We start from the raw sequence: 63,769 nt of genomic DNA, 5'->3' as shown, positions 1-63,769 counted from the left end.
TAAATACCCATACCTAGAAAAATCATCAGTAAAGGTAATGAAATAGGTGTGTCCAAATTTAGTACCAATACTAAATGGACCACAAACATCTGTATGGATCAAATCCAACAGATTTTGACTACGCTCAGGTTTTCCTTTAAAAGGAGATTTAGTCATTTTTCCTTTAGGCAGGACTCACAAGTAGGTAGAGAGTTAATATCAGACATATCAAACATGCCCTCTCCCACTAGCTTGTTCATCCTCCTTGAGAAAATGTGACCTAGCCTAGCATGCCAAAGGTTTGCTGGGTTTTGACTATCGTTTTTCCTTTTATTTGTTGTTACCAGTTTATCAACATCATTAATTGGAACGTCTTTTAATTTTAAGTTATATAGATCGTTTTCAAGTTGTCTGTTTCCAATTAAACATTCATTCTTGTAAATATTGCAAATCTCATTCACAAAATTGCAAGAAAAACCATCTCTATCAAGCATAGAAACAGAAATAATGTTTTTAATCAAATCTGGCACAAATAAAACATCTCTTAAAAGTAACTTAAAATCGTTCTGCAAAACTAAATAAACGTCTCCCATTGCTTTGGCTTCAACTCTGAAACCATTTCCGAGCCTCAGCTGGGTCTCACCCATCCTAAGCTTACGACTTCTTGTCATCACCTGCAAATCATTGCAAATGTGAGATCCACATCCGGTATCCAATACCCAAGAAGTAGTATTAAGTTAAACATTTATTTCAATGTAAAACATACCTTTTGCAGTTCGCAACTGCTCGAGGTATTCCTTGCAGTTACGTTTCCAATGACCGGGTTTCTTGCAGTGATGGCAAACATCTCCAGATATGTTCACGTTTGAAGCTTTTGTCTTGCCCTTCTTCTTTGGTACAATTTTCTTGGGTGGGGCAGAACGTTTCTTACCCTTTCCACTTGGCCCCTTCTTGGAGTAAAAAGAGGAGCCAACCAAGAGTACCGGTTTTTTCTTCTTTAATGTGGCCTCATAAGACACAAGCATATTGACCATCTCTTCAAGGGTGGCCTCTATCTTGTTCATATTGAAGTTCACCACAAATCCGTCAAACGACGAAGGAAGTGAAAGAAGCAATAAGTTTGTATTCAATTCATGCTCCAATGTCAAATCGAGTGTTACCAACTTCTTAATTAGCCCAATCATGTGTACCCCATGCTCACGGACAGAAGTCCCATCTCGCATGCGGCATGTCATGAGCTCTTTGACTGTGGCATACCTCTCCAACCTTGACTGAGCTCCAAAAAGTTCCTTGAGGTGCATGTGTATGTCAGCAGCATTCACGGAATCCTCAAATCGCCTCTGGAGTTCATCAGACATTGAAGCTTGCATATAGCATTTAGCCTTGATATCATGGTCCCACCATTGATCAAGTTTTGCCAATTCTTCCGGACTTATATTAGCCGGTGCTTCCTTTGGAGGATTCTTTTCTAACACGTAGAAAATTTTCTCCAAGTTTAGAACAATCTTTAATTTACGGAACCATTCCGTATAGTTTGCGCCAGTCAATTTATTTTGTTCGAGAATTGAGTATAGTGGATTGCGCGAATTCATTGTAATGAAATACTGAAAAGAAACAGACAATAATCAGTGATTGTTTAATTAATTTACTAAGACATAAAATATGGCGAGATTTAATGTAACAACCCACTGTATCAAGACGGGTCTTTTCAGCGTGCTTATGTCCTCACTCACACGCACCCTGAGAAACTTCCCAGGGGGTCACCCATCCTATAATTGCCCCAAGTCAAGCACGCTTAATTTTGGAGTTCTTATGTGATGAGCTTCCGAAAAGAAGATGCACCTTCTTGATATGAGCAGTACATATGAAATCTTTTAAGCCCTCCTCAACTATGTAGTCCCATACCTACACAGTCTCAGAATCCCCTCTCATTCCGGCACGGGATCGGTTCATTCATGTCTCCCTCCGCCTAGAAGCCTACCAGGAGCCGCTCATTGTCCGTGCAACCTCTTGGCACCGGCGATCACTCCCTGCCTCCTCAGCCCCGGGCGTCACATGCGATCACTCCCTGCCTCTTCAGCCCCGGGCGTCACATGCCCACCAGCTTCCGCTTGGTTCGTCCCCGAACCATGCCGTACTAAGAGAGGTCGGCTCTGATACCATTTGTAACGACCCACTGTATCAAGACGTGTCTTTTCAGCGTGCTTATGTCCTCACTCACACGCACCCTGAGAAACTTCCCAGGGGATCACCCATCCTATAATTGCCCCAAGTCAAGCACGCTTAACTTTGGAGTTCTTATGTGATGAGCTTCCGAAAAGAAGATGCACCTTCTTGATATGAGCAGTACATATGAAATCTTTTAAGCCCTCCTCAACTATGTAGTCCCATACCTACACAGTCTCAGAATCCCCTCTCATTCCGGCACGGGATCGGTTCATTCATGTCTCCCTCCGCCTAGAAGCCTACCAGGAGCCGCTCATTGTCCGTGCAACCTTTTGGCACCGGCGATCACTCCCTGCCTCTTCAGCCCCGGGCGTCACATGCCACCTCTGTGCTGCCACTTCACCAGCCCTCTCAGCTGGATCCATAAGCTCATCATACTTATACATCATTAGGAAGGTCACCGGGCCCAGGTATCCCGGCCTCCAACCACATCACTTTCCACCTTCACTTCAACTTCCATAAAAATATATTTTTCTTAACATACATTTAAACTTATCATAAAAATTCTTACATGATGCATGAACTTAAAAAAAATATCATTTATTTCTTTATTTCATGAAAATTTGTCCGTAAATATATATTTAATTTATTTCCTTACAAATAATACTTATATATCTAATAAAAATTCATGCATGAATTAAATATATATTTTCGAACATTTATTTTTCCAAGGACTTGTTCGAGCTGCTGACCGCTAGACTTAAACTCAAAAATTCTTAGACTGGCCCAAAAACCCAAAAGCCCAACCTGACCTGGCCCATTAAGCTTCTTGGGCCCTCAAGCCCAAGAGAAACTAACGGGCTCACTTAAAATATACTTTAAGCCCATTAACTAATTAACTTAACATTTAATTAATAAAAGTATGATTTAACCATTAATTATAAACTAGACCGATAAAATTATTAAACCCGACTACCCTTGGCCCAATAATTCTCATGAATCACACGGTCCATGACAAATTAGTGGGCTCACTTTCATAATTATTAAAGCCCATTAAATTAGTCTAATTAATTAATTAATCAATCCCAACCCATTTATTTACTAACTTAAACTCTTAATTAATTAAAATAAAAACAAGCCCAATTAATAAAAATCTAGACTCGGACTAAAATTATTTGACCCATAAATTTAGACCCGACCCGGACCCAAAACCCGGCCCGGCCCGGCCCGCCTAAACCCAAAACCCACACTGTACGACATCCCCCATTCTCCCTCCTAACACCTCACGGCAGACTCCCCTTTTTCTTTCCTTGCTACCGCCCGGCTCCGGCCACCCATGGCCGGAGCGCCGCCGGCAGGACCTCCCCAGGGTCCTGCCGGACCGACCAGACCAGGCCCTGGTCCAGCCAACCCCCTTAACTGAGCAACCCGATCCCCTCCCTTTCCCTTTTGCTGCGCAGACTGCGCAGCCCCCCCAATCCAGGAACTTTCTGGCCAGCTCCGGCCACCACCGGCCGGAGCCCCGACGACTGGACCCTCCCAGGGTCTAGCCACAACACGTGACCTAGCCCTGGCCCAAACCAAGCCATGCATGGCTCGGCCAAGGCCCCTAAATCCCGAACTACAACCTGCTCGCCTAGCTGCTGTCACGGCCCCTTCTTGCATGGTTCCAGCTGCTTCCAGCCCTGAACCAGCCTTCCAAACCCGACCCTAAGGACCCTAGATCAGACCCCTAGCCCTTGGTCAGCCCCTCGAACCAGCCTTAAGCAGAAAACACAAAGGAAACCGGCCATGCACATGAAAAACGTGAGGAACATGCATGAACTTCAATGTTTTCTTTTCTAGATCATAACCTATGCAAGAACAGATCTTGTAAGCATAAAATATTTGTAATATGATTTAAATGGTGTTAAAGAATGGAAATCAAACGTGCCTTGATGAATATTTGATCAAAGCGTTGATACCGACGCGTATTCGGTTATCGGACGACGAACGACGAACAAAACTTGATAAAACTCCAAAGGTCGGTTATGGTGGTCTAGGAATCTGATGAGGAGCGTGGAGATGGGGAAGAGAAGAGGTGGAGGAGGCGGCTAGGTAAATTACCGTAGGTTTAATTTTTAAAGGGGTAGGATTAGGTTAAATCTTTAATAAAACATGGTTAAGATATTAAGTAATTATTGAATAAAATAAAATAAAATTAAACTCTTAAATATAAAATAATTAAATCTGATATTTAACTTAAATCCCGAAATATAAAAATAGGGGATTTTTTTTTTAAAAAAGTTATTAAAAGTCATTAAAATGACTTATTTTGGGTAAAAACTAGCACATAATTAAATATATATCTAAATACCTTAATTTTCTTCAAATTATACCATAAAATAATATTTTAAGGCTACTAAAAATATCATAAAATATTTTGGGTGTAAAAGTAATATTTCGTCCGTCCACGGTCCCGCCTACGCGATCATAAAATAAACTTTCTAAGATAAATTCATAAATCACATCATACCTATTTAAATGCCGAACAAATATTTAAAACATGCTAATACATCATATAATTTAAATAATCACTCATAAAAACAATTTGACACATTTTCACATTATTTTAAAATTATTAAATCCCCTAGTTATGCATGCGGATTTACGTGCCGAATTTCTGGGTGTTACATTTAATTTTATGAATTTCACTCCCACTATTTTAACGATTTCACTACCCTCTAGTGAAAACGGGAAACTTGTTTCCTTAGTGGGAACATGGAGTCCAATTGACAAACTATAGTCCCGAATAATATCAGCCAACCATAATTTTCAAAAGGTAAATCCCAATTGCTTCCAAAGCAATCCCCATGTTTTTACCTCATGTCCAATAAGGGCCCAATAATATGACGTCGTTTATTGTGACATGTCAAGACAACCCATCAATATTAAGTTGTGATGGATGGTCGTCATGTGGATCCCCAATAATATGAGCCAATCCCATGGGAGTTTCACCCAACTTACAACTTGTGTCGATCCAATGTACAGCTTTCCGACGAACGGGCCCCCCCAATAATATGAGCCGGACCGTGCCTGCGGGTAGCATCTTATACATTGATCGTTGATGGAAGGTAGGAACATTTAAACAATATTTAAATTCTCTTTATTTATCTTGATATCAATTTTAAATCATATTTAAAATGAGGAATTTTTAATTTTGAAAACTGTCTCATCATTTAGTATTTGTATGCTTGCGGGATTCATACAATTTAGTCTAAACATGCATACAACAATAATATCATATATTATTTAAAGGATGATCGACCCCAGTAACTAATCGACCCGTGATTGCCAATCACGAGTCTAAGTCCAATCCTAGGTGATATGCAGGTATGCAATGCAATCCTATTACATTGAGCTTCCAATTTACATTTCTTTGGTTTTTATTGTCTGCTGGGCCCACCATTGTCTTCAAATCTTTATCTCCCACTACGTCTAATAAATTTACAATAAATTTTGATGACAAATAGGGGATACATATTTAAGGGTGGGAACGTGCCATAAACCAGACTCACTTTTTATTACAAACAACAATTCAAATTGGGCCATAAACCAAACCCATTAATAAAACCCAACAACAATAAAATCAAATGTAAACAACCTAACATATACCTACAATATTGGTCATGGCAATCGATCATCCTCTTATCTAATAATTAATTTAATAATTAAATAATTGGATAACATGCAATGGCATCATAATTAAAAAAGATAAAATCAAATTTTATCTACTATTCTCATAAGATCATATCTTATCATCAATTGTACAAAAATAATTAATTTTATAAAATATAATTTAACGGATAAAATTTACAAATTTTCCAAAAATTTAAATTTATCCAAAAGTCAATTTTAAAAATTTCGGACTCAAACAATTTGATCTGATGCCTCGTGGACCAATCAAAAACAATTTTCGATCGGACCAAAAACTAAAATTTCAAAAATTTCAAATTCCAATAAAAATCAAAATTTTTATTTTTCGGGCTGCCCGGGACATTCCCGGGCAGCCCCGCCTCCACGTGGGACAGGGCTGCCCACGTGGAGAAGGGCAGCTCGGCAGCGACGATCGCTACCCTGGGCAATGGTCAAATCGCTGCCCCGGGCAGCGATCTAATCGCTGCCCTTGATGCCCTTGTTTCCTTTAAAAATTTTAATTTAAAAAATTTCGTTTTGTTTCCAAAACCCGAGGCTAAAAATTTTGTACAATCGATTAATTTAATCGTTTGATCCGAGAGCAACCTGTCTCTGATACCACTGTTGGAACACGTGTCGCTCTCACGATCAAATCGATTTAATACCCGGTGCAACGGAAGTTTAAAAATTTTATATGGAACAATTCCATGTCATGGATATCAAATCCTAACGATTAAATTATGCAAGTAAAATAATAATAATAATAATAATTAATATTCAAGCTAAGGCTTGATTATGGACTCCAACAGATTTAATCTGCTCTTGTTGTAAATCTCGGGAACCGATGACTCGCTCGATCAATCTCCGGAATCAGGTCTACGAATAGAAAACATAAACCCTCTGATTGATTGCACTAGAAATCAATCAGATGTTTATCGTAGAAAATAAACAGATTTGATCTTTCAATTCAGAAAGTGACTTTTCAGAAAAATCACAGACTGAATTTCCTCAAAAGGGAGAGAGGATTTTCGAAAAAACCCTCCTTTTATTTTATGTGATTTTCGAAAATACCAAGTAGGAATTAATGTAGTGTTTTCGAAAACTTCACATGTATTTATATATAATTTCTAAACTGGATTAAGTTATATCTCTATTAGGACTCTAACTCCTTAGGGTCCATTATCCATAACTTAAGCCCAACAAGCCAAGCCCGTTATTATAGAAATTAATATAAAATTTATCATGACTCCGATTGATAAACTGATTTCACCAATGTGCACAAAAACCATTTCTGCACCTTTTAAAGTCAAGATAATTTTTCTGAATCCGAATTCAGTGATTTCTAAAAATGTTCATCCCTATGTCATTTTAGGAAATTCCACTCCCTTTAATTAAGAAGTCCAACTTCTCTTTCGTTAAATTTAACTCTTTAAATTTAACTATCTCAACGGGGTTTAGTAATCCATTACTTGTGTGACCCTCAATGGTTCAGGGATACAGCTAGCCGTGGGCTCACAACTCCTTGTGACTCGGAACAACAATTTCCGACTTATCCATCGAATCATGGTAAGAGCGTCTAGCAACATCGCCCCATGATTCCCTAGGTATCACTGATAGTGCCTGCAAGAACCAGTAAGTTTTGGTTAGCGTACAGTACAGTCCCTTCATCCATATATCCCGATCGAATCAACAACCATTGGTACATCGAGAGTCGTTCGAGATTCGATAACTATGCAATGCATCTTGAAGATCAAATAGTGACATCGCATGTGCTACTTGGAAACCAAGTAACCTAAATCACATCGAGTACTCTGGCCAGAGATTTGTCACACTAATATCTCCTCAGATCGCATAGGATATCCACACTCGCAAGCGTGTGGTGAATCCTTGACAACAAAGCATCGACTCCTATATGTGTCGTAACTGTACCCAATCCCGACAACTGATGACCCCCATAGAGTCGGTAAATGAGTCAAAGTACAGTACTAGCATATAGAGTCTCAATGATGTTTCAAGTAGTAAGGACTAATGGTGTACAACCAAAACCGCGGACTTATCCACTCAAATAATAATAACCACTTGGAAAGTTCGAATAGGGTAGTTCGATCATTCATCATATGAATATCCATTTGCATGCTTTGAACATCTCCATGTTCATTACCAATGAAACGTGGTATTTGGCATCACAAATGGTAGTCTCAATCTCGAGCGATCCTTATCCTTATTAGCGGATGGCTCAATTGACTAGGAACTGTTTAGAATATACAGTGACTATAAGATGTGTTTTATAATAGTGATCTCTCTTTATTCACTATCTCATCTTACTTACACTATAGTATATTCAAGGTCTTTATCAAAACAACAATAGTATATCACAATATAACAATATGAAGAAAGATAAAGAAAATGTCATTAATGAATGTAAATTATATTAAACAAAGATTGTTTATAAATAGAGTCATAAAAGCCCTTAGCCACAAGTTGGCTAACCGGGCACCCACTCTTTCAGAGGCAGCAGTTTGAGCATGCAGCATGCAGGAACCAATAAACAGTATCTACTTCCAAAAAAAAAAGTGACATTACTCCATCTCAAAATAAGATCGAAAACAACATTCCCCTATTAAATTGGAAAGAAGACAATTAATCTACACAAATTTCACATGCAACAATCCAAAAATGTCGTCATATATTTTTGTCAAACCTTATAGTTTATTTGAAAATTCATCATCCAGAATCTCTAACTTTAAAACATGACACTTATATGCTAAATTATGAGGCATGAATTTTAGATACATATCAATGAATTGTTAAGAATAATGTCAATATATATACACACACACACATATATATATATATAATGAGAAATTCAAACTAAATAGATACATAAATTAAATATTTTTCTTACTTCAAGCTCTAAAATTGTGATTAACATTGCAAAAACCAAAGAACAGATACCTTGCAAATCTGTTTCATCATGTCATATAATTTGTTTAATTCAAAATCAATAATTTTTTCATAGTAAGAACATATTGACGATAGAAATTTTTTTGTCACACAAATAAATTTTAAAAAAAAACTTGTAAACCTGAATGATTCGAGGGATCAACGATTTATTTTTTGTACTTAAAAAAACTACAAAACTAATGTACCATCGGAAAAAAAAAATACTACATGATTATATAAATAATGAGCTACCATTTGTTTTCAATAGAAAACCATAATAATGATCACACGAACCATCTAACTCCCAAAGCTTGCAAGGCTACACCGAAGTTTAAACATCATAATGCTAAGTACTAGCCTTTAACAATTCGTTGAAGAATAAATTTGATTTCTTACCTCATTTACGAATAAAAACTCAACATGATTAGTGGCTCGAGATATGATTTTTTATATATGTTTCTGCATTTAATATCAAATAAGTAAATGAACAAAAAAATCAAAATATTAGTTAATATGTGTTTGAAAATTGACACCAGAAGAAGAATTTGGTTTAAAATTGTACCCATCATGAAGCTTTGACAAAATTTAATCACGTTCGATTGATGGTTTGCATGAGATCGATGATTTAATTTTTTTGTTTTGGAATAGATGAGAAATCAAGAATAAGTGAAAAGAAATGAGAAGTTGGATTGAGATAATGATCGTGGGGAGTTGAATATAAATGAAATAATAATGAGAAAATATTGAGAAAAAGGTTGGAGATATTTACAACGTTGTTTCAGCGATTTCTATTCTTATACAAAGACTTGAGAATTACTAAAATCTTTTGCAATGCATGAAAAGAATTCCACCATAATTCAGAAATTCAACCAATTATTGTTCTGTTTTCACAACATAAACGTTTCCTTGTTCAAAGAAAGAGAAAAATATCGGGGAGAATAAAAAACCATGTTAGACCTGATGCATTTTTCATCCTCTGCATTTCTGAATTAGCGTTGCTTTTTGAGGTGATCCTGTGGAATTTACAAAATAAATGAAGTCAACAAAAGTTCATATGCCAATAATTATCAAATCCACCAAAAAAAAAGGTAAAAACAGAAGCAAATATATACACTATGGCAAATGAAAACGGGATCCACTAGATACAAAAAAAAATACAATCAATGAAGATTGTACAGAGACATAGCATGGTGAAATAAACACATTAATAAAATACTTTTCACAAAGCGATTGCTTGTTCGGACCATTCGGTTGACATCGACTTTTTTCGGCTTTATCCCTCACGAACCATTTTGTTCCAGTTCCCTCCCTCGTTGGATATCAATGATTAGGATTATTACGGTCATGATGCGGGAGAAGTTAAAGAAGAGGTGAGGAAGATATTTGGAGGAAACGTGGAGAAAGACGGTTAAGAATGATTGATGAAGTCATCCAAATTTCAAATTTCAATTTTTTATCTACTTTGACCGAGGATAAATAGAAATAGATATAATTGAATTTGGGGGAAGTTTTCAATTGTTTTCTTTGCATAAAACGTGAATGTAAAAGGGTATTTTTGTGAAACTAAAAAGGCCATACCATTTTATCAATGAAAGTCTGCTCAAACTTAATATAATAGTAAGAGCGATTTCTATCCTTATACAAAGACTTGAGACTTACTAAAATCTTTTGCAATGCATGAAAAGAATTCCACCATAATTCAGAAATTCAACCAATTATTGTTCTGTTTTCACAACATAAACGTTTCCTTGTTCAAAGGAAGAGAAAATATTGGGGAGAATAAAAAATCGTGTTAGACCTGATGAATTTTTCATCCTATGCATTTCTGAATTAGCGTTGCTTTTTGAGGTGATCCTGTGGAATTTAAAAAATAAATGAAGTCAACAAAAGTTCATATGTCAATAATTATCAAATCCACCAAAAAAGGTAGAAACAGAAGCAAATATATACACTATGACAAATGAAAACGGGATCCATTAGATACAAAAAAAAATACAATCAATGAAGATTGTACAGAGATATAGCATGGTGAAATAAACACATTAATAAAATATTTTTCACAAAGCGATTGCTTCTTCAAACCATTCGGTTGACATCGAATTTTTTTGGCTTTATCCCTCACGAACCATGTTTGTTCCAGTACCCTCCCTCGTTAGATATCAACGATTAGGATTATTAGGGTCATGATGCGGGAGAAGTTAAAGAAGAGGTGAGGAAGATAGTTGGAGGAAACGTGGAGAAAGACGGTTAAGAATGATTGATGAACTCATCCAAAATTCAAACTTCAATTTTTTATCTACTTTGACCGAGGATAAATAAAAATAGATATAATTGAATTTGGGGGAAGTTTTCAATTGTTTTCTTTGCATAAAACGTGCATATAAAAGGGTATTTTTGGAAAACTAAAAAGGTCATACCATTTTACCAATTAAAGTCTGCTCAAACTTAATATAATAGTAAGAGTGATTTTTATCCTTATACAAAGATTTGAGAATTACTAAAATCTTTTGCAATGCATGAAAAGAATTCTACCATAATTTAGAAATTCAACCAATTATTGTTCTGTTTTCACAACATAAACGTTTCCTTGTTCAAAGGAAGAGAAAAATATTGGGGAGAATAAAAAATCGTGTTAGACCTGATGCATTTTTCATCCTCTGCATTTTTGAATTAGCGTTGATTTTTGAGGTGATCGTGTGGAATTTACAAAATAAATGAAGTCAACAAAAGTTCATATGTCAATAATTATCAAATCCACAAAAAAAGGTAGAAACAGAAGCAAATATATACACTATGACAAATGAAAACGGGATCCATTAGATACCAAAAAAAAATACAATCAATGAAGATTGTACAGAGACATAGAATGGTGAAATAAACACATTAATAACATACTTTTCACAAAGCGATTGCTTGCTCGGACCATTCGGTTGACATCGACTTTTTTCGGCTTTATTTCTCACGAACCATGTTTGTTCCAGTACCCTCCCTCGTTAGATATGAACGATTAGAGTTATTAGGGTCGTGATGCGGGAGAAGTTAAAGAAGAGGTGAGGAAGATAGTTGGAGGAAACGTGGAGAGAGACGGTTAAGAATGATTGATAAAGTCATCCAAATTTCAAATTTCAATTTTTTATCTACTTTGACCGAGGATAAATAGAAATAGATATAATTGAATTTGGAGGAAGTTTTCAATTGTTTTCTTTGCATAAAACGTGCATGTAAAAGGGTATTTTTGGGAAACTAAAAAGGCCATACAATTTTACCAATTAAAGTCTACTCAAACTTAATATAATAGTGAGAGAATAATAGTACTAGAATTGTCACACGTGATAATCACGTATGTTTTGTTTAAAAAACAAAAGAAAAGAAAAGAAAAGGAGGAAGCGAGAGAGAGAATGAAGTAGATTTTTCTAAATGAAAGTAATTACTTTTTAAAATTGAAATGATGAGATAGGAAATTAATATAAAGAATAATATGATATATATAATTGGATGGTTAGAAGATAATTTTGGAATTTAAAAAAGCTTCATCCCTATCCCAAAGTTAGTTAGTATGAGAATTTAAGTTTAATATATTATAGTCGATCAACATACACGCTCTACGTGAGCATATTATTTCTATACATAAAACAATTTTTTTTATATATAATTTCAAATCACACATAATTAATTTATTTTGAATGAACAAATAACATAGAATTATAAATATTTGCAACTATATCTAATATTAAGTAATTTGCACTATTTCAATAGTTGTTTATAAATAAATAAAGAGATAGATGTAACTAGGGCTGACATACCGTACCAAAATACCAAATTATCGGGATATCGTACTGAAATTTTTCGATATACAAACATTTTTTCGGTATACCAAATTTTTTTTCGATATCAGTATGAATTTTTTCTATACCAAAATTTCAAAATTTTGGTATCGTTATCGATATGAATTTTTTCATACCGATATTTTTGATACGGTGTACCGAAAACCCACCCTTAGATGTAACATGGAGAGGAATTAAAGATAAAAGATGAAATTTGAAAAAATTTGTAATTTAAAGTCTAATTTAAAGAAGATGTGTGTTGAACACTTAAACTTATGGATAAAATGAGAAAATATTTTGGTATAATTTGACAAACCAAAACAAATAGTATAAGATGTTCGACTATTATATAAAAGAATGTAATTTTCTTTTTTTATATTTTAAAATAAATCTTATTAATTATTGAAATTGAAATAATATGATATAAAAATAAAATATAATAAGTGAAACGACCCTAACTCTATAATTAATAAATAAATATGCGGAGAAAAAAAAATAAAATTTTTTATTACTTACTAAATAAAATATGTACATATATGCCCATACATACATGCACAGAATAAAAAAATTTAAAATAAATAAATAAATAAATAACTTAAATAAAAATGTATTCTTTAATAAAATAAATATCTGAGTCAAATATTGAATTAAAATACTGCATAAATAAAATGATTAAAGTTTGCATGCACTGAAAAAAATACTTAAAAATGTAACATGCTAAAAATATTCAAAACATGCAATGTGACTCAAACATCTATCACGGTCACGGGGTCACTGCATGTCCACTCATATGTCCTCGCCGCCGGTAGGAGCTACATCCTCCTCTACGTACTCACCTGCACCATACCAGTGTAGTGAGCCTAGAGGCCCAACATGCTAACATAACAAGGGTTTAAAAATAATTTAAATCAATTTAATACTAATACATAACATATACATAAATGAGCATGCTTCAAAATATCATATCATAACTTAACTTAAATTACTCAAATATCATAATACATAAATATTGTTGAGCAAATTATTTTCTAACATCGCATGGTTGTATCCGTAGTGTAACCTTAAATCATACATTAAATACTGATCAGCGTTGAAACCAACGTACGTGGCGGTGACGAATCACATCTTAAATTGGCAGTAAACTGCCCTTCAATAGTTCACATATGGGGACGAATCCCCCCTCAAATCTCAAATTGTCACACTACTTCAACTTCCAACATAAAAATATTTTATTATTGCTCAACCTTAAACATTTAATCGTACATAAAATTATTTCATGAATGCATGTACTTAAATAAAATGTGTGTCCTTCATATATATTTAATTTAATTTCATACTAACATATAAATATTAAAATAACTTCAATGCATAAAAATAATTAAATATATATATTCAGGACACATGCAATTTCTCATGGATTGTACCAGACTGCTGGCTCTAACACTCAAGTCCAATTACTTAAATCTGGCCCATTAACACTGAGACTGGCCCATTAACATACTTAAGCCCAATAAAATTATTCTAAGCCCAATTAAAATTAATTAAAGCCCAATAACACAATTCTGACCCAATGGGCCCAAAAGCCCAAAGACTGGCCCAATAATTTCCATGGGCCCTAAAGCCCATAGAAATTAGTGGATCAACATAATTAAATTAATTAAGCCCATTAATAAACTTAAGTGAAGCCCAAAAATATAATTAAGCTAATTAACCCAATAAAACACTTAAATTTAATAATTAACTTAAAATTAAAAATACCCGAGCCCAATTAACTTAACCCGGACCCAGACCCACTAACTTAACCCATGACCCATGAACTTGACCCGGACCACCGACCCGACCCGGAAGCCCATAGGAAAACCTAGAACCCGTAGCCCTAACCCCATCTCGGCTGCGGCCGAGAGCAGCAGCCCCTCCGTGGCTGCTGCCGGCCTGCTCCGGCCACCCTTGGCCGGAGCGCCGCCGCCCAGACGTAGCCCACGTCTGGGCGGACCTAACCTGCACCAGCCCCCAGCCCCATGCAGCCTGGACCACCAAACCCGAAGCCCATTTCCCGAAACCCTAGACTGTGCACCAAGGGAGGCCGAACCGCACCAGCAGACTTCCTGGGGCCGTTTGGCTCGAGCCACTCGAGCCATTCGGTCCAGACCCTCCTCACACTACCTAGGACTCTGACCAGCATCCATACCAGCCATGGTGGACCGAAAACGTGAACATGAAAAAGGAAAACAAGGAACCTTGCGCATAAAACCGAAACAACCGAACCATTTTTCTGAAAAACTTGAAAGTTTTCGATGCATACACAATCCACACAACCTAATATCTGATAGGTACGAAAAAATGGAATAAAATCATGCCTTTCACCGAAAACGAAGAGAAAAATTGAGTGTGGGACGATTCCGGGACGACGGGACGACGACAACCGACTTGGACCTTCAAAAACCGAGCTATGGAGTAGTTGGAGGCTGCTGGAAACGATGGAGAGTGATGGAGGAGAGTGGGGTGTCGGCTGGGGCTTAGGGTCGATGGGTTTGGGGTAGATTAGGTTAAGTTTTTAATAAAATAGGTTTTTAGAAAATTAAATATATTAATAAGGATTTTAATATATAAAATATATAACTTAAAAATCTAATTAAAAAAAGAAATCTGATAACAAAATTTAAAAAAAAATATAAAAATCCCGAAATATTAATTTAGGGAAATTTTAAAGACAATAAAAAGTCATTATTTTGGCTTATTTTGAATAAAAACGGACTCCTAAAATTATATAAAATTAAATACTAAAAATTTTGAGGTAATAAAACTCAAAATAATATTTTTGGGTTCTTAAAAAGCTCATGAAATAAATTGGCTAGAAAGTTGTCATCTCGTCCGTCCACGGTCCCGTCTACGCGATAAAATACTTAAAATACTAAAAATCATAAAAATCACTAATTATGGGTTAAATGCTTAAAAATAAATTAAATCATGCACAAATAATTCACATAATTATTTAACCCATAAATCACAAATTTAAATAATTAAATACCCTAATTATGCATGAGGGTTTACGTATTTAAAATACCGGGTGTTACAATTCTTCCCCCCTTAAATTGAATTTCGTCCTCAAAATTTAAAGTACTTACCGAACAACTCCGGGTAGCGAGTCCTCATGTCTGCCTCGGTCTCCCAAGTAGCTTCCTCCTCTGAGTGATTCAGCCACTGGACTCTGACCATCGGTATGACCCGCGTCCTAAGCCTCCGCTCCTCCCTAGCCAAGATCCGCACTGGCCTCTCCTCATACACTAGATCTGGTGGCAACTGCAAGGGCTCGAAATCCAACATATGCGACGGGTTAGAGACATATCTCCGAAGCATGGATACATGGAAAACGTTGTGCACTGCCGCTAGCCCTGGTGATAGAGCTAAACGGTAGGCCAACGTGCCAACTCTCTCCAAGATCTCGAATGGCCCTATATACCTCGGATTAAGCTTGCCTCTCCGGCCAAAACGCACTACTCCCTTCATAGGTGACACCCTCAGGAATACGTGATCACCTACAGCGAACTCCAAATCTCGTCGTCGGGCATCTGCATAACTCTTCTGCCGACTCTGAGCAGTCCTCATCCGATCTCGAATCTGAGTCACAATGTCAGCTGTCTGCTGCACAATCTCAGGACCCAGGAAAATCCGCTCACCAACCTCATCCCAATGCACAGGAGATCTGCATCTCCTCCCATACAATGCTGCATAAGGAGCCATACCTATAGACGACTGAAAACTGTTGTTATAGGTAAACTCCACTAATGGCAGTCTAGTCTCCCAAGAGCCCCGAAAATCAATGACACAAGCTATCAGAAGATCCTCGAGAACCTGGATCACCCTCTCAGACTGACCATCTGTCTGGGGATGGAATGTTGTGCTGAACAAAAGCCTAGTCCCCAAAGCTGTGTGCAGACTCTTCCAAAACGCAGATATGAATCTCGGATCTCTGTCTGACACAATCGACACTGGGATGCCATGCAGTCTAACAATCTCCTTGATGTAAAGCTCTGCATACTGTGTCAATGAGTAGGTAGTCCTCACCGGCAAGAAATGAGCTGACTTGGTGAGTCTATCCACAATCACCCAAATCGCTGTGCAACCTCTGGCACTCCTCGTGTGGTACTGTCACTGCTAACACCGGTGCAGTAGTGAGGGCTTCCTTCAGCTGATCGAAGCTCCTCTGACAGTCTGAACTCCAGATAAACTTTGCATTCTTCTTGGTTAAGGAAGTCAAGGGTACTGCAATAGAGGAAAAACCCTTGATGAACTTCCTATAATATCCTGCCAAACCCAAGAAACTGCGAATCTCCGAAGCATTCTTCGGAATACCCCAATTCTGCACTGCCTCAACCTTTGACTGATCAACTGCAATCCCATCTCTCGAAATAATGTGGCCAAGAAATGCCACCTGCTCAAGCCAAAACTCGCACTTGCTGAACTTGGCATACAAACGATGCTCCCTCAAAGTCTGCAAGGCTGTCTGAAGATGCTGTCTATGCTCCTCGATGCAACCTCTGGCACTCCTCGGTAAGCCAACCACAAAGTCCATCGTAATATTCTCCCATTTCCATTCCGAAATAGGAAGAGGTCTAAGAAGTCCTGCTGGACGCTGATACTCTGCCTTGACTTGCTGACAAGTCAAGCACTCTGACACCACTCTCCCGATGTCACTCTTCATCCCGGGCCACCAATACAATAGCTGCAAATCTTTGTACATCTTCGTACTTCCGGGGTAAATGGAGTACGGAGATGTGTGAGCCTCTGCTAAAATCTCAACTCTCAACTGATCGACGTTCGGTACCCACATCCTACCACGGTACTGAACGATACCATACACCATGGTATACAAGAGGTTACCCCTAGCCTCATCTCTCTGTCTCCATCGCTGCAACTCCTCATCAGTAGACTGTCCATCCCTAATCCGATCTCGCAGAACTGGCTGCACCGTCAACACTGACAAGCTCGGTGCATGACCACTCGGATAACACTCCAAGTCAAATCTCTGAATCTCGCTCTGTAGTGGTAACTGTACGGTCAAACATGAGACCACTGACGACTTCCGACTCAAAGCATCTGCTACTACATTAGCTTTACCCGGATGGTAGCTAATGTCACAGTCATAATCCTTCACCAACTCCAACCATCGGCGCTGTCTCATGTTCAACTCCTTCTGTGTGAAGAAGTACTTGAGACTCTTGTGGTCTGTGAAAATTTTGCACTTCTCGCCATACAGATAGTGCCTCCAGATTTTCAAAGCGAAAACCACTGCTGCTAACTCCAAGTCATGCGTCGGGTAATTCTGCTCATGAACCTTCAGCTGCCTCGACGCATACGTAATAACCTTGACACACTGCATAAGTACTGCGTCTAAACCCAGCTTAGACGCATCGGTGTACACCACTAACTCCTCGTGTGGTACTGTCACTGCTAACACCGGTGCAGTAGTGAGGGCTTCCTTCAGCTGATCGAAGCTCCTCTGACAGTCTGAACTCCAGATAAACTTCGCATTCTTCTTGGTTAAGGAAGTCAAGGGTACTGCAATAGAGGAAAAACCCTTGATGAACTTCCTATAATATCCTGCCAAACCCAAGAAACTGCGAATCTCCAAAGCATTCTTCGGAATACCCCAATTCTGCACTGCCTCAACCTTCGACTGATCAACTGCAATCCCATCTCTCGAAATAATGTGGCCAAGAAATGCCACCTGCTCAAGCCAAAACTCGCACTTGCTGAACTTGGCATACAAACGATGCTCCCTCAAAGTCTGCAAGGCTGTCTGAAGATGCTGTCTATGCTCCTCGATGCTCCTAGAATAGATCAAGATATCATCAATGAAGACTATGATGAACTGATCTAGATACGGCTGAAAGACTCGGTTCATGAGATCCATGAAAACCGCTGGAGCATTGGTCATCCCAAATGGCATCACTAAGAACTCGTAATGCCCATATCGTGTCCTGAAAGCAGTTTTAGACACATCTGCATCTCTAACACGCAACTGATGATAACCAGATCGCAGGTCGATCTTGGAGAACACCAAAGCTCCCTGCAATTGGTCAAATAAATCCTCTATCCTCGGCAGTGGATACTTGTTCTTCACTGTGACCCTGTTGAACTCTCGGTAATCGATGCACAGTCTCATACTGTCATCCTTCTTCTTCACAAATAACACCGGAGCTCCCCACGGAGAAAAGCTAGGACGAACAAAGCCTTTCTCTAACAACTCCTGAATCTGCTCCTTCAACTCTTTCATCTCGGTAGGAGCAAGTCTGTACGGTGCCTTAGAGATAGGCACGGTGTCTGGCACCAAGTCGGTGCCGAACTCCACATCTCTCACTGGTGGAATTCCTGCAACATCCTCGGGAAAGACATCCGAAAAGTCACGAACCATCTCTATCTCTGATAATGATCTGCTAGATGGCTCTGAAGTCGTGACGATGCTCGCTAGAAACCCCTGGCAACCCCATCTCAACAACTTCCTCGCCTGAATAAGAGATATCACCTGAGGAATATCACTGCTCTGAGATGCATGAAAAGTGAACGGGTCGCCTACTGTAGGTCTCACTGACACTGATCTCCGACGAAAATCAATCGAAGCTCCATTGACTGTCAACCAGTCCATACCCAAAATCAAATCGAAACCACTCAATGGCAAAACCACCACATCTGCTCGAATGGAGTGTCCCTGCAGCTCCAACTCCAGTCCTCGAATAACCTTCGAGGTAGAAATAATCTGCCCTGACGGCATAGTAACATCATACCCACTGTCAATAATCTCAGGTGTGATGCCTACCCGCCTGATAAACTCCAGGGAGATAAACGAATGCGTAGCTCCTGAATCTAGCAACGCAAACGTGGAGTTGCCTCCAACTAGAATTCTCCCTGCACGCAGAAAATTCCCAACAATTTCATACCACTACCAAATTTTTCCCAACGAGTCACTACTAATTCTTAATTCTAATCACAAGTAAAACATGCTTCCTATTCTAACATGCAGTTAAATAACCCAAATAACAACAATTCCAAAATAAAAACGAAATTTTAACCAAAGGAAAATTATTAAAATGTTAGGGGTAAGATATACCGGTGATCAAGGAGGTGTCTGGATCTACCTCCTCGGCCTGCATGACGAACACTCTACCAGCAGTGTTCTTCTTCCTCGGGCAGTTAGCTATCTGATGCCCTGGGTCCCTACAGTGATAGCAAACCCCTGCTCCCAACAAACACGGTCCCGAATGCATCTTCTGACACTTCGGGCAAGTAGGAAAACCTATGGCATTAGGGGCCCCGCCCCTCTGCTGCTGCGGCCTCTGCTGCGGATTCGGGCCCTTAGCCGGAAACTGCCTCTTCCCCTGCTGCTCCCTCTGGATCTCTCTCCGACCCTCTTCGGAACGCAAGGCTCTACTGACTGCAGACTCATAAGTAAGGACGTCTGCCATGCGAATGTCATGTCTGATATCTGCCTTCAGACCCTTCACAAACTGCCTCAACTTCTCCTGCGGGCTAACTGAAATCAAGGGCACAAAGTGACAGCCCCTCTCGAACTGTCGCACATACTCCACCACTAATCGGTCCCCCTTCCGGAGACTCGTGAACTCCCGGATCATGCGGCTACGCACATCCTCGGTGAAATACTTGGCGTAGAAGATACGCCTAAACTCTGTCCATGTCAGTGTAGGAATGTGAACTCCCCTGACAACACCCTCCCACCATAGAGCTGCATCTCCTCTCAACATATACGTCGCACAGTTCACCCTGTCGGCGTCTGTGATCCCCATGTACGCAAAGATGGACTCCAAAGAGAGAATCCACCCCTCAGCCACCAAAGGATCGGTGATACACGAAAACTCCTTGGGTCCCTTCTTCTGGAACCGCTCTGCTACGTCCTCCTCATGGGACATCCTCGGACGTGAAGCCTGCTGCTCTAGCAGAGCAGTAATCCCCGCCATCAAGGTCACATTGGCCTGCTCCAATGCTGCTAGTGGGTTCTGCGGAGGTGGAGGTGGAGGTGTAGGTGGAGATCCCCCCACGTCTGTTCATCGGTCTGGGAGGCATTCTGCACCACCACATATTTCTTTACGTAAATCGCCATGCATAACTAAGTGGTTTAAAAGTAATGTTAACTTAAATCCAAAGAATTAAATCATACTATAAACACTTAAAACTTACAGACCGGTAGCGTGGATTTCTGAGCTCGCATAGCAGTAATGACCCCTCCAAGAACCTGGCTCTGATACCATTTGTAACGACCCATTGTATCAAGACAGGTCTTTTCAGCGTGCTTATGTCCTCACTCACACGCACCCTGAAAAACTTCCCAGGGGGTCACCCATCCTATAATTTCCCCAAGTCAAGCACGCTTAACTTTAGAGTTCTTATGTGATGAGCTTTCGAAAAGAAGATGCACCTTCTTAATATGAGCAGTACATATGAAATCTTTTAAACCCTCCTCAACTATGTAGTCCCATACCTACACAGTCTCAGAATCCCCTCTCATTCCGGCACGGGATCGGTTCATTCATGTTCGTCCCCATATGTGAACTATTGAAGGGCATTTTACTGCCAATTTAAGAGGTGATTCGTCACCGCCACGTACGTTGGTTTCCACGCTGATCAGTATTTAATGTATGATTTAAGGTTACACTACGGATACAACCATGCGATGTTAGAAAATAATTTGCTCAACAATATTTATGTATTATGATATTTGAGTAATTTAAGTTAAGTTATGATATGATATTTTGAAGCATGCTCATTTATGTATATGTTATGTATTAGCATTAAATTGATTTAAATTATTTTAAATCCTTGTTATGTTAGCATGTTGGGCCTCTAGGCTCACTACACTGGTATGGTGCAGGTGAGTACATAGAGGAGGATGTAGCTCCTACTGGCGGCGAGGACATATGAGTGGACATGCAGTGACCCCGTGACCGTGATAGATGTCTGAGTCACATTGCATGTTTTGAATATTTTTAGCATGTTACATTTTTAAGTATTTTTTTCAGTGCATGCAAACTTTAATCATTTTATTTATGCAGTATTTTAATTCAATATTTGACTCAGATATTTATTTTATTAAAGAATACATTTTTATTTAAATTATTTATTTATTTATTTATTTTAAATCTTTTTATTCTGTGCATGTATGTATGGGCATATATGTACATATTTTATTTAGTAAGTAATAAAATTTTTTTTTCTCCGCATATTTATTTATTAATTATAGAGTTAGGGTCGTTTCAAATGGTATCAAAGCCGACCTCTCTTAGTACGGTATGGTTCGGGGACGAACCAAGCGGAAGCTGGTGGGCATGTGACGCCCGGGGCTGAAGAGGCAGGGAGTGATCGCCGGTGCCAAAAGGTTGCACGAACAATGAGCGGCTCCTGGTAGGCTTCTAGGCGGAGGGAGACATGAATGAACCGATCCCGTGCCGAAATGAGAGGGGATTCTGAGACTGTGTAGGTATGGAACTACATAGTTGAGGAGGGTTTAAAAGATTTCATATGTACTGCTCATATTAAGAAGGTGCATCTTCTTTTCGGAAGCTCATCACATAAGAACTCTAAAGTTAAGCGTGCTTGACTTGGGGAAATTATAGGATGGGTGACCCCTGGAAAGTTTTTCAGGGTGCGTGTGAGTGAGGACATAAGCACGCTGAAAAGACCTGTCTTGATACAATGGGTCGTTACAATAAGTGCTATCATAGTATCATAGTATAATAAAATCATATAGTTAGTTTAACAAAATCAAATGTATTTTAGAAAAAGAAAGAAAGAAAAAAGAAAAAAAGACGGGGACATGTTAGAATTTGAATGATTTGATAAGAGCTATTTTGAAATAATTTAAAAATAACAAGAAAAGAATGAGAAAATAAAATTTGTGTTATAAATTTAATAATGAAATAGAGAGGAGAAGAGAATAGAGAGAAAAGTGAGTTCCGAGAATGACTCAGAACTGTTTCATTCATAACTGAGAACCCCCATTTATAGGGTATAATTACAAGATACAAATATGTAGATAGATAATATTGAGATATCTATCTTAACAAAAAATCTATCTTGATAATCATCTATATTCAAAATCATATCATAACACTGCTCTTTATATGATTATTTCTGTTTGGCAAGATGGTTGCTTGGGAACTTCATGAAAACTCAAGTGTTGCCTCGTTAAAACCTTGTCAGTAAAACCTAATGGGATAAAAACCTGAGCGAAGAAAAAAGAGTACAACAATTGATATTTCTTCTTGGATATTTCTTGAATACAGATGTGCATCGTTAAAATCTTACTAGAGAAAACCCAATGTGAAAAAAATTCAGTTAAGAAAAAAAGAGTACGACATCTTTTGCTTCTTGTTGACTGCCTCATCAAAAACCTGATTATGAAATACCACTTGGGAAAAATCATAAACAAGTCATAAGAATTACTCCTCCTGTTGCAAGCATTAGTTGAAATCTTTAAGTCGTTGCCCGATATTGAATCTTTATTTCTCAAAGTTTGATATCGGCAATGCCCATATGAAAAGATTCATCACATTATCTTCGATTGATGCTTATATAAAGTACTTCAGGACTAAAGATCTTTTGATCATTTAAACACTACAAAAAAAGTTGCTTATAAAAGCGGTTTTTATGCGTTATAGGAGCGGTTTTCAACCGCTTCTCAACTTTTACCAACGATTTCAAAATCGCTCCTCTTGTCGACGTCCCTATAGCTTATAGAAGCGGTTTTAATGCCCGATGGTAAAAGTTGAAAGACCGCTCTTATTGTTCGTTTTAAGAACGGTTTAAAATCGCTTTTACATGTCATGAATATAAGAATAATTATTGAGCACTTCTAGTAATAGAAAATTCAAGAGTGGTTTAAACCGCTCTTGAAGTTGTTGAGTGTAAGAATGGTTTGAACCACTTCTAAAGCTCTGAATTTAGGAGCAGTGTTAACCGCTGTTAAATTCTATGGGTGTAAGAACGTCTGAAAACTGCTCTTGGATATCAAAATATAGCAAAGGTTTGGAACCACTCCTGTGTACCGTGGATATAGGAGCGATTTCATACCACTTTTAAAACAAAGAATTTATCAAAACTTTCAAATTGCTCTTGATGTTGTCAAATGTAAGAATGGTTTGAATTACTTCTAAAACAGTATGTATTGAAGCGTTTTTGTTAGCGTTGGGAATTGTCGAATTTAAATCCATTTTAGCGGAGCCAATTTTTTTGAAACCACATCTTTTTGTTATGGCTCATAAAGATAAACTAGCAATTTTTTATAATTTTTTTTCGAATATAATATATGTTGTTTAAATACAATTAATCAATTAATAGCAAAAATAATTAAACAAATACTTATCAATTAACAAATCACTTCAATTTAACATTTCAATACTCAAATCAATATTTAATAGTAACAACCAATCTACACAAAGACAAATCAATACTCCAAAGTGGTAATACAAAATAAATCGATCCTTCTTTAAAAATCTATCTTCTTGTCATCCCACTCCCATAGTTGGAGAAATTTACGATCATTTTTTTGTGCACTTGATATATATATATATATCGTATTTTGTTGTATGACGAATCTAACCATACCTGTAAAATGTATGAAAATAAAATTTTATTTAAAATGGTTAACTTAGCCAAATATTTATATGAAAAATACTCTTTACCCGACTCATTAGACTCCTCGCTTTGACATGATTTATTGAAATCGTCTCATATTTTGATAGTGAATTGATGTATCTTGTGAATCATATTCATCACCAAGTTCTTTGTCAATTGATTTGTGCCTACCAAATCATCTTTCGATATTTTGAATCGACTTTACATCCATCTTGTTCATCATAATCAATATCAACCTGACAATAATTATTCAGAATTGTAGAAAATGAATGTTAAATACAGTTAAATAGTGAAAACTATTGTCCCATATATAGCAGTCGTAATCATTTTGTGCAAGATTCAGTCGTAATCATTTTGTGCAAGATTATCCCAAATATGTAAAAATCAGATTCAATTAAACAAAACTCAAAAGTAAATAAAATACCTCCGAGAAATAAAATCTAATGCGATTCAAAATATAGAAGTGACTCCACAACATGAAAAGAAGAAATATCGGGACATATAAACGTTAAGGGGTAACATGAAAAGAAGAGATGATAAAATTAGGAGTAGCGAGAAGAGGTAAGTTAGACAAGTGAGGGTAGAAGATAAATGGAGAATTTTTCATAATCTTAAGACTTATAAAGGAGCGAGGGTTTGCAGAATTTTAAAGTCTTAAGTCTTCAAAAATTTGGCGGATGCAAATTACATTTGAAATGATTTGGCAAAATTAAATAAAATTTAGGCGGTTTATATCAATCCATCCACCTCGTATCAAATTCAAACTTGGCCAATATTATCAAATATAAAGATACTTTTTGTTGGCATGCGTAACAAGTTTAAGAAAATAAGTTTTAGTACTTAAATATCAATTACAGTAAAAATCTTGGATGGATATTAATAAATGGATTCAATTCATATAATCTATTCTATTATATCAATTGGCTTTTCAAATTTTCAATCCTATTATTAAGGATACAAGATAATTAATTATTTTTAAACAATTTATTATCTTTTAAATTTATTTTCATATGTAAATACAATTTTATATTGCATATATACTCGTGCAAGTACTAGTAGTAAGGATTGGACTTTTATTTTTCTCATGTATAAGAATTAATCAAATATAATAAATTTAAATGACTAAATTAAAAATCATATAAAAATATTTAATGGTCATAATTATTAAATTATTTTGAGATATAAATTTATAAAGATGTCACTATTTTAATTTAATTAGTAAACTATATTACTAATTATAATAGTTTGGTATTACTTAAAATTTATACATAACTTATTTTAAATCTAAACAATATAATTTTACTTTTAAAACATGAGTTGTATTGTCAAATATTTATTTTATATATTGTTGTTATTGATGCTATTATTGTCATTTGAAAAGTAATTATATGCAACATGTGGGGTGTTAAGTTAAATTTATTTTTATTATTATATTGGTTATTGTAATTATTACTATTTTATTTTACAAAAAATCTTATAATATGTGTAGAATCGAACGTTTTCCGTTTTACCAAAAGCTATAGCTGGTGGTAATGGTAAAACTCAAATCGTTTAAAATGTACAACAGTCCAAACGTCATGGTTCGATTGCTCTACTAAGTAGAGACAATTATTGCACGCCGAAAATCTCTCTCAATAATTGTACTCCTTGCACTAATTGTAGAACTCAGCGCTTGCTGTTTTATCAAAAATTATATCTGGTGGTAATGATACAAATCAAAATTTTAAACTGCATAGCAGCCCAAACATCATGATTTGATCGTTCTACCAAGTAGGAACAATTATTACATCACAACAATACGTCTCACGTATCAAATGTGTTAGATTGATCTCTAATGTGATCCATGAAAAACATTACTTATATAAATTATTATTTTTAGTTATGAAGATCAAATATTGTGTAGTTTATGCTGATTTGAATGAAAAATATTTGATCAATAATTTTTTTTAATGTCTAAATAATTATTATTACTCCAAAATTATATATTTTTGTTTGTTATGTTATGTTATGTAGAAATTGTTTAATATATGCTGATTTTGATTGAAAAGTTTTAATTTTTATATAACAAGTATTAGTTTTTACTGCAGTTCCAAATTATTTCTAAAAAAATAGAGCAATAAAAGCGGTTCATAATCGATTTTGTGAAAACCACTACTAAAAATATTCACTATAAGGAGTTTCAATAGTGCTCCTAACATTTATGTCAATAAGAGCAGTTTATAGCAGCGGTTTATACAAACTGGTAATAAAAGTATTCAATAGGTACAGTCTCGAAACCAATCCTATAAGATATAGCAATAAGAGCGGTTTACAAGATCAATTTTGTGAAACCGCTGTTAAAAATATTAAATATGAGTAGTTTCAAGAGTGGTCCTAACAATTATGTCAATAAGAACAGTTTGTAGCAGCGGTTTGTAGAAACCGGTACTAAAATATGGTCAGCATGAGTGGTTAATAAACCGCTCTTAAAATGCAAGACATTAAAAATGGTTTAATTAAAACTGGTTCTATTGGTCACCTTTCAAGAGCAGTGTTAAAACTGCTCCTAAAAAACCGTTCTTAAAAAAAAGTTTTTTTGTAGTGAAATGACGAAACATTCATTAATGGATATAGTATATCCATATAAATGTATTTTAGTACTTTGTTGTGTACTATAACTAATTAACATATATTCCTTGTGGGAAATATCAGATCTATGGCTCAAAAGAAAATTTCATATATTGCAAGTTTTCATCACATGTTTATATTTCAAATACTTGACAGCTTTAGTAAACTCTTCTGAAGTACTAAGTCGATTGTACCACATGTATCTGGATTATTATTTTTTTTATTCCATTTATTGACTTATGTAGCTTTATCGAAAATGTAGTTATGGAGGTTGAATCTAATTTGATTTGACACTTAAAATCTTTCAGAGATTTTTCGAATCATATAAATACTTAGTCAACACAACCATGATAATGTAACTGACTTCTCATAGTAAACTTCAAGTCTTTATGAAAAACTTCATGCTACAAGAGAGATTTACATTTTATGATATTCACATCCCTTTATCGTACGAAAATGAAAACTCATTGATATCATACTGAGATTTCATCAGTATTCTTCAATAATAATGTTATCTTTATTTTATTTGATCGATCCTTTTTCAAATCACTTAGGGGGTTTTTGATCATTTTGTTTCTTATATATTTTTCTCTCAAGATACAATATATTTGAACTAATTGGTCGAGCTTCTGGCGTATTTCAGAGTTACTTGCAAGTGAGATTGTCCTACAGGGACATTGATATCATAATTTTCAGATACATGAACCTCTTCTGGGGTTTCACTATTATTTATTTCATTATCTCTTCAAGACGATCGGCCTCCTTAATTTGACATTTTAGTTATTTTTTCATTCTTTTGAGTATGGGTTATTGGTTTAGATTTAAAACCAATTAGAAAGCGAGAGAACAAAAATTGTTCAACTGGAACAATTACAATAGCTAATATATCGCATTACATCAGACAATGTATTTTAAAACTAAACTCTGAACATCGGATTCACTTTATAGTTTAAAGACAATACATTCTCATTGATATACATTTAGCTTCTATGTTCCTTCCCCTCAATGTTGGAAAACATTGTTTAACTTAAGCAACAATTGATAAATCGCGTCATAAAAATCTCATTGTTATTGATTCGAAATACTGAATCATAAGAATCAAAGTATTTCCAACATGTCTTCAGTCTCTTCGAGAGATTTCTTGTAGTGCATTTAACGCACAATCAATAACTTTTAACCCATAAAACTTGGCTCAAAGTCAAAAATTAATAATAATTAGTGGGCAAAATATTTACAATATTTGCTGCAGGCAACATATCACATCCCAAAATATGACGCATTATTTTCAAAATCTATGGTCTATTAGTTGATTGGAGACATTTGATAATTAATCAACTAAATCATTTTTACTAATTGTATATTCTGGAAATTATTCTCAGTAAATATATTCGCAAACATCAGGTTGCGAGTCGTGGACACACGTTTATAATTACTTTTCAATATTCCAGAAATATAAGGATTCAGTTCCAATTGAACTATTGATAGCTATACTATTAACACATAAAAATTCTTGAATTAATGTTAGAATGATCTGGTTCTTTGGTTCAAGAATCATCTTATTTATCAATCCAAAAAATTCTGGTTAATTGGATAATACACTTGTATACTATCAATATGCCACACTATGAAAGTATTTGTATCAATAAGTTTTATTGGTATGTAAACTTCTAGTTTGCGATACCAAATTTAAGTCTATGACATCAACAAATTTTTATTTACGATATTAATAAACTTCATGTTTACAATATCAGTAAATTAAAATGTCAGTAACCTCTTGATTTATTGTGATGTCTATTTTTATCATACTGACATTGATACAATACTATTTTTGAGAAATTGAGTTTGTGTACCACTCAATTATATTTTGATATCTACTGGATCAAATGTCTTGATATTATATTTATCTATGAGACATAAGAACAATATTCATTATTAACAATAATGTCATGTTTTTTTCAACAAATGCATATTAACTCTTCTAGAGTACTAGAGCTTTTCTAGAGCAATTTTGTAATGATATACTATATTGAATGAATATTGTCTTTGGATTCCAAAAAACACAAATACTATCAAACACGTCATTTTTCATGATAACCAAATGATATTCTGGATCTTTAATACATCTATGTTAAGTTATTTTGAAAATATAATTTGGGTAGTAATCAATTTCCTCCACAAATTATGTATAATGTTTGATAGATATCCTTTTAACGTACTTCATGTACGATTTAGTAACTTCTTATACCTCATATGTCGAATATAAATATCGACTCCTTTGAGTTCTGATATCTTAATTAATTGCGGGTGAATTTGTATTTATTTGAAATGACAAAACCTTAATGATCTTCTGAATCATTTAATAAATCCATTTAGGTTAGGATGTAAATATTATTTTGGATATGTACCAATTGCCCCACAAATTTATTTCATTGAAACCTGTAAAATCTTTTAACGTACTTCAGGTACGTTATTCTGTAAATAGGGATATGCGAAATCAATGTACATCTAGTACACTATTTTATTACGATATTTTTTATTTATTTATCGTACTATAAGTATGAATATATTTTTTATAATACTTGAAACATACATTTTCTAAATATTTATGCCGATATTTTGTAATCTGTATATATTCCACTTCTAGTGAAATAAAAAAAAATCATATTCCTTGAAAATGTAATCTACACATGACACAATATATAAAATATGTTCATTCACTTCAGAGAATGAATCACATCAATCAGGCGACTTTCAATATTAATCGCTCTTTATTTACTAATCTATTGTTAATTATAGATCAATATTTTTTAGAAATATTGACAAAATTTTGATCTTAAATCAATATTCTTAAAGAATTTTGATAAATATATCGGGAGTACTACGTTTAATATTCTTCAGGAATATTAACAAATTTTAAATCATTGATCAACATTTTTCTAAGATACTCTCAAATCTTATATATTTTATCAATATCATTCATGATATATATCAATAGACTTTGTATATTAGTTCAATATTCTTCAAGAATATTGATAAAGTTTAAATCAATCTTTTTGAGAATATTATGCATCTTCTATTTTGCACCAATATTCCTCAAGAAAATTGATATATACTAGATCTTATATAAATATTATGCAGAAATATTGACAAATCTTTAGATTTTGGTTAATATTGTTCAAGAAATATTAAAAAATATTTAGATTTTATATCAATATTCTACATGAATATATATAGATATATTTTTATCGATATTATTCATGATTGAAGATAAACCTAATCAATATTTTTAAAAAATAATGATAGATTGTTTAGCTTATGTCAATATTCTTCATGAATATTGATAGATCTTATATCGATATAAATCTTATAAATCATACTGCTTTTGGAGCATAATTGAATATATAAATAAATATTTATTGCAATATGCGTTCATCGAGAAAACAAACTAAATATATATTTATAATTCACAATAAAGAAATATTCTTCGAGACTATTAACAAATTTGTATGTTGTTTCAATATTCTTCGAGAACATTAACAAATCTTATGCACTACATCAATAAATTTAAGAATATCGATAACTTTTTTTTTATTGTGCATCAATATCCTTCAGAAATATTTAAATTCAATAATCGATATCTTCAAGATATTGACAATTTTTAGATGATATATCATTTATCGATACAAATTTTAATCAATATTATTCAGGAAATTTATAATCTTTATATCAATATATATTAGAAATATTGATATATCAGTATTAGATCTTTAAATTGTAGGTCTAATTTTCTTCAAGAATGTTTAGATATAAAATCAATATTTTTCAGAAATATTGATAGATTTTCGATCTTTGATAAATATTCGTCACGAATACTGATAGATCTCATATCAATAATATTCTGGAATGTTGACAGATAAGATGTAAAGAGCAATATTTTTTGGAAATATCGGCAAATAATATAATACTTGTTCGAGAGTAATCAATAAATATATATCTATAATCAAATTAATATTCTCCTGGAATATTTTCAGATATTGGATCTAATATCAATATTTTCAAAAAAAATTTCTATCTTATTAAACTTGAGGGGTTGGTATGTTAGCATGACCAACCCCTTTACTTTTACCCTTTGTTGACCATGTAATTACAAAAATGCTACTTTCACTCTTTTTTTCTTTTTTTTTTTTTTTCATTTTTTGCGATATCCATTTACAAAATTCCCATTTTTTCTTTCACTATTTTTTTTAAATTTTAAATTAAAACAATTTAGAAAATTTCCATTTTTATTTTCACTATTTTTTTAAAATTTTCAATTAAAACATTGGAACGTATAAGGCACGCAACCCGTGCGTTTGTGTGCTAGTATTTATAAAGATCTTAGATCTTATCTGATTGTTCTTCAAAAATATTTAAATATATTTGATTATAAATCTTATAGATATCATATTTGATATTCATATTATTCAGAAAAATTTATCATTCTAAATCTTCAATCATTATTCTTAAAAAATATTGAATATTATTAGATTTCAGATATTAAATCATATATTTGGCTAGATAATCAATACAAAATTATGTTATGCTACAAGCATCAAAATGAAACTAATTTTTGCAATTTCAAGAGCAATAACATAAACAAAAAGTTGTGTTGCTTCAAGAACATCAACACAAACTATAAATTGTGCTACTTCTGAAGCATCAATGTCTATATATAAATATGATATTTTCAATAATATAGTGTGCTATTCAGGAGAACAAATTAAAATATAAAGCATTCGTGCTGATAACGTGTTATAAATTTAATAATGAAATAGGGAGGAGAAGAGAATAAAGAGAAAAATGAGTTCCGAGAATGACTCAGAACTGTTTCATTCATAACTGAGAACCCCTATTTATATGGTACAATTACAAGATACAAATATGTAGATAGATAAGATTGAGATATCTATCTTAACCAAAAATCTATCTTGATAATTATCTATATTCAAAATCATATCATAACAATTTGCACTTTTCATAAGTAAGACGATGATGTGCTATTTGTCCTCATTTAAATTTCTACGCTTGTTATACACATTTTACTTGTTTTTAATTTAATTTTTATAATTACAATTTTATTATATGTACACATATTAGGGGTGTTCATTCGGGCGGTTTGGCTCGAACCGAACTAAAATTTTGGTTCTCCAAAAATTCAAACCAAAAACCGAACCGAATTGAGCGGTTCGGTTCGGTTCGGTTTTTAACCAAAATTATTTCGGTTTTTCGGTTACCGGTTTTTTTTTTGAAAAAAATAAAATAAAAATTTAAACTAGAACTTTTTTTAAAAAAAAACTAAATATTTTTATTTATTCGAATAATTTTTTTGGAAAAAATTAATGGTTAAATCAAATATTTGTGATTTAATGCTTCGAAAAATATATTTGAAAATAACTGCACTGAGAAAAAAGAAATTGCTAACATTTTTAATTTCAATAATCATAATAATTTATGAATTTATAAAAATAATGTAATATATAATGCAAATATGTGTATATATAATATAATAAAATAACTTCATTAATTTTTAATTATTTCAATTTGAAAAATCAATATTCTTTAAAATCACTAAATCAATACATTTTTCAAGTTGAATTCACAATTGAAGTCATGTATGTTTGACTAATTAGATAAGTAATTAAACCAATTATGTTTTTTTTAAAAAACGAATTATGGCTTTTGTTCTTTCAGTTTTTCCATGAAATTAATTTTCTGAGCACACATTGATGTACATATTAATTGATTAGTAAAGAAATTCAAATTAAAATACCAATACAAAAAAAAAAAAGGTTTTCGGTTCGGTTAACCGCAGAAAAACCGAACCGAACCGAAAGCCGAAAATCCGAAAATCCAAAAACCGAATTTTCGATTTCGGTTCGAATCTGGCGGTTATCTGAACCGTGAACACCCCTAGCACATATACATGTCACTATTACAAATTTATTTAGTTGTATACATCAAAAAACCACTGTAGATGTTTAATATTCACCACATGTTATACTTATTCGCGGATCGTGACATATGCAATATTTGTATTCCGCGTAAAAATAAAAAATAAAAGTTTTTTTTAAAAATAAAATAAAAGTTATTATTTTTAAATTGAAATCGTAGAAGAGAAAAGTAAGTGTAAAATAAAAATGATATTATAACTAGTGTCATGCTGCGTGATTATACAATCGTAATATTTATCTAAATACGATAATTTTTTGTTATTTTTAATTTACTTATTTTTAAATTTTCTTTATTAGAAGTGATGGAGTATTTAAAATTTTAAAATATAAAGAAAGATAGTATTGAATTTTAAAATACAGTTATAGATAAGATTGAATTTTAAAAATAAAAGAAATGTTATTTTATAAAAATAAAAAGTTAATAAATGAAGCTGTATAATGATGGTGTAATTATGAATGAAATTACCCTTAAGTTTAGGGGGCAAATGCATTTTCCCTAAAACTATAATACTTACCCCCAGCCCCAAGTCAGCTAGCCAAACACGTCCTTCTGATGGTGGTGTTGGAGGAAATGGGGATTAGGGCACATTGAGTCCTAATTAGTCTCCATCTCTTACCACGTCAACATATTATTTATTGCGATTTCCTCCGCTTAACGATCCAGTTTTTCTCCAATTGCTCGAGCGATCGCAGCAGAGCAGTGAACTTCTCGCGATTCCTACCCCAAAGGTTCATTTTTCCCCCCTTTCAATTCAATTTTGTTGTAAGTTCTGTTTAATCCCCTTTGCTGACGCTTCGGTACTTTGATTTGTAAATTGTACATATATATCCTGTCACGCACGTAAGATCGTTTATTGCATCTAAAAGATGGATGGAAACAAAGACGAGGCCGTGAAGTGCTTGAAAATCGCCAAAAATGCGATGGAATCGGGGGACAGAAGCCGTGCCGTGAAATTTATTGATAAAGCTCGTAGATTGGATCCATCTATTGAAATTGATGGTTTGTTGTCAAATCTCAATGGATCGCAAACAGAAAAGAATGGCCCTAGTGAATTCACCGAAGAAAACGCGGCTAATCTTTCCCAAAGCGGCCCACGCCGCAGAGTCCAGACAGGTGGGACTCAGCCTACATCTTCCTCCTCATCTAGCACGTCTGCAGCCTACACAGAGGAGCAAGTCACTGTTGTGCGGGAGATTAAGAGGAAGAAAAATTATTATGAGATTTTGGGGTTAGAGAAGAGTTGTAGTGCCGAAGATGTTCGAAAGGCTTATAGGAAATTGTCGCTGAAAGTACACCCTGATAAAAACAAGGCACCAGGTTCGGAGGAGTCGTTTAAGATGGTATCAAAGGCTTTTCAATGTCTGAGCGATGAGGAGAGGCGGAAACAATATGATCTTGTTGGGTCGGAGGAGCCAGTGTATGAGAGGCGAGGTGGTGGTGCAAATGGAATGCAAGGGTTTAACGGTTTTTATGATGCAGATATTGATGCTGAAGAAATTTTTAGGAATTTCTTTTTTGGGGGTATGCATCCGGCAAACACTGCTAATTTTGGTGGGTTCTCGTTTGGACCTAGGGTGAGGGTGAGGACAGGTGGAGTTGACAATGGATCTAATTGGCCGAGGGCTTTGATTCAATTGTTGCCAGTCATACTGATTTTGTTGGTGAATTTCATGCCATCATCAGAACCAATTTATTCTCTCGCAAGGTCCTATTCATATGACTATCGGTTTACTACACCAAAGGGTGTGAATTACTATGTGAAGTCCTCAAAATTCGAGCAACAATATCCACCAACTAGCCAGGAACGCGTTGCAATTGAACAACGTGTTGAGGATGACTATCACGCGTACCTTGTACAGAAATGCAGAATCGAGTGGCAGAACCTTCACTGGGGCTATGGTCGCGGTACACCAAGCTGTGATGCATTAAAGCATTTCGAGACTCCGGCCCAATGACTGGATTGTAAAGGTCTGATTTTCTTATTATATCTTCTTGTCTGGTGTTGTTAATCGGGTTATCTTAAATTTTCCATTGTTATTGCATCATGTTTGTGCTTTTCTTTTGTTAGAATATTCTGTTAAAGCTTTGAATTTGTTGGTGGTGTATGCAAATCTTTTGTGATAAGTTATTTAACACTCCTAATGTTGATCATAGCCGGTGATTGTGTGGAAACATCTGCTAGGCCTCGCTAGGCTTGTACATCATAATTCCAAGTATTAGAGTTAAGTCTTTTTTTAGGAATAGTATTAGAGTTAGTTTGGTTCATCTGATAAGTTGTTTAAAACATCATATAAAATCTTTAAGAACTTATAAGATATTTGCAAATGTTTGTTTGCATTTTTTTTTTAAATCTTACAATATTAGCAATAAGATACTAAAAATTTATATATCTTTTTAAAAGGTGATATATTATCAAGTCATTTTAAGATTGGATGAACATTATTTAGAATAACAAGAATTGCCCTAGTAGGTGCCCTTATATCCAATTATTCTCGAATCTTTTGTTTCTCTCTATTTTCTTTTCTCCCATCTCACTTGGTTTGTTTCTTTCTTTTTTTGTATGAAAGTTTTTTGATCCAAACACTTTATGAGAATACTTTTGAAATAAAATATACGAACATATCAATAGTTAAATCATCTATATCAGATATTTATCAGCTAAATGTATTCTTATTGTGTTTAAACTTTAAAGTAAACCCTCGGGACATTTCACTTGAAAAGTCCCTACATTCTTGCCAATGGAAATTTATTGAAGGTTCGATGAGTTGCACATTAAGTTTCAGTTGTGATGTTCTTTATCAATCACAATTCTTAAATTAGCATGTAATACAAAGAACAAATGCATGAACATATTATGATCGTAGTTTATGCTAATTGTAGCGATCTTAGTTTGATTAATTCAATCAAATGCACTCAAATGTGATTTGAGTAGAAAAGGTATTTAATGTGCCCCCGTGATGTCATTGATTTTACATGAATTAGGTTAATGTTTAATCAAAAGTTTAGATTAGGTCAGGTCAGTGTTGTTAACGACGGTAGGCAGTGTCTGGGTGGTCAGTGACCGCCCTGCCGTCTCGTGCCTAGGCGGTTAGAAATTCTTTTTTACTATTTTTTATACCTAATTATATATATATATATAGCAGGATTTTTCGTGTGCGATCACTAAAACCCGGTACCGGGTGTTAGGGTAAAAAAAAACACTAAAACCCGGTACACACGAAAAATCCTGCACCCTAGGGTGCAGGTGATCATTACTCCAGTACCGGGTTTTAGTGTAAAAAAAAAAACACTAAAATCCGGTACCGGGTTTTAGTGATCGCACACGAAAAATTCTGCACCCTAGGGTGCAGGTGATCATTACTATATATATATATATATAAAAAAAAAAACACTAAAATCCGGTACCGGGTTTTAGTGATCGCACACGAAAAATCCTGCACCCTAGGGTGCAGGAAATTTGGGAGCGACCATTAAAACCCGGTATCGGGTTTTAGTTGTTTTATTTTTTTGCACCGCTAAAACCCACTAGGGTGCAGGGGATCAATATATATTATATATATATATATATATCTATCTATCTATATATATATATAATAGTGAAATATGTGAAGATATAAAAGACACCAAAAGAAAATAACTAAATAATAAATAATAAAACTATAAAAGTTCTAAAATTAGAACAAGGATTTATCAGAAATTAAAAGTAATACCCTAGTTCGCTGGGCTGGGGTGGCGGTTTGAGGTGGAAGGAGGTAGGGCTTGTGGCACTTGTGGGTAATTGAGTTAACCGTTATGTTTTGAAGAGAGTGTGTATAATGTATTAATAACTAGGGTTTTTGAAATTTTGTTGACTTTTTGACCAGCTAAACCCGCCATCCTTGCCAATTGGCGGCCCCATCTCACATTTGGCGCCATTTAGAACACTGGGTTAGGTTAAAGATATTTCGATGGTTTCCGAGTTTACCATCTGGCTCCGGACAAAATGTTTAGTTAGTTGTTTGTTCATTGGACTAGCGGGTCTGACTCCAAACTGTGATCCCCTGAATGTCCCTTCAACTCATTACTTGAAGTTATTTACTTGTTTGTGAATATCTCAGCCTCTCGGGAGTAGACTAAAGTAATCTGTAAAATTTAGATATGACACTATATTTGTAGTTTGTAATTATATTATTAGTGTCCCTCTGCACATGTTGCGCGTTTATACAATTGAAATATCTATCTAAACATGATAAAAAAAATTAAGATATGAGTCATATGATATTTGTAATTTGCAATTATAGTATGTGCCCGAGAAATAGCTACATGAGTAATCTGGGAGGGGTTTGCTGATATCTGAAAGTTGTGTAATCTGTTGTGAAGGTTCAGCTTTTTTACTTCGGTTATCATTATTCATGTCATTGGTCTTGGGATCGTGTTCTATTAGATGTAAATCATTCTCTAGTCTGTCTATTGTAACCCTCGTCTTCTTCTGTATCACAGGTTGATACGTTTCGTTTTAATTTGGTGTTCCTGTTGAAGAGCGGAACGAGCGAAACTGAATATCATGGTGGCAGTGAAAGATTGATTACTAGTCTTCCAACTGTACAGTCCACATATCCTAGACCATCCAGCGTGAGAATTACTTCAGAAAAGCCTTTCCTACAAACGCAACTCTACCAGTAATCTTTGAGTGAACTCCTATAAATATTCTTTTTGTCTGAACCTTTGAAATCGTTACCTGGGTTGATCCAGTCATACATCGCATTCCTGTAACTTTCGTGCGGAACTTGGTATCTATGACTTTACAACGAGTAATAAATTTGGCGATTTGCCATCAATTATTTTCTTCATGTCCACGCGATTCTCTTTTCGGCAGTCCCTTGTCGAGGGAGAGCAGGCGTGCCTTCATGCTGTTTTAAATTTTCATAACCCGCACTCGTATGCGTTTGGTAGATGATGCACGCGGGCAAGAATGTGTTTTGCTGCTATCGTTTTTGTGGTTGGAGAGAAAAAAATCCTCTCCATACAAATGTCTACTGGCCTCCTCAATTCCGCGCCACCCCGCCCCGCCCCACCCTACTAATTATTCCATAAAACTTCGTTAATTTTAAATACCTATCCCGTGCACTCTTGAATTCTGCCTCCAAAACCCGGACACTCCAAAGTTTAAATAAAATTTCCTCTTAAATTTTAGCGAGTAGGTAGTTTTTATATATAAAAAAAGGAGATTGTTTCATATCATTAAATGTGTGTACAATTCTCAAACGTAAAGACCAATTTGCGGGTCTTGCAATTTGCAAAGTGAAAGAAAGAGCGTCACATAATAATTCATAACCACCATGGTTTTTGTTGTTATTTCCGTCCTTTCTATCATTCTCCTATATACTAACAAACTTCAATATTTTGATTTTTCTCCAATTTGTGAAACAATTATTTCAACTAATATATTTATTTAATAAAATAATTTATAATATATCAATAAATCATACTGACGTGGTGTGGAGCTAGAAATGCAAACCATGAGCGTTCGTTTTTTCCTCTACGATGGATATTATACCAAATGGAGTGTGGCTAATCGATCTCCTCTCCCTCTCATATAACCACCACTTCTACATGGGAGCAAACATTAGAATCTTACATTTTAGGTAGTGTTTGGGAGAGCTTCTAAAAAACATTTCTCAGCTTTTCATTAACAAAATTTCATAAAATTGTAAAATTTTGTTAATGAAAAGATGAGAAGTACTTCCTAAAAATTTTCTCAAACAATACCTAAATGTAATGTAGATGCATCAGTGATTTGTTATCTTCCCCGTGTATGTTATGTCATATGTGTGCTTGCTCTCAAATATTCTCATGGCGTAGTGATTGCGGCAGTCCACGATAGTTTACCGAGCATTCAAAATCCAACAAGTGAGGAAGCTTTGGGAACACGGAGCACTAAGTTGGCTAAAAGAAATGCACATGTCGAACATAATTCTCGAGTTAGATGTTAACCTAGTCATTGATGTTTTACTTTTTTCGGATTTCGACTCATCCAACCTAAGTTTGATAGTTAAAGATTGTCAATTCTTTGCAAAGTGTTTCACTTTTTATTTATTTATTTTTGTTAAGAGATTTGTGAAGCAAGCCACTAATGCTTTGATTATGGGTAGATGAGATCCTAGCATATGGATAATACACAAATCATGGATCCAACGATTCGTATTTTTACACATAAACGTAATTAATTATATATTGTTGACGTGACAATCATGAGACATTAGATCTATCATTGGGGTATTACCCATATGCTATGTTGAAATCTACTTTGATTAAAACAGTTTGTTTTATGTCTGATCTAAAATTGTCGTCTTTTTCTTATTTTTTCCTTCTCGTTGCAATTTTCTCTAACTAAGTTTAATGAAAAAATATTTTTTCGAAAAAGAAAATAAAAAGGCATAATAATAATAATACCATAAACACTCGATGAAAATTTAGGTAAAAAAATTAAAAAAATTGCACCAACGTGTTATAATACAATGAAAACATTTACGATCTATATTTATGCCCTAAACAAAAAAAATTGATGATCTATATTAAAATTCAATCGAGAGTCTAGTTTAAATTTGTGGGTAAACCTACGATTAGAATCTACGAAGATGGAGGAGATTACAGACGGAGTGAGCAACATCAACATCGCCGGTGATAATCCGAAGAAGAATCGTATCCAGGTTTCCAACACCAAAAAGCCTCTCTTCTTCTATGTCAATCTAGCCAAGGTATTGTATTTCCACTGTCCTCCTGAATCTGGGGTTTTTTATGATGTGGATCTGAGATTTGTGGTGTCTTGGATGTGTGCAGAGGTACATGCAGCAGTACAATGAGGTCGAGCTTTCTGCTCTTGGGATGGGTATTTTTTTGGATTTCCTGTCTTTCTTTCATTATTTTTTATGTACCGATATACCGATTCAATCATGTTATCTAGGTTTGTTGATGCTATATACGTGAGTTTTGCGTTGTTTTTTCTTCCTTGTAATGGGGTTGGGCGAATCAAATGTTTGATAAATGGACTAAATGACAAAAAAATTGTTACTGAGAAAGTCTCTGCGCCGACCGAGCACTTCTGCAAGAATGAAGAGCTTGGGTTGAAAGTATGGCTTTATCCACCATGATTTCTTCTACCAAAGAGAAAGAAGGATGCTCTCTTTTTAATCATAGAAAACTAGGTAATAGACTCCCACAGTTTGGGAGTTTGTCGATGAAAGTTTCCCTCTGCTGTAACTGTTCCTATGTCTCATTAGTGCATCTGTGGGTTATGATGATGTTTTTATCTTTGCTTACGCAAAGGTGGTCTCATCGGTGTAGATTTTTGAAGCTTATCTTCAAAACATGCAGCTGTGAAGATTTCAAGTTGAATCAATGACACAAAGCAATAATCTTCAAACGTAAGAAATGGTCGCCATGATGGTGATGTTGGTACAAAAGAAACACAAGTCCCACAGTGATTAACCTAGCATTGGTTTGAAGATTTATAAAAACAGTATATTTACTCGCCTTCACCAATTATATAAGTATTCTTTACACAAGTCAAGTCCTTGAATTCTCGACCTTGCTGAATCCAAACAACTCAAGTTAATTTGGTGAAAAGCCGATCAAGTATATCGTCTTATAAATTCATTGTGGAAATTTTTAACTTGACATGATCCACTTTATCCAGTGTTTGAAAAGCCTGCCCGAACCAAGCAGTTTTGTCGGTTGTATCTTTAGTTGGACCTAGGGATGCAACGAGCAGAATGCTTCAAAAATATCGAGTTTGACTTCTATCTTGAGTTGATTCCAGCATGTTTCTGGTTGTTTCGAAGTTCGAAATGTCAAATTATTTTAAGCTTGAGCTCCGGCCGAACTAGTCTTGAAGCTCGATCTCGGTGCCATATTGTTGAACTTCGATTCAAGCAGTTTCAAACTCTACAATTTTATGCTTCAAAATTATGCTCGAGCAGCGGTAGGACGTTTGAACACCAACCTCCTTTTTTTTCCCCCTCCTTTCGCACTTTGTTTAAAAATAATAATCGAACGATTCTCAACAATAACAAGAATAAAATGGTTTCCTCTTTGGGTATATTTTCTTCCCCATATACAAAATACAAAACAAAAAACAGGATTTCGGACTGCATGGAACTGAGAATTCAAACTGTATACTGTGGAAGTGTTATTGAGGACACTAATGGCACAGTATTTGATGCTACAGTAGAATTCTATTAAAAACTTATTATTTGGTGGAAAAGATGTTCCCAAATGTCAGAAGACCTGGATTGGAATCCTATTTTTCCAATTCGGGTGTTAATGTATATGATTGATTTCTTATTCAGTATAATTTATGGGAGACCAAGGGGAAAAATAGTAAGGTCAAGAGGATCGAGACGAGGAGATCATTTAGCACCCTTTTTTCTCCGGGTGCTTGGAATGATGTTTTAAATTGATTGATCAACAAAGGAGTGGAAAACAGGATTTCGGACTGCATGGAACTGAGAAGATAGTTTGTGAAGGTTTCACATCTTCATATTGCATTTCTTTAATGAGAATGAGGACAATTTGTCAAGTTTGTTTAGTTTGCTAGAGATAGCTTGGCTAATTTCAGACTGACGATTGATTTGGGAAATGAGTACGACTTTATCATCAGCTCAAATGATTATTTAATAAGTGATTGTGCATTAGGACTGGGATGTTTTGTTTGACTCTTTCCAATCAAATATATCTGTATCTTCCTCGAGGAAGAAAACCACGGAACTCTATCTTCTAGAAAATTGTTGTACCTAAAGTATCTAAACAATTAGTTTGATTGAATAAAACATGATATTAAAGGAAGGAGGGTCATTCTAATTAGATAGGCACTTTTTCTCTCCTGTTCACCATGTGACTAGGTTCAAGGTGCCTAAAGGTGTGAATAGTGAAGAAGTATCCTTAATTTTATGAGTCAAAGTCAGAAATGTCTTGTTGATTGGAAAGAAGTTTGAATCCACAAGGTTGGTAGAGTTGCAAATCAGGAATATTGGAGGCTCCAACTAGGTTTGCAAATGGCCGTGGGGATTTTATTGGAGGATAATGCAATATGGCATAGAAATACTGGTAGGTCACAAGGGGGCTGATTTAGGGAGATAGAGTTCGACATCTAGTTGTGCGGAAAGCAATCTGGGCCTTTCAGGGCATATCGTGGAATCATCTAAAACGGAATAAAAGTATAGAGAACATTAAGGTATCGGAAGATATAGGTCGTCTTTTTCTTGGATAGACTTCTCAGTAGTTTTCAGTTATATGTGTCACTTAATAGCCCTACTTTTGAACTTTTAGCAAGCGATGAGATTCAAGAACCTTTCAGCATCTTAAAAATCTTCATTTTTGGAAGGGAATTCTCTGGAAAAAGAGCATACATAGAGTCCTATCAGTGTCCGATTCTGAATTAGATCATTTATTCAACTAGCACGCTGAGCGGTTCAAGCTTGACCTGAAGATTTATGAGCCTAGTTGCGCCTCAAACATTTTAGAGGCTCAACTCGTTTACATGATTACATCTCTACTCTTTGCTGCAATTCTAGTTAACTAGTTTAAAAGCCAACCCTCTTTGGCTTGCATGTTTTGCTCAATTATTCTTCAATTTTGTTGTTTCTTTTTCCACCTTCAAATATCGTCAGGGAATCCATATTACGAGTTAAAGAATGTATTGCGAGCTCAGTTGTATATGGGTGCTATTATTTCCAGCTGAAAACTTCCTCAATATTCACCAGAATTAGTAGCTGGTCGAGATAGCTGTTTACATGCATGTACTTGCAGATTGAACCTTGGTTAACCGAAGTTAAAATGAGATGATTAGTTAAACAATGAACACCTTTGACAGGGTACACAGTTCAGAATGATTTTCAATTATCCTTGTGTACCTTCTGTTCCCTCTCTGTTTTCTGATTGGTTAAAGATGCAAGAATGCAATTTATCATCACCGACTCCTTCAAAGTAATGAGCAAAACACTAACTAGGATGATGCAAAAAAGCTAACTTAGGATGAAGCAAAAAGGAATTAAGTTGTTTATTTGAAGACCCTCAAAAGTTCCTATCTTTGTTGCTGATTTATTTTGCTAACTAATGAAGCTTAACTTGAAAAATCTCCTTTTCTAAATATACTTTTTTGTGCTGCACTATAATAGTGTTTTTTTCCCAATACGATGAATCTTATCTAGTTCATTACTCGTAATGGTCTGTGGTCTTGGATCTTTGCAGCTATTTCTACCGTCGTGAGCATTGCAGAAATCCTCAAGAATAATGGACTTGCAGTTGAGAAGAGTAGGGCCATACATTTTTGTATTTTTTTGTTTACATCTAGTTCCCAAATATGTGTAAACTGGGAATGAGTACCGATCGGCTACTGGCCATGCCTGTTGTCCATATTAACAAAGACGTTGTTATGCTCTGCAGAGATCATGACCTCCACTGTTGAAATCAGAGATGAATCTAGAGGGCGAACAGTCTCCAAAGCCAAGGTAAGTTGTACAACCTGGTTGATGCTCATGGTATAAAAGTAAAAATTTTTTTAATCACAATTGCTGATTTCTCTCTCTCTCTCTCTCTCTCGGCCAAAAATACCAGATTTTTTTGTTCTCTGCTTTTCATTTTTTATTTTGGCCTCAAAGATGTTGCCCGCCACCGAAGTTTTGCTTAAAAAATTGAAGCATCAGATTGTTACCTATAAACCGTGTTTTATATGTCTTTGATTATATTTCTGTTTGTTAATTAGATTGAGATAGTGCTGGGGAAGACGGATAAGTTTGACGAATTGATGGCTGCTGCAGATGACAGAGCGGAAGGCGTGGAAGATCAAAGTTAGAAGATGATGGGTATTTTTATTTACTTGTTTGTTATATCAGTGCTTCTTGTCAAGGTTACATGAAATTTGATGCAAGTTATAACAACAGAAATCAATCTAGGATTCTCGGTGGTAAAACAAAACTTTCATCTTCTACTCGTTATTCAGTTTAGTTTGAATTATTCAGTCAAATTTTCACTTGTTTGATATTCATTCTTCATGGATTATGACTTAGGAAATGTCAGTTTACAATAAGCCACACCTTTTGTAAATGGTGACAGAAATGCGTTCTTTGGTAGTGTGAAGATTATCTTGTATTTGTGTGTATATAATATATGTTGATGTTTGATATGTTGCACAAGCACTATATCAATCTATGTGAGCATCGCAGACGTGGCGTTTACCTATTGGCAGTGTTATAAAAAGAACGAAAAAACGTCGTTTAAGCGTGATCAAAAAGCTTAACTTTGGTCAAAAGCGTGAAAAAGTTGTCAACCCCTTAGTTGACCATATTAAACGGAAAAGCTTGAAGAAAGTAAAATTTTAAAATAATATTTAATATAATTTTTTATTTTATTTAAATAATTTGTAGCTTTTGAATAATAAATATTTAATAATATAATTTTTTTTTAAAAAAACATTAAAAACATCAAAATTAAATTAAATTATCTAGTACATTTTTTTTCTGTGTGGGTAAACTTAACCCAACATAAAAATTTTACTCCAAATAATTTGTGACTTTAAGATTTTTTTTAATTAAAAATTTTATGTATTTATTTTTAAAATCTTTAAGTTTAGAATTTAGATGTTATTTATTCTATTAATCAACTTAATATATTTAAAATTATGTAAAAAATAAAAACGTTTTTCACACTTAAAGATGTGAAGTTTGAAGTTAGATCGGCCCGTTTTGCACTTTTTAGAACCTCTACGGATTTGGTCTTTTTGATTTTGCTCTATGATTTCCCTTATTATATTATTTATATATAATCACCAACGCTAAATTTAAAATCAAAGCTTCGATATTTTCTTTCTAAACGAACATATCAATATAATAACGTCCCCAATAGTTTCCGTATCCTAGTCAAACAAATATTTATTGCAGAAGTATTTTGAAACTCGATCTGTACTTCATTGAATTTCAATCTCAAATTGCTCTAATTGAGTTTTACTTACAGTGAAGTTTTTCAGAAAGAAGTCTTTATTCGCAAGTTTGCAAACATCATCAAAGTTGAATGGCTTCGACAATATCTTGAATATCTTGCCCATCTCTTTGATACTACTGCATCTAATGTAGCAGTCACCTCTTTCAATCTGACGTCAACAGGATCGTGGATGGCGGTCTAGATCATGAATATTTTAGTCGACGCTCGTCACCTAATTAAGGTGTGAGCATGTACTACAAATATTGTGTTGGAAATTGTATTATTGAATGAATTACAATTGAAATGGGCTTGAAAGGGTTTGAATTGATTAACCCAAATTGTTTGTAAAAGCCTTGTCCAAAGTATTACAAAATTCAAAATTTTGGTGAAATAAATTGGAGGAAAATGGGGAAATGGTAGTCCCACATTGGAACAACTCCAATTTGTTGTTCACCTTAATTAGTCAAACATTGGACTATGGGATTAGGCCCTTAGGGCACCGGATGTTTTGTAAAGGGGCAAGACGCTAGTCGATGCAACAAACACGCGCGCGGCCGGCCGGCCGGCTCGGCGTGGTGTGGTGTTCTGATCCGATTATTCTTTTTGAATAAAATAATATTTTATTATTTTATGAAGTAGGCCCGAGCGGTAAAATGTTACCGCGCGGGCGCAGCACCGCACATGCAAAACAGTGAGTTCAAATTACCGCGCGAGCGCGGTATCAAACGTGTTGTTTCGTGTATAAGACTATATATATGGTGGTTATAACACATAAAACATACACAGAAACATCTGATAACGTAGATTTCAGATTTCAGATTTCTCAAAATCTCTCCCTCACTTTCTCAAAAGAAAAGTTAAAGCATATTTTCGTTCGTTGAAGTTCGTGATATTTGCAGTGCTGCTATATCACGATCGAAAGTCGTTGTATCTTAGAGACGATTGCCGCTAACGTTTAGCACTTGGAACGGGCAATTTCGTCTTGCGGATAGAGAGTTTCTCTCGCCTCGACTGTGTTGATCATTTTCGTTGCTGTTGATTGCTTCCGACATTGAAGTTTTCAGAATTCAGAATACAACCTACTAACAATCGCAAGACGAAATTCTTTGTATTTCCCGGATTCTGAAGATGTCTACCATTTCATTCACTCCGCTCTCTTCCGCCCTCGCTCATGGAGAAAAGCCGCCAAAGTTTTCTGGTGCCGACTTCAAACGTTGGTAGCAGAAGATGCTGTTCTATTTGACCACCCTTAATCTGTCTAGATTTCTCAAGGAGGATCCCCCCGTCGTCGTTGAAGGCGATTCTGAAACACAAAGAAGGACAACAATAGATGCATGGAACCACAGCGATTTTCTCTGCAGGAATTATATTCTGAATGGCCTCGACGACACTCTCTATAGTGTCTACTCCTCTATGAAGACGACCAAGGAATTATGGGATTCTTTGGAAAAGAAGTACAAAACTGAAGATGCCGGCATAAAGAAGTTTGTAGTTGGCAAATTTCTGGACTTCAAGATGGTAGACTCAAAAACTGTAATGAGTCAAGTGCAAGAGATACAAATCATCTTGCATGACTTATTGGCCGAAGGAATGGAAATCAATGAACCATTCCAAGTCGCGTCTATCATTGAGAAATTGCCTCCACTGTGGAAAGACTTCAAAAACTACCTTAAGCACAAACGTAAGGAGTTGAAACTTGAAGATCTTATTGTGAGGCTTCGCATCGAGGAGGACAACAGAAATGCCGAGGCCAAGTCACATAAAAAGCTGATGGAAACCGAGGCCAAAGCAAATCTGGCGGAGTCTAGTACGAGTCAAAAGAGGAAGCGCCCCATGATGAAAAGCAAAAGGGAAAAGCGAAGAAATTCCAAGGAAGTTGCTACAACTGTGGCAAACCGAATCATATGGCAAGGGACTGCCGACTTCCAAAGAAAAATAACAAAAACCAGAAACCAAGGCAAGTGAACATGGTTCAAGAAAGGTATGTACCTTTAGCACTTTATGATATTGATCTTAGTGCTGTTATATGTGAGACAAACATGGTGGATGATCCAAGAGGATGGTGGATCGATACCGGCTCTACGAGTCACGTGTGTGCCGAGAAAGATATGTATTCCACCTATGCCACCGTTGGGGATCGAAAGTTGTTCATGGGAAACTCCGCAACGTCTGAAGTTGTGGGAGTGGGAAATGTGGTGTTGAAGATGACCTCTGGTAAAGAGGTGACGCTCAAAAATGTGCTGCATGTGCCAGACATTCGAAAGAACTTAGTTTCTGGTTCACTCTTGAGCAAGGCTGGATTTAGAATGATATTTGAATCTGATAAATTTGTGTTAACTAAATCTGGTGTATTTGTTGGGAAAGGGTACCAAGATAGTGGTCTCTTTAAGTTAAATGTAATGAATGTTTCCCGCCTTGAGGCGAAGAATAAAGTTATTGGTTCTGCTTACTTGACTGAAAGTTATGATATATGGCATGAACGATTAGGACATGTTAACTTCAACACGTTGCAAAGACTTGCAAATTTAAATGTAATACCTATGTTTAAAAGAAATCCACAAAACAAGTGTAAGATATGTGTTGAAGCGAAAATGGTTAAAGCTCCATTTCATAATGTCACGAGAAGTACTACGCCACTTGAATTAATACATACTGATGTATGTGATTTAAAAATGGTACAAACACGAGGTGGAAATAAGTACTTTATAACATTCATTGATGATTGCACCAGATTTTGTTATGTATATTTATTGAAAAGCAAAGATGAAGCGATCGACGCTTTCAAGAAATATAAAACTGAGATTGAAAATCAACGAAGTTCGAAAATTAAAATGATTCGAAGTGATCGAGGTGGAGAGTATGTGGCTCCTTTTGAAGAATTTTGCTCAACTTCGGGCATCATTCATCAAACGACGGCCCCTTACTCACCTCAATCCAATGACGTTGCAGAACGCAAAAATCGAACATTAAAGGAAATGATGAACGCGTTGCTAATAAATTCTGGCTTACCTCAAAATATGTGGGGTGAAGCGATTCTCTCAGCAACACACATTCTAAACCAGATTCCAATCAAAGGAAAAGACGAAGCACCATATGAACAGTGGAAAGGTCGTAAACCTTCTTACCAATACCTCAAAGTGTGGGGGTGTTTGGCGAAAGTAGAAATACCTAAGCCAAAACAAATAAAAATTGGGTCTAAAACGGTTGACTGCATATTTATTGGTTATGCATACAATAGTAGTGCATACCGATTCTTAGTGCATAAGTCAACGAATCCTGATATACATTAAGGCACAATTATGGAGTCAAGGAATGCTGTATTCTTTGAAAATATCTTTCCATGTAAAGACAAGAAAGAAATAAGTTCGAACAAGCGAACTCATGAAAATACAATTGAAACTCCACAAACAACGTGGAACCACGACGCAGCAAGCATGCAAGAGTTGAAAAATCGTTTGGTCCTGATTTTCTAACATATATGTTAGATAATGAACCAAGAACTCTTCAAGAGGCTTTATCAAATCCTGAGGCTCCTTTTTGGAAGGAAGCCATACAAAATGAAATAGATTCCATAATGCATAATCATACATGGGAGTTGGTTGATCTCCCTCCGGGATGTAAACCTTTAGGATCCAAGTGGATTCTTAAAAGAAAATACAAAGAAGATGGATCTATAGATAAATATAAAGCTCGACTCGTGGTTCAAGGTTTTAGACAACAAGAGGGATATGATTTCTTCGATACCTACTCTCCGGTTTCTAGAATAACATCCATTCGTGTTCTCATAGCTATTGCAGCATTGCATGATCTTGAGATTCATCAAATGGATGTTAAAACTGCGTTTTTGAACGGAGAATTGGATGAAGAAATATATATAAAACAACCAGAAGGGTTTGTTGTACCCGAGAAAGAACAAAAGGTGTGTAAACTTGTCAAGTCATTGTATGGACTTAAACAAGCACCTAAACAGTGGCATCAAAAGTTTGACACTGCAATGTTGTCAAATGGTTTCACAATAAATGAATGTGATAAATGTGTCTACATTAAAGGTACTACAAATGCATATGTAATTGTTTGTCTTTATGTAGATGACATGTTAATCATGGGTAGCAACCATGAATTGATTGTGAAAACCAAGAAAATGTTGAGACAACATTTTGATATGAAGGATTTGAGATTGTGTGATATAATTCTAGGGATTAAAGTTTCTAGACTTCCTGCTGGAATTATGTTATCCCAAACCATTATGTAGAAAAGGTTCTTGAACGATTTAATGCCACAAATCATCCTACGGCTAGAACACCTATGGAATTGGGTACACATTTAGCCAAAAATAGAGGAGAACCTGTTTCACAAGTGGAATATGCAAGGGTGATAGGAAGTTTGATGTATTTAACTAACTGTACCCATCCTGATCTTGCATATACCGTAAATAAGCTAAGTCGATTCACAAGTAATCCAAGTAAGGATCATTGGAAAGCACTAATGAGAGTGCTTGGATATTTGAAATACACTTTGAGTTATGGACTCGTGTATACAAAATATCCTGCGGTCCTAGAAGGATATTGTGATGCAAATTGGATTTCTGACACAAAAGACTCCAAGTCTACGAGTGGATATGTGTTCACTATCGGTGGAGGAGCGGTGTCATGGAGATCCTCTAAACAAACTTGTATAGCTCGGTCAACTATAGAGTCCGAGTTTATTGCTCTAGATAAAGCTGGAGAAGAAGCCGAGTGGCTTCGAAACTTTCTCGAAGATATTCCATGTTGGAATAAACCGGTGTCTTCCATTACGATTCATTGTGACAGTCAGTCAGCAATAGGAAGAGCACAAAGTAGTATGTACAATGGTAAATCTCGACATATTCGTCGGAGACATAATACCATAAGACAATTGATCTCGAATGGGGTTATTTCGGTTGACTATGTGAAGTCAAAGGAAAACCTTGCGGCTTACAAAAAGTATAAATAGAGATCAAATGTACAAACTACTTGGAGGAATGAGTTTAAAATCCACAAAATAAAATATTTATAGCGGTAACCCAACCTTGAGAATTGGAGATCCCAAAACCTTGGTTCAATGGGACAACTAAGTTATAAATATTAGTTTGAGTACTTGGAAAAATTACTTACTCATTCCTGGAACATCCAAGTTGACATAACCTGCTAAATGTGGTGAGGTTAAGTTTTTCTTTTAATGATTCCTATACCTATAAGGTGGAGTAATGCAGGATACTCTTGATAGGAGATCACCTATATAAGTGCAAAGTATTGGCCGCTTTGATTGCAACACTTATGAATCTAAGATATGGTCCAGGGCCGAAATGGACACAACGTGAGAACAAAATATGTAAGAGTATTGTTATGTAAGTACTATTGTCTTGGTTTACACAAACGGTTGACTAGTTCAAAACATCGCGTTACTATGCAACTAGTAAATCCGATAGTATTTTACTACGGTAGGTTCAAAGCCACAAGCTACCTATCCTGATGTAACAATAACTCAAAATGATTTTCTAGTGAGAATGTTACTATACGTGAAATTCATTCATGTGAGAGATTGTTGGAAATTGTATTATTGAATGAATTACAATTGAAATGGGCTTGAAAGGGTTTGAATTGATTAACCCAAATTGTTTGTAAAAGCCTTGTCCAAAGTATTACAAAATTCAAAATTTTGGTGAAATAAATTGGAGGGAAATGGGAAAATGGTAGTCCCACATTGGAACAACTCCAATTTGTTGTTCACCTTAATTAGTCCAATATTGGACTATGGGATTGGGCCCTTAGGGCACCGGATATTTTGTAAAGGGGCAAGACGCTAGTCGATGCAACAAACACACACGCGCGCGCGCGGCCGGCCGGCTCGGCGTGGTGTGGTCTTCTGATCCGATTATTCTTTTTGAATAAAATTTATTTAAAATAATATTTTATTATTTTATGGAGTAGGCCCGAGCGGTAAAATATTACCGCGCGGGCGCAGCACTGCACATGCAAGACAGTGAGTTCAAATTACCGCGCGAGCGCGGTACCAAAATGGCGAGGCAGTGTGTTGGCTTAAATTTGGGCGCTCGCGCGGTAGAAAATTACCGCCCGAGCGCACCTTCTGCAGAATGAACAGTCACGACTGTTTCTGGCATTTTTCTGTCATGGGTTGCATCCTTACGCCTTCAAACGTGTTGTTTCGTGTATAAGACTATATATATGGTGGTTATAACACAGAAAACATACACAGAAACATCTGATAACGTAGATTTCAGATTTCAGATTTCTCAAAATCTCTCCCTCACTTTCTCAAAAGAAAAGTTAAAGCATATTTTCGTTCGTTGAAGTTCGTGATATTTGCAGTGCTGCTATATCACGATCGAAAGTCGTTGTATCTTAGAGACGATTGCCGCTAACATTTAGCACTTGGAACGGGCAATTTCGTCTTGCGGATAGAGAGTTTCTCTCGCCTCGACTGTGTTGATCATTTTCGTTGCTGTTGATTGCTTCCGACATTGAAGTTTTCAGAATTCAGAATACAACCTACTAACATATTGATTTGATCCTATGTTAGAATAATTGATGGACCATATTGATAAAGGGTTGATGAGATACTAACATAAGTATATTATTATCTCCGCATTATATCTATTGATTCAATTTTGATTTGATTATGTAGGATTCATTTATTTTACGGATCTTACTCGTCCAAATCAATTTTGAACTCTTAAGTTTAGTATTAAGATATTAGTTTTATGTAACATGAACTCAACCTTGCTGGAGATATTGTTTTGTAATGTTAGAAATTATCGATCTCATAAATTTTTTTAATAACACCCGATTGGTAATAACCGTAAAATATGTGGTCCAAGGTGAGAAATTGACGTTCATTTTAATTTTAAGGATTCAACAACTGATTCATAAAAACCAAGATGGTATGTCAAATATATGAAGTAAAGAATTAAAGATTACACGGCTATACTTTCTCTTTATGTAGAAATCTTAACTTGCAAAGCTGGTGAATCTACCCAAAATGCCTTTACGGTAGATCCAATCATCCGATGATCATTGATCCATATATATATATATATATATATATATATATATACATACATATACTAGCACCAACACACATGTAACGCGTGTATAACATTATATACAAATATTATGTTTTGTGTGTATATAATATAAATTTATTTTTTAAGTATTTGTTTTAATTTTTTTTTTTTTGCAATTTGATAATTTTGTGGGATTTTTTTTGAAAAAAGATATTAAAAGTGAGCATATCAAGAGACTATTAAGATGCTCTTGCTTTATATATACTAGCGTCACTTGCACGCGATGCGTGCATTAACATAATTTTTTTTATGTTAATTGATTTTCAATTTATTTTTAGAAGTTACATGATGAATTAAATATTCAAAGTTTAAAGGTGATAACTATCTAATCTAAAAATTTTAATACAAACAAAGATAGCGAATGTCTTTTTAATAAGATAAAATCTAATGACTAAAAAAAGAGAAGACCATATAAAATGACTAATTTGTCTAATAATTTTGGTTTTATTTGGATTTAAATTAGAATATAATCGTAATTTCACCACAAGCTTCATCAATTAATTGAAATATAATTAATTACATGCTCTAAACTTTAATAATATAGTAAGATAGTATAGATGTGTGTGTGGGAGAGATCAATTTGGATCAAAGATGGCTCTTAGATGTGTAGTGGGGCATATGATGAAAATGAAGAATGAGAAACATTTTGTAGCGAGAAAAACCTAGAAAAATATACCACTTGACGTTAAAACTCAATGTATTTTCTTCACATGAAAACTTGATGTTTAATTATGAAACATCCAAAATTTTTCTTTTTATTACAAATATATATCAGGTCGATCTCTCTCACAAATATATATAAATCTGTGTGATCATCTCACATGATACCATCGTTCTGTTATTTTTCCAATAGTTTACACGAAAGTGATCCGTATGCAACTTTTCTCCCAAAACAGAATACAGTGGAATAGTTTTACCATATTTAACGGACAAAATCGTGGAGGTTGCTGTATTTAATTCGCAAGTATATATAATCCCAAGACTTAATAAAAAATATATGTATATAAATACAATACAAACAGCAAGGTGGCAGCTGGTTTATGTATTTTATTGATTTATTTTTGACATTGATGTTCTTTAATCTTGCCGCAGCACGACTCTTGCTGAAGATATGGTCCATATTTTATTGAGAGTAAATTTTTATTTTTTTTCATATCTCTACATTAAATCACATGAATTCTTCACATCACAATGAAAATTGACATAATATATATGTTGATGCTTACACTAAAATTTCACCATATTTTTAAATATATTTTTAAGATAAATATTCCAAACATAACGTAGAAAAATCCTACAGAAACAGTGATCCTGATTTAATTGTAAATGTTTTGATATCTTATTAACTTATAGATGATGTTCATTGTGAGTTTCAAGTCATATATATATATATATATATATATATATATGAATTTTTTCAAAGCAAACCCATGTGGGCCGTCTTCTCCATCACATGTAAGCGAGCACATGCCTAAAAAGTCAAAATAATAACAAAATACTAAATAGACCACAATTGATTACGTGTATCCCATGCAAATCAATAATGGCAAACCACAAAGGTTCCACCTATATCCCATGCAAATCAATAACACAAAAGTATTCCCGAATAAGTAAGTTATCATGGGACTCCAACATTTCATTGTAAAATAATTGCTGCTCCCATGAACCCAAAGTTCTTACCTGGAGAGAGATTTTTAAACCAGATTTCTGAAGTTATAGCTAATTCTAGGAGTTCAACTCGGATCGTTTAAATCATACGGTAGCCAGCATTAGGTGATAACAATTGTTCAGCCATTTGCACAAACTCGACGGTTCGCAACCCTAGAGCCTCACCAGTTTAGATGTCCAGTCCCTACCTCAACATTAGATTGGATTTATATGTACTAAGAAGCCGACTTGGTCTTTTGAATCCAATAATCTCAAGTGTTCATGTTTGGACATGAAGAACAACAGGGGATGACAGGAAGAAAGTATTACTATATAACAGGTTCAAAAATCACTATGGATCATAGTCATACAGTGTCAATAAATATAGATTATAGGGACAGACAAACACAGCAACAACTCCGCCATAACGGCCATTCGACAAAAGAAAACGAGTAGACGTAACAAACGAGCCAATGACAAACCAAAATCAGAAAACAATAACCGTTCGGACTAGCAAAACATAACTAGACACGTTGCCGATTTTTACTGCTAGTGTATTTTCTCGCTAGAAAGGACAAAGCTTAGACGTTTGGCTTGCGTCCACCTAGGCTATAATCCATCCATCTGATGCATTTAATAAAGAATCAAAGTTAAAGAGAGGACCAAGATAGGTAAGATAATGGAACCATTGATCTACATACCTTAAACATAAATCTAAAAGCACATACATTCAAAAGTCACAAGTAAGATATTTCTAATAATTGTCAATGACTGTGTGGAAAAAATTTGGAAAGCTCCTAAAAGACAGCTCATCTTAAACATAATAACATCTTGACGCGTGAGCGGAAGAGATAGAACAAACAAACCGCAATCGCATTTAGAACACTTTTGCACACTATGCATGACATGAAATATAATCCTCCAAGTGTCTATCGAAACGATTTTATTGTCAAGAATATTGTATCAGAAACAAACTTAAGAAACGAGCCTCGAGTCATTCTTTAATCACAACCACATTATGGCAATAGGAGCAACCTCAAATTCCCAGTAACATGAAGTGACAACAACTAACATAAGTATAAAAAAGCAATAAATTAGCAAAACATATGGAAGAAAGAAACTCCTAAAACCACACACCCAAAGTAGAAACTAATAAGCCCATCCATGCAGCCATCCTCCATTCATCTTCAGGACCATCATCCTGATGTTAAATTTGGTATTCAACTTCAAGAAAATCCAACATATCACACATAGTTAGGAGTTAAAGTACCAACGAATCAAGTATGAGACTCATTCCTTTTCGGATCACCGTCGTTATTCTGGACTTCCTTTTCCTCCAACAACCTCCCCGCTTCCTCATCAGCCTGTTGCACCTTCTTCTGTGCTTCCTTAGCCTTCATGCCTTGCAACTTCAAGTGATTGTAATAGCCTACTGCCAAGAAAGCCAATGCATAACCAAACAAGTTAATAGGGGTCACAGTGTCCTTAATCACAGACCAAGAAAAGGCAATCAGGAGCCAGTCCTTCACCACGCCAGCCACATTCATGGTCAAAGCTGAGGTCTTCCCAACAAGCAAAAACACAGCAAGATTCAGAGCAAACGCACAGAAAGAATTAGTCCCAAAAATCAAATAGTCAAAATGGAAGCTTGATTTCTCCTTCAACAACGGAAACTCAACAAACGCCCAAGGGACTGACAAGAAAACCAAGCAACATGGTGCCACATAATAAAGAGAAGTAATCGGATTGAGCGTGATCCCCTTAGAATTAAGCAGGATCTGAATCATGACAAGCCTGGTGGCCTCAAAAGCCACAGCACCCAATTGAAGAGTAACCCCCCAAGAATCAAACTTGGCCTCGCCATACGCAGCAATCGCGACCCCAATCGAGATCGAAAGCATGTTGGCCATCGTCTCCGTCTTGAAAGCCTCTTTCTTGAGCATAACACCGATGGAATACACGGCCACAGGCATCAGCGCCTTAAGCATTTGAATAAATGACACGGAGAGATAAATATAGGCCGAATTGGAAAGCCAGAGGGAGAGAGAGTACAAAAGGCCAATTGGGACCACAGATCTCAGATAAAGATCCCAAGACATGGTCACAGGATCCACCGCCTTGAAGACTCGGACGAGTAAATAGGCGAGCGAAGAACAAAAACCCATGTGAATCATGGTAAGAGAGATCGGGTACGGCCAATTATACATCTTCCGATCGAGAATGTACTTGTTGTAGACGATGACTGTGAAGGAGAGGAAGATCCAAATGGCCACATAGGTGTAGGAAAGCACGATCTTCTTCACCACGCCTTCGCTCAAAGCACCACCTTTCCCCATTCTTGATTTGCTTCTCTTCTGTTACTCTCTGCTCTCTCTATATACACTCTTGTATTCTTATATACTAATAAATAGAGTTCTAATTACTACTAAATACAGTCTTTTAATTGGCATTAATATACATACATATTAATTTTATTTTAATATGAAATATAGACTATTACATATATTTTTAAATTGTTTTCTATAAAATCTTAAGATTGGGTTTTTATTTTATTTATTTATAAAAATCATAGTGTTGTGGAGGGCAGGGGTTGACTCGGGTCGGGCTTTATCTGACACGGGTATTTAATCGGAGATCCGATATATTTTTTTTGTCGCAATTATATTGATCACGTTTTTTTTTATTTATCTCAAATATATAGACATACATTATATTTAATAATAGTTTTTTTCACTTATTTATTAATATACCCTTATTAACTCTAACTTGAAAATTGTGTAACTATTTTTTGAATGCATTGAATAGTTAAAAAATAGTAATTGTATACATAATTTGTTATCCGACGATTTTTTCTTAATCTATGTAAAAAAAATTAAGACTATATAATCGGGACCCAAAAACATCCGAATGATATCGAGTACTCGAATAATGTCTTGTGCTCGATAAACCCATTCTTTTTTTTATAAAAAATTTAATGTCATAATTTATTATAAAAAATATAAAATAGAGTTGTATTCAAAATCTTACTATTTAATTAACACTGAATCATTATACTAACTAATTTCTAATTAATTCGGTGAAATCTTATTTAAAAGTACAATTGTATTCTTTTTTTTTTTTTGGGTGACGTGGGAACCCGCAGCCGCTAATTTTTGGTGCGCTCTGGGTAAACCCCCGGACTAACGCAATAGCCTGCAAACTACGCCAGTCAGGTAAACCATACAGGGCAAACCCTGTGTGACAGCCTAGTCCAAGAAGGTGTTGGGTACAATTGTATTCTCATTAAATAACTAACGGGGTAGGTTTTTTGTAAGATGAGTTACAGATCTTTAACAAGTCAATCTTGTTTATATTTATAATAAAAAAATATCATAAAAAATAATAATTTTCATACATGACTTAATTAGAAAATCTGTTTTACAAAATTTATCAGTCGGACCTCTTACAAGAGTTTTTGTTATGTTATTGATGAAAATTTTATTTATATTTATTATTATTATCTTAAAATAACCTATTTTTAAAAAATCTTTAATCATATATATTTTTTGAAATCTTGATCATATGTTTATATATATATGGGAAATGATCCTCTACTGTGGCCCTTGCAACAACACTTTTGTTTTTTTATATATTTTAAATTCATTTTTAAATTAAATTTTTTTATACCACCCACAACTAGATGTGTCAAAACGAGCTAGCGGGACTGGCCGGCCTACAACCCGTCATAACCCACCATTAGACGGGGCGGGGCGGGGGCTCACTTTTTAGGCGGGTTGGGAAAACATCAACCCAACCCACCTATTTTAGATGGCGGAACGGGCCAATCCGGCGGGCTCACGTGTAAATTGACGGGTTTTTGCGGGCCAACCCGCAACCTACCACAACCCACCGTTAGGCGGGGCGAACCCGTCCATATTTTAGGCGGGTTGGAAAATTGTCAGCCCAACCCATCAATTTTGTATGGCGGGACGGGCCAACCTGACAGGTCTAGACCATTTTGACACCTCTACCCACAACACAATATTCAATATTATTTTTGTTTTACTTTTTTAATATATTTAATTCTTTATTTTTTAAAACATTTTTGAGTTTTTTTTTCTAAAATTTTTGGGGCTTTTGTTCTCTATTTTGGCCTTTTTATACTATAAATTTTAATTTTTTTTTAAAAAAACATCATTTTTTAATCTTGTCATTTTCTTGTATCATTTTTTGTCTTATAATTTATAATTATTTTTTTAGGAGACTTATAATTTACATTTCAATATTAGTGCACTTCTATTAGAATTGATAATTTCAAGGAAATTAGGGGTGTTCATTATTTCGGTTAAACCGAATTATTAACTCATCGAATGAATTCAAACATTCGATTCGGTTAATTCAAAAATTCGGTTTAGTTTTAGAAAATTCCAGTTAATTCAATTTGATTTTTGGTTTCCATAAAAAAATTCTATTTAAACAAATTAAAAAAATTATAAATAATCATATTTTGATTTTGATTTTTAAATGTTTATACATTTAATATTTTACTTAATTTTTATTATTTTTAATTTAATTTATCAATTATAATGTGTTTTATTATGATAAAAATCTCATATTCAATTATGTATTTTATTTTTTATTTTTACTGTTTAAAAAATACAAATTGGTTATAATTTACATATAATTTATGATATTTTAAAATGTTTATATATTTAATATTATAATTATTTTTTCTTATTTTTTCCAAGCATAATGTGTTTAAAAAGATAAAAAATGAAAGTTGTTTAAAAAAAATTAAAATGTATAATTTTTAAAAAAGGGCAGAAGAAAAAAAAACAAAAAGACACAAAATTTTTTTAGCAAAACAAAACCCAAAAACATAAATAAAAGTAAAGAATTAAATATATTAAAAAAACAAAAAAATAATGGATTAATTTCTTATCTTTATCTATATTTCTAAATTTTTAGATGTTGTATCATTCCTTAGAAAAATCATTAATTTGAAATAAAAAAATTATCGTGTTTAGTTAAATATTTCAAACGGTAAGTAATATAGCTTAACTATTAGTTACATTTAATAATTAGCTGGAAAGTAATTTGATAATAAAAAGTGTAATTATATTTAAAATTGGGTTCAAGTTAGACGATATGAGAAAATAAAGTTGTTGGTGGAACTTAGACAATAATATATGAATAATTTATATCATGTTTTTTGGAAAAGAATAACATATATACTAGTGTTCTTTTGCACATAACGTGTACAGTTGAAGTATATATCATGATAATTTTTTATTTAAAATTAATAAATTTTTAATATATTTTTTTATCAGTATTAATGAACTGTTTAAATTTTTTTTAAAATAGATAATAATATTACTTGAAATTTAAAATATAGATAAAGATAAGATTGGAGGAGCTTTTCTTTATTCTTTTTTTTTTCCACAAAAAAAAAGAAGAAATGAGAGTATTTTTTTTAAAATAATTAAAATTCACCAAATTGATTGCAAATTAATTATTATAGGAGGTAATTTTTAATTATATATTATAAGATATATATGATTTATAATTATATATATATATATATATATAGAAATTTTCAGCTGCCTAACCAATGATCCCAACTTGTCCCCGACCACTAAAACCCGGTACCGTGTTTTAGTTATGCGAAAAATAAAAAAACAACTGAAACTCGATATCAGGTTTTAGTGGTCGAGGACGAGGTGAAGAAATATTATTGGACAGATGAAAAGTCATATATATACTAGTATCTCACCCGTGCGTTGCACGGGATGTTATTTTATACAACTAATTAAAATAAAATGAGCTAAATTAATTATAGAACGCACAATTACAAAACAGAAAAATATAATAAACAACAAATATTATTTATCAAAAAACTTGTAAATGAACAAAAAATGATAAAAATATAATCTATTTATAAAAGACGAAAAACGTATCAAAAAATTATGTTTCATCGGTGACATTCACAGTTTTCAAATCTTGAAAACTATTAAATTCAATTTTTTTTACGAAAAAATGTCATAAAAAATATCGTATACATTGTTTTGTCTATAAAATTGATTTTTTATTTATTAGTTTTTGTTTTATATTTCAATCTATTTTTTTACAACAATTACGGTTTTAATAATAGTAATAAAAAAAGATGACCTTCTCTGATAAATGATTTCACTACATATTTAAATATTACATGTATGTGTAAATCTTAAAAAATAGAGAAAATAAATATACTCGTATACTTACAAATAAAAATCAATAACAAAAAAAATTATATACCTCGATATCATAAAATATGCACTCAAAAATATGAGCTCTCTTGTTTTTATATCAAGATAGATAGTAACAAAGAATTAATTATCACATGTATTTTGTATTTAAGTACCATTTATATCTGATTGTGTGTGTTTATCTTTATAATAAAATTTATTTATATATAACAATAAAAATTAACAGATTGAAACCAAATAAATTTGAAATAGTGATTTTTTCAAAAGAAGCAAATAGGGTATAATAGGTTCTTAAAGTAAATTGTGATTGACATAAATAGCTTCATCGAAACTTTATACATTATTACACATTATTATTATATATAACATTTATCACTCTTTTGTTTCTTTTTTTTAAAACACAAATAGTTTGAAAATAAATTATAATTTGTGATTTTTCCAAATTAAGTAAATTGGTAGATTGTAATATTTTTATTATTTTAAAATTTTAGCAAATTGTCGGGGAAAATATTGTGTAAATCGATCCATTGTTATTATATATAAGTTTATTACTCTTTCTTTACTTTTGTAACACAATTTTTTAGTAAATTCGAATTCATGAATTTTGCAAATAAATCAAATCCGAGATTGTAATTTTCTTATGTGTCTATATATATCATTTATTACATTTTTTTGGATATATAAGGTAAACTTTACAAAATCTTTACTGAAATGTATTTTCAAGAAAACAATGATTATTTAGTACATGCACTTTATAGATAAAATTAAATAAAATATCTTGTCGTAAAAAATAACAGTAGATAAATATATTTATTATCAAATTCAAATTTGTGATTTGATTAATTAAAATTAATGATATTGATATATTTATATATATATATATATATATATATATTATGAAGATTTTCAAATATATATTGACCTTAAAAACTAATTATAATTAAACAAAAATGTTGAAAAAAATCAAATTTTGAACTGAAAATTGATATACTAGTATATATATGTAATATTAATTAGATATTTTTATTAATATAAATTTAATCAAATAACTGATTGAAACAAAATTGACTTTGAAATTGTGGTTTTTTCAAACGAAGCAAATCGATCACCGACATATATTATGATTGACATTAGTATTTTTGAATATAAATTCAAATTTGTGATTTTTTTTCAAATGAGGCGAATTGGTATATTGCAATATTAATATTATTTTTGAATTTATAAAATTTTTGAAGGAAAATAACGTAATTTGATCTATTATATATCATTATATATAGGGTATAACAGGGTTATTACTTTTGCTTTAATTTATTAACACAAATATTTTTAGGAAATTTGAATTGTGATTTTGGTAAACAAATCAAATCCGTAGATTGTAATGATGTACTGTTGTTATATATATATATAGAGTTTTGCTATGATGCCCACCTCCCGTGCCCACCTTCATGCCCAACTATGAGGTGACACTCATCCATTGGATGAACCATTTGTATATGATTCATCTCATCCATGGGATGATTGTCACCTCATAGGTGGGCATGGAGGTGGGCAGCATAGCAAAACTCTATATATATATATATATATATATATATATTGTAATGTTGTTATAAATAAAGTGATGACAAATAATCAAATTTTGAATTAAAAATTGATATATTATTATATATATATATATGTGAAATTAATTATTATCTATTTTTATTAGCAAACATTTAATTAAATTATGAAAATCTCATTCAATAACGTTTCAAAATTTGAAATTTTTTTAGTGTACAAATTACATGTGTTATGTATATATAGTAAATGGTTTCAAAAAAAAAAATATGTTGTTAGAAATTCAAGATCTAAGTTTCGGTGTTTGAGAAATTACTGAAGAAGCAGAAGAAGATCTATGCACAAGAAAGCAGATCAAAGAAACATCATCTGGAAAGCAATCAAGTAAGCAGATCAATCAAGCAAGATCAAATGATTATAGAAGATCAAAGAGCCGTTGTGCTAAAAGACAAAGGCAATAAATGAAGATTTGAACGTTGCCAACAAAGAACCAGAAAGTCAAGATTTGAGAGTCATTTAAGGAGATACATTGGCGGCTCATTCAGATCACCTGTCGGCAGCTTAACAGCTATATTCTGAAGGCTATAAATACTCATAAATAAAAACACAAGAAGGAGAGCCAAGATATTGAGATTGATATAATACACGATCAAGTTAAAAGCTTCAAAAGCAGTTGAAGCAGAGCAATTGAAGCACACACTCAGTGTCATATCAGATCAAGTGAGGATCATTTTGTGCTGAGTTTATTCAGTTGTAAGATTGAGCAGATCAGTTGAGTGGTCTGTCAAAACACTATCTTTGTAACAAGGATCAGTCGAGGGTTGAGTTCTTGAGTGTCTAGGAGTTCTGAGATAGACAGAGGTGTAAGTCCAATCTTGGATCGGATCTGTGCAAATTGCTTGTATAAGATCAAAGTCTTCTAGAAGAGAGTGAATCCTTCCGAGGTGGAATAAGGGGTGACGTAGGAGATTGAGCTCCGAACATCCCGAAATAATTCACTGTGTTATTTCCTTTCTGCCTAACACGTTCACTCACTTCACAAATTCGACCAAGCCATTTGATCCGTGTTCAATCTGTTAGTCAATCTCTTTCGCACTGATTTAAGTTGGTTGATTAACATAGACACATGAGAAAGACAAGAGTTCATTTACTAACCCATCTCAACTCCATATAATTGAGAAAGATATTTTCGATCCTATCAAGTGGTATCAGAGCGAGGTTCTTTCTCGTCTCTGAACATATTCAAATGGCCGCATTCAGTGATATTGCTAAAATCTTCTGGTACACCACTATGGACAACTGCATTGCCAAAACTATTGAGACATGCTCCACTGCTAAGGATCTTTGGCAGCAGTTAATCAAGCTTGGAACAGATGAGGAGGCTGAGTAGATCAGGAGTCCAATGATTGAATATCTTAAAGAACTCTGCTGCTCAGATAGTTCCAGATCAAATGATGAAGAGAGCACAAGTCAACCAATTCATTCATTTGACTTTCTCGAACGTTGCTCAACTGAACCAATCGCTTTTATTGAAGAATCTTGTTGTTCAGTGAGCACATCAAATTCTGATGACAAAGATGAAGATAGCTGCCTCATGGCCAAAAGTGACCAACCATCTATCAGCAATCAATCATCAGATCAACTCTTCTCCAGTGAACAGATATTTGATTTCAACTCAGATGAATTTACACGAGAAGATTTAGCAAATGCATTACATGACATGAGTAATGAGTATCAACGACTGTGCTTAGCATTTGAGAAAGTTAAGGCCAAGCAAAATGATATGTCGAACTGCTCAACTGAACCCAATTGGGAAACATCAGTTGAGAAAATTAGTCTAGAAGCAGAGATTGCCAAGCTTAAGATTGAAAATGATAAGCTACTAGTGGAAAGTCAGCAGTTAAAGTCAGAAAATTTAAAACTTACTGAACTGATAACCACGTGAAATAAGTCATCTGTTTTGTTGACTGAGATGCAAGAGTCACAAAAGTCTTTTGGAGACAAGACAGATCTCGGCTTTGATGACAAGGACTGCAGATCAACTGAGAAAAGTACTCAATCTTGTCTGGACAAGAACATTTCAAATTTTGTGAAATTTGTCAAGTCCAGCACGATATATGAAAATATAGAACCTGATAATCATGTCAGTTCACCTATATCTCAACCAAAAACTCTTTACAATCGAGGATTGAGATATGTGGAACCAGAGAGTTCTAACTCAAGCTGGATCAAGAAAAGACTAGTTCGGTCTGGATATGGTCAAACAAGACAAGACTCTATGAAGGTACAACATAGACCACGTTATTTCAAAAATAGATCCGTTCAAAAGAGATATTGGAGGCCTAACTTGTACAATCAATCTAGACATACATATCCAATGCACAAACGACACAATGCATATCATATTTATCATTCACATACACATCACCAGCACACACGACACAATATACAAA

At 34.3% G+C, this 63,769-nt stretch overlaps 3 protein-coding genes across 6 annotated transcripts; 2 read left to right on the top strand and 1 right to left on the bottom strand.

Moving 5' to 3' along the window:
* The first annotated feature begins 33,360 nt into the window (after positions 1–33,360).
* LOC140887856 (chaperone protein dnaJ 49) lies at positions 33,361–37,651 on the top strand. 2 transcript variants are annotated; one of them, XM_073295392.1, is made up of 3 exons: positions 33,361–33,559; positions 33,677–34,799; positions 37,311–37,651. In XM_073295392.1, the coding sequence occupies exon 2, from the start codon at positions 33,698–33,700 to the stop codon at positions 34,784–34,786; it is 1,089 nt and encodes a 362-aa protein (XP_073151493.1). In that variant the 5' UTR covers positions 33,361–33,559; positions 33,677–33,697; the 3' UTR covers positions 34,787–34,799; positions 37,311–37,651. The 2 variants fall into 2 exon arrangements, with proteins under 2 accessions (XP_073151493.1, XP_073151494.1); XM_073295393.1 differs by lacking the exon at positions 33,361–33,559 and having other exon boundaries at positions 33,569–34,799.
* Positions 37,652–39,339: 1,688 nt separating this feature from the next.
* Positions 39,340–45,361, top strand: LOC140890668 (uncharacterized protein At2g34160-like). 3 transcript variants are annotated; one of them, XM_073298623.1, is made up of 6 exons: positions 39,340–39,568; positions 39,651–39,699; positions 43,059–43,121; positions 43,254–43,318; positions 43,573–43,672; positions 44,825–45,361. In XM_073298623.1, the coding sequence occupies exons 1-5, from the start codon at positions 39,449–39,451 to the stop codon at positions 43,660–43,662; spliced, it is 387 nt and encodes a 128-aa protein (XP_073154724.1). In that variant the 5' UTR covers positions 39,340–39,448; the 3' UTR covers positions 43,663–43,672; positions 44,825–45,361. The 3 variants fall into 3 exon arrangements, with proteins under 3 accessions (XP_073154724.1, XP_073154723.1, XP_073154722.1); XM_073298622.1 differs by having other exon boundaries at positions 44,820–45,345; XM_073298621.1 differs by lacking the exon at positions 44,825–45,361 and having other exon boundaries at positions 39,341–39,568; positions 43,573–43,955.
* A 9,114-nt stretch (positions 45,362–54,475) lies between these two features.
* On the bottom strand, positions 54,476–55,900 carry LOC140891780 (probable sugar phosphate/phosphate translocator At2g25520). The gene has a single exon (XM_073300419.1). The coding sequence runs from the start codon at positions 55,872–55,874 to the stop codon at positions 54,816–54,818; it is 1,059 nt and encodes a 352-aa protein (XP_073156520.1). The 5' UTR covers positions 55,875–55,900; the 3' UTR covers positions 54,476–54,815.
* Positions 55,901–63,769: the final 7,869 nt, after the last annotated feature.

Source organism: Henckelia pumila, chromosome 3 (assembly GCF_033568475.1).
Source record: "Henckelia pumila isolate YLH828 chromosome 3, ASM3356847v2, whole genome shotgun sequence".
Lineage (NCBI taxonomy): Eukaryota > Viridiplantae > Streptophyta > Magnoliopsida > Lamiales > Gesneriaceae > Henckelia > Henckelia pumila.
This window is presented reverse-complemented; position numbering and strand designations above follow the sequence as displayed.

Coding starts and splice junctions, on each gene's coding strand:
- LOC140890668 (XM_073298623.1), top strand. CDS start 39,449: ATGGAGGAGATTACAGACGGAGTGAGCAACATCAACATCGCCGGTGAT. Junction 43,122..43,253: donor TGGACTTGCAGTTGAGAAGA/GTAGGGCCATAC, acceptor TATGCTCTGCAG/AGATCATGACCTCCACTGTT. Junction 43,319..43,572: donor GAACAGTCTCCAAAGCCAAG/GTAAGTTGTACA, acceptor TTTGTTAATTAG/ATTGAGATAGTGCTGGGGAA.
- LOC140891780 (XM_073300419.1), bottom strand. CDS start 55,874: ATGGGGAAAGGTGGTGCTTTGAGCGAAGGCGTGGTGAAGAAGATCGTG.
- LOC140887856 (XM_073295392.1), top strand. CDS start 33,698: ATGGATGGAAACAAAGACGAGGCCGTGAAGTGCTTGAAAATCGCCAAA.